Below are 71,897 nucleotides of genomic sequence, written 5' to 3' on the forward strand. Positions count from 1 at the left end.
GGCGCCCGGCGGCGGTGTCAGGAGAGGTTAGAATCGCGCGGCAGTGAACGGAGGGGCGACACTGCGCACCGGTCATGGTGTATGCGCGCCGGCGAATCACAGCAAATTTCGCCATTACAGACCCTGGGGACCTGCTGCTGGGAAATGCCGCCGCCGTCGACATCGTCCGACGCATCAATACGACATGAAATAATGATCTCCCCACGGAACGATGGACGTTACGACACAAACCCTATACACGCGAGACTCATTTCAAAAATCAACTAAAACGCGCTACAGAGGGCCGGGCTTCTCATCAGCCGAGGTCGCCGTTCTCACGCCCTGGCTGGTGTTGACGCCAGCCTCGGTGGAGACGCCCCTCCGACCTCTGACAAATTCCGCGCACCTGTGGCTCCATCACGCAACTGCGTACCTGAGGGTCTGGCGAGGCTATCGCAGGTGTCTGGGAGGCAGAGCGCGTGCCGCTGCATCGCTCTGTCCTGCCGCCCTACCCCTGGGTTACAGAGCAGGCGCCGTTTTCGAAAGTGCAGGGCAAGGAAAACAGACATCAGGACGGTTGGAGGGGGGCGCGAAGACCACGGAGGCAACGATGGGAGATAAGGAAATGGGTGGAAGATGGAGACCAGCCGCAAGACGAGCAGGAAACTAGATCAAAGTCCAAAGAAGGCGGATAGCGGGGTGAAGAACGACGCAGACACAATGTGAGAAGCGGAGAGCGAGAACAACGGAATTGAAGAGAAAGGCCAAAAGGGGCAGGGGGTCCCCAGGTGCGTGCACGGTGGCGAGCCGTCGCAGCGTACCAACCATGCAGAAGCCGTGGGCTCTGTGAGCGAACGCCACTGACATCTCGATCGGCCCGATTCGAACTTGGCACACACGCTCGCCGGCACAGGTCGCCGAATCAAAGGTCATGTGACGTCACGGTTCGGGAGTGTACCGGCTGGTGTGGGCGAGCGGTGGGCGTGCCGCGTCTGGAATCCACGATAAGGCTGAAGTTCGCGATGGAAAGATTTGGCCGGGGTTTTGTGCCAATGAGGTGACCAAAAGCTAGAAGTCACGCGCGTAAATAGCAGTGGGAAGAGAACGCACCTGTCGCTACTGAAGCTCCTTCAATTCCATTAGTTGAACAATAAAAGATGCTCGACGACGTCAGCGTCCACACCCAATTTTACCGGAGGTCATCCACAAGACCGTGATCTCTCACACAAACGCTGCGGAGGGGTGCGCACCTTGGCAAAGGTCAGCGGGTCGCATTGTCGTCCCCCCTCCCCCATCCAAATCACCTGAAAGGCGGCGAGCCACCAACTCCCCGCCCCCAGTCAGCTGACTACGCCAGGTTCGTATCCAGCGTTTTCCTCAAGAGAGGGCGGGGGGAGGGGGCGGGGGGTGAGGTAAATGACCAACTCCGTCCTAACTCTGTGCAAATTCAAGCACCGGGTGAAACCCCCTTCGCTGAGCGGGAAGGGGGACTGGCTCCCAAGGTACTCTTCTTGGCTACGTGCCTGGACCACGCTGACCTTGGGTAGTGGGGTTGCTGACGGGGGGGGGGGGGCTGGCGCGAATCGATAGTGCCAATGCACTGTCGCCAGGCATGGCCAGAGGTCAAACAGCGAGCAGCCAGTCTCGTCGACTGTGTTGTTCCGCCCGATGCCGACTGAATCAATACGCCCGGAGAATGCTTCGCTCGACTACAAGATTATTGTTGACTACGACTCGAAACACTTGAGAAGACGAAAGCGGGAGCGAACCAACGGCTCTTCAGGACGTGCATCGTCTCGCAGTTCGCGCACGTATCTTGCGCGGCACGGGGACCATCACAATTACGGTACCAGCACAACCCCGTCGGAGCAACCGGCTCTGCGCGCCCCAATCTTTATCTGGAACATAATCACGTCTGAATCCGCCAATTCATCCCGTCATCACACTATTTACCACTGCATGTCACGATTCGAATTGAGTCCAGCAGCCTGCAATCCTTTACGGCTGCCTTTTGAACTTCTGGCCTTAAAATAGTCACACGGTGGTGTCCGTAACCCTCAGGTGCATAATTAGTATGATTTGGCCATCTTTTAAATCATCTTTTGGGTATGCTCGGTATGCCTCTCGCGCACGCTGTTGGGCGCACGCGGTAGGGAGACACACAGACCCCAGATGCTACGCTCGTCCGGTCGGCCCGGACACTTTCTTGTCCAGGTAAAACAAAACTCGGTTTGCCGGCCTACAAATTCCTGGGACTACAAAGTCAGGACCCCACCGACCCCAACGTCGGGGACGTCCGTGGTTTCGCAACCGTCTCCGAGGATGTAATTTTGCGAAATGAGTTGGGGGCGGGCTAAACAATCAAAAAAAATATGTCAACCCCTGAAATAGCAAAAGCACGATTTATTCCTGGATTTGGCCCTCTGTCAAAAATGGGGGAGGGGCTGAACCCCGAGAGGGCAGGGACTGAGGCCACAATAAAAAGAAAACTAAACCCCTGCCCTCCTCTTCCCCCTGATCATCCACCCATGCGCAGCATTACACCTAGCGTTGCCAGCCTGTCCGATTCATGTCATGTGCCTGGGCAATCTGGTGAAAACGAAGGACATGGTACAGAACAGACCACTGAAGGACCAGACCAGATGCAATACGGTGAGCAGCAAGAGGACGAGTCTACTTACCATAGACATCCCTCCACGTGAAAATCCTGTTCCCCAACCCGGAGCACGCGCGTCTTGGTCGAAAAACATGTCCGCTTCTCGTCCCCAGTTATTCTTCATTCGGTCAAAGAAATCACTATCACCACTACCGTCTCTGTAGTCTCCAGCACGAGAATGACCCTCCATCGCCGCACAGACCCGTTATAACCGGCGCAGGAAACTGCGAGAGCTCACGCGGCAGCACCACAAACCTCCACTCCGCTCGACCCGACTCGCGTGCTCTGGAGGGTTCGACCCAATCGGAGCGCCGGAAGACGTAGCGTCATTGCCTGTGACGTCACGGAATGGTGCGCATGGTTTGGGATGGTTTGCTGCCGCGTTCCACACCAGAGATGAACATTTGACGTCGGAGTCGAATCACAGCGTGGTTGCATGCCTAAAAAGGCACCCCTCGTTGGACAGGTCGTAGAATTTATTTCTGCGTTTCTTTTTTGAAAACTTTTCGTAGCAGACGCAGTGGGCTACCGTCCCCGGAAACAAATGCTAGTCGTACCGCTGCCCAGGGCGGGGGCAATTGAGTAAAGTTTTCAGTGGAGCTGAAGGAGCTCCAAGCCATGGTGCTGGAACGATTTCGAAGTGTGTGTGGGGGGGGGGGGGAGGAAACCAAAGACAACTTCTAAGCCAGCCTTCCCTCATTTTTTCCTTCCGAGTTCCCGCCACTTTAGTGCAGCGGGTGTTGTTTTGTTGAATTGCTAGCTGAGATGATCGGCGTTGCACGGGAAATGAAAAGGATATACTGCAATGCGGGAACGCGGCCAAAATTTGCTACGACGGGGGGGGGGGGCAGGAGCGGCACCATCGAGAAGATGAGGGACGCGTCCCACCATCATCGGAAAGGAGGGGCCAGACCGTCCCTCTATTACAGCAATCTTCTCAGCAGGCGAGACAAAAATACACAGATTTTACTAATGGGCTCCTGTCCCCAACTCTTACTACAATGAAATTCCCTAGCATCGGTAGGAGTACATTGCTATAAATACTCATGTACGATGCCGCCAGGCATGGGTGTCGATTTCTCAAAATGAATGGGAGGCTGAGTGTTGGAAGTCGGCATAAGAGGACTGATACAAAATTGTCTAGGATGTCATCCGCTTCTGATCCGATTTGTATTACATATATATATATATATATATATATATATATATATATATATATATATATTTATATATATATATATATATATATATATATATATATATACAATCACTCTACATTTAGTACCTGCTTTTAAAGCTCATGTTCGTAGCCACGGCAATCAGGTATGAACACCTGGCAGCTCGAACCAGTTCCTCATGTACGCACCTGGTTTGTGAAGCTAAAGGGGTGCACTTGCACCACGCCAGGATACTGAAAAGTGAAATATTTGCGTAACCCACCACGTGTGCTTGGATGACTAGTGATGTGCCCATGGATGTTTTCAAAATAGCAGAGTATAGATGCAATAATAGAGTATAAATATAAATGATATATACAAGGCTACCGCAACCAGTCGACATCCTCCACTTGAGCACACCAAAATATCATCGATAAAGCGTGGGACACTTCAGTTTATGTCAAACAAAACAATGGCATTCCCTACACATAATTTCAGAGTATAGCTCTCACCTTTCCCCGAAATACGCTCAGACAATTACCCTCCTGTTGAGAAGGCCCTTTCCCCGCTCGTTTTAAAGCACACAGTATGCGGGGCAGCTGCACCTCTGGGGAACACTGTTCCAAGCGGTTGTGCTTTTTAACGGAAAGCGACCCTCAGCCACTTCAGTTCAAACATGCGGCGAATGAAACTCCCGTCAGTAACAGCGTTGCTAGTTGAGTTGGCTTTTCAGTAACTTTTGTCATTATATTTGTGTGCGCGTTCCATGCTCAGTGAGCTTACCGGCTTAGGCCAAACCAGCAGTTTATAGTGACCCCAGTCGGACTCCAGACGGGCAGACTGGATGAGCAGCAACAGATTGCCCAGCAAGGCCCAGATCGCCCTTACAGCATTTGTTTGATGGGCAGCAGCCCGGCCTGGCCTGGCGGCCTGCCCGCGGCCTAGCCGGGCACCAGCTGGGCACATGATGGTAAAATATCAGAGTATCAGTATGGCCTGGGCACGTGCTGAGCTCCAGCTGGGACCTTGCCCTAACCCCATCTGGTTGACACGCTGTATACTAGCTAGGTACAAGTCAGTGCCAGGATCGGGCCCAGTAAGAAACCTTGCACAGCAGAGCAGAGTGCATGGAGGGTGTAATGCATTCGAAGCAGTGAAATGGTTGACGTAATATCGTTTTTGAATTGGATAAGCCCAAAATCTAAACTTATTGATTTATGCTCACGATTTGAACCTTAACGCCACCTGGCCGAAGCACAGGTCGTTCAAAGTGAGAAGTTAGCCTCTCACACTGCGCTGTTTCAGTTTGGACACAGCTTCTGCCCTAACCGTGCTTATCAAACAGTCTGAACCCAAAAAGTTTTTTAGCTGAAAATGCCATACAATAGAAGAGAACGTACTCAGTGCTTCGTCGACTTTGTCAAGACCGCTTTGGCTGAGGTCAGATTGCTTTGCAAGAACTTAACCAATAGTTTTCACTGCATTTTAGAGAGTAAACCTGACATACTGGTTTGCTATTCCGAAAACGGAATTCAATGATACTCGCTTCCGAATAACAATCATGACGTTTTTGGCTGCATTTGCTGGCAATGCCATCGTTTGCTGGTGCCCACAAAAACCTGGCTGGTCTTACAATCGGGCTTTTAACACCATCTGCTTATAAAAAGAGCCTCCAAAGGCGCAAAAATTCCAAGTTGAATTATTTCGGCCACAACAGAAATGAAGCAGCTCTTTGAGCAGCCTTCTGTCTCGCCTTCATCCTACTCTATGATCAGAAGTTGCACCAAACTGCGGTTATGACTTCGTGGCATTTTATCTAAGCAATGTATCATTTCCTTTTAAAGGGTGCGATGTTCATCTTACAAAATATTCTATCAGCTACCCCATTTAACGGTTTACGAGCTAGTAGGGCTAAGGCGATTTTCAAACATACTTGAACTTTGAAAGTAGATAACGTAGGGTTATTATCGACAATACAAAATAATGGAAAACGATTTTCTAAGGAAAGAAAGCGAAATTTGCACAGCCTAAATTCATGGTAACTTAATTTTTGAAAAGGGGTCACAAGTACCCCTTCACTTTCATCAGTCGGGCACGGATCAAAAACCCACTCTACGTATAACAGCACGCAACTTTCTATGTGTTTTGTTTAGCCCATTACGTTGTAACAAACTGCTCATGTAATCCGAAGACCGCGTTTCATCTATTTGTTCTCTTTTCAAGCCTCCAAAATATTATTCCTGGTGATGCGGAGGCTGCGTATGCCAATACTCCGCATGCGTCCTGGGGCAGTGCCACTGGAGAGGTGAAGAAGCAACCATCCGCTTGCCATTTAACAAGGGGCAAATATGTCCTTCCTGTCCGTTCCTCGCAATGTCCCTCCTGTCCGTTCTTCCCAACGTCCCTCCTGTCCTTTCTTCGCAATGTCCCTCCTGTCCGTTCTTCGCAATGCCCCTCCTGTCCTTTCTTCGCAACGTCCCTCCTGTCCGTTCTTCGCAACGTCCCCCCTGTCCGTTCTTCGCAATGTCCTTCCTGTCCGTTCTTCGCGATGTCCCTCCTGTCCGCTCTTCGCAATGCCCCTCCTGTCCGTTCTTCGCACGTCCCTCCTGTCCGTTCTTCGCACGTCCCTCCTGTCCGTTCTTCGCACGTCCCTCCTGTCCGTTCTTCGCACGTCCCTCCTGTCCGTTCTTCGCACGTCCCTCCTGTCCGTTCTTCGCACGTCCCTCCTGTCCGTTCTTCGCAGTGTCCCCCCTGTCCGTTCTTCGCAATGTCCCTCATGTCCGTTCTTCGCAATGTCCCTCCTGTCCGTTCTTTGCAATGTCCCTCCTGTCCGTTCTCCGCAACGTTCCTCATGCCCCTTCTTCGCAATAACCCTCATATCCGTTCCTCGCCATTCCCTGCAAAGGGAACCCACCCAAGAAGTCGTCAACCTGCTGTATCTTCCCATGACCCTACTCGCCAGTTCAGCCGCAGCTAAGCGCAGGTTCAGCGCGCAACAGCTGCTGAAAATTTGTTTCGCTTGATGGTGACGCAAAAGGGGATCAACGCAGCACCCGCGAGTCACGAGCAGCGCTTTCGCCTGGAATGAGTGGATCCAGGTCATGCCGCAGCCGCTCATGCCTGCGCAAGTGCGGCGCGTGAGAGAACGATTGGCTGCACTCAGGACCGCACCGCCAATGGTGATGAAGCAGACCTGGAGGGAGTATGTGACTTCAGTGATCTGCAAACAGCATGTCGTTCGGATACTGTTATCGCCGGTGTATAATGAGCCAACTTTGCTCTCTCAATACGCCTCGATAAAAAGCTTTTTGAATCGGGCAGCCAAGCAATGACGCAACTTGGGGTAAATACACGAAAAAAACACCCCGCAAGGCAATTGGCACCGGACATCTCACGTCTATACACTGCTATGGCCAACTAGCCTGGATGGTAGTGCGCAGTGCTGAGAAGCTGCGATACTCAAGATAATCCCGCCAGCTTGGAGCGCGCGATGCCATTCCGAGTTAGGAGGGGAGAGATAGCCATTTTGATTAGTTCCTTCTGACGAACATTCACAAGGCCGGCGCTGCATTTTCTGTAATTTCCGGTTTTTCTGTAAGTTACGGTTTTTCTGAAAGTTACGGTTCTCAGTCCCTGCCCCGCGGCGCGGTGTCGCGCAATAGGACAACGAACGAACCTAGCACCGATCTTTTAGGAGAAAGCCAGTTATTAGGCGCTTTATTTATCACCCATTCTTTTCTATCATTCCAGTGTCGTGATGGTTTTACGACCTCGTCACCCTGTCAAAAATTGGTGGCGCCACCACGCCAGAGCCGGTCGCTTTAGGTAACCCGTGCATACTTTGAGACCCTCGACACCCACAATATCCAATGTCGCGTTTCACCACAGCGCGTGCCGGTTAACAAGACTAATAATTTATTATCCAACGTCAAACCCCGAAAAAACAACAATATAAAAAACGGTAACCCGAGTATCGCCAAGATGTCCTCGTCACAGGTCGGTCCAACTGCCGGCGGCTGTCAGAACTGTCCGACAGCTACATGCTAGCATCAACAATGCTAAAGACACACCAACACGTCAGTGTGTCAGCTGGGCAAATGTGCCGGGGCTTTGTTTTGACACCCCGCCGCCAGATGGGGGTGAGATCATCGCTCTGCTGGTGCTGGTCTGTAAGTCATGCCTGCAATGCTAGCTGACGCTGTTGGGGAAGCGTCAGTTATCCAACTAGGAGAAGCCAAACCGTGGAGAGAGCTCTGAACATACCAGGTGTTATCATTCCCAGACGATGACGGACTCTGGTGAGAACGATAACTCGCCAGCCAGGTCAATCGAAAACAAAAGATCTCATTTCGAGGAGCAATTCACCTTGAACGGCTTACACACTCGAGCTCCGTCCACATCGACGGCATCCGTTCGGCACCAAGTTCACAGACATGCAAGCTAACTGCGACACAGACGGGCCGGTGGAAGGGGGTAACCCAGGGAGCGAGCTAACCGCGACACAGAATGATGGAAGGGAGTCACCCATGGGGCGAGCTAACAGCGACACGGAATAGTGGAAGGGAGTCACCCATGGAACGAGCTAACCGCGACACGGAGTGGTGGAAGGGAGTCACCTATGGAGCGAGCTAACCACGACACGAAATGGTGGGAGGGAGTCACCCATGGAGCGAGCTAACCGCGACACGGAATGGTGGAAGGGAGTCACCCATGGCGCGAGTTAACCACGACACGGAATGGTGGGAGGGAGTCAACCACGGAGCGAGCTAACTGCGACACGGAATGGTGGAAGGGAGTTATCCATCGAATGTAGAACAGCTCCAAAAGCAGTCCTATGGTACGCAACGAACGCGATGACGACTGCAGGTTCAGGCATCTCAGTATACAAAGGCACCCTTCAGAAATTAAGCCACATAACAGAGTCGCAGTAAACACCCACGAACGTCATGCACTCGACAGACACTGAAACGCCATGGCTGGTGGTTATGCGAGTAAAATACATGGATGACATAACAGGTAAAACGCTTTACGGGCGGAATGAGCTTTGGCGACCCCAAACACAGACTAACAAGCTCCTTTTAAACCTCAATAGACGAAACATGCGACACAGGCTGTGCAGCAGGACATTGCATTCTATGGAATGAGCGGCTAGCTCCGATGAGACCGTTTGACGTGGCACATGAGACCGGACCGACAACTTGAGCGGCGTCCCGGACATCCTCGTTTGCACTTGATACAGCCGGCGACCTTCGGTCGGTAGCGGCGCGGTGCCAGCGATCACATTTGGCTCCAGGCGCCGCCACAACTCGCGCTAACAATAGACATCGACCCGGTCCGAGGCCGGGCGCAGAAGGCACCTCCGCTGTCTGGCGCACTTGGAAGACGACGCATTACGTCACACCCGCAGATAAAGATATGTTATCAAAGCTCGCGTGCGGTGCAAAGCCGCAGGTACTCCGTTAAAACTCCTTTCCGCTTGACAGGCGGCGGTTACCCGCCCACGCATCACTGCAAAGCCGATCGCGACAAGACATCGCGCATCGTCCAACAGCCAGCGGCCGAGGGACAGTGCATAAAACGCTGACACGGCGGTGGTCAAAGTCAGGGATTGGACGGGCAAGGCCGCTGACCGACGCCGCTCCTCGCGCCGCGCGCTGCCCCGCGTCCGAGAGAGGAGCGCGTCAGACCTCCGCCGCCAGAGTCCGGCGGCCTCACGAGCCGGGCCGGACGCCGGACTCGGCGGCCGAGACCGTCCGCGTGGGCGCCGCGTCGGTCCGCGTGGCGGGCGGGTCCGTCTGGCGGCCGCCGCCCGAGTGTGCTGGCGGCGAGGGCCGGCCGGCCCCGGCCGGTGACGCCCCCAGCTCGCCCTCGAACCTCTGCCGCATCTGCTCCAGCTGGCGGGCGGAACGGAGCGCGGTCACGGAGCGAGCGCCACCGCGCGGCGGACAGAGCAGCGGGTCGGGTCGGGTGGCGTGCCCAGCAAAACAGCAGACTCCTGCAGCCCTCAACAGCCAACGCGTGGGTGAAGAAGAATCAAACAGTAAAAAAGAACATACAAATGCGTTATATCAATGCCGCGAGATGCACCTGAAGTCCGTTTTCCGTTCAAGAGTTTTGCCTTACGCCTTGTTGATGAGTTTAATTTCGGTAACCTGCCGAAATTATCTTCTTACAATGTGCTCGTGACTAGAAAACCATAACACGATAACACAGACCACAACACCAGACTATAATATATTGATAAAAAACGCATCACAGCCGGACAACGTTATTAAGCCAGGTCAGTGACCATCATCGGAGTCGCTTTCGCAGCAGTGTGAGCCGCAATGTGCTATAAAGGCGTTATCTCCTGCTTCAGGGGAACACAAGGACCAAACCTGCACTACCACTTCCTAGCCTGCACCCCCAGCCTGCATGAGAGGGGACAGGGTCACGTCCCGCCGCCAATGTGTCGTGGCCCGCGACCTTGACCTCATCCCGCTGCGCGAGGGCAGTTCCGGAGGCACTGAGAGACAGGGCGGCGCAGCGCACCCCAGCGCGGCCCAGGTGCGCTCCGGACCTGGCAGAACGCCAGTCCCCTACCGTGCTGCACCTGCATCGATGTCGCCCAGGGGCGCGGGGCTATCCCCCATCTCAATGACCGGCTTCACAAGATAAGGGACCTCAGCCGCTGCTTGAGTGCTTTCGATGTGTCACACTACGCGTCACGGAGGCCGCGTCAGCTTGAGAGGTTTGCACGTGGTCACGGTTTTTCCCCTGTGAGCCCCGATTGGTGCGACTGATTTGGGCCACGGCTGAGCGTGACTTCTAGACGCCTCAGTTACGTAATGAGGCCTTCCAGGCAGTTCTGAGACATCACGTGACCCGTCACAGGCGACAATGGTAGTCCCGGCGTGATCTTGCCAACACTAACAGATGCGGCACATTCAGAACATGGCCATTTACGTTTTTTTTCCGGGTGACGGCGTTGCAGCGCTGTGACCCGATGTAGCGTCACAACGCCAAGGCCTGTTAGACTGTCAATGGGCCTATGCTAAAGCCAAAAATCTACAGGGCAGTGTCAGAGTACAATAGAGCAGCTGCGAACAACCAGGATATGATATAAAACGAGAGAATGATGCCATGTGCTAAGACCTCATTGCTAAACCTCATTGTCCGGTGCGGTCTAATCGCCTTGTGTGTGACCCAGCGCGGCCTGGCGGCTGACCTGAGAGGCGAAGGTGCGTTCGGCGGAAGCCAGCTGGCGCTGCAGCGCCTCGACGGCCGCCTGGTGCTGGCGCTGCAGCTGACCCAGCTCCGAGCTCAGCTGATCCGCCTGCGGCAGCCGCACACTGGGGTCACGGGGCGCCAGCAGGTCACAGGTCAAGGTCGGGTCACAAGCCACGACCACGGGGGACGACAAGGCTTGCTTCCACATCAATGGGATTTATTCTGCACTTTACAGGCAGCCACCATACTGAATGAAACCGTCAATGTTTTGACATTTACATCATTGAGGTTCTGAGTACAACTGTATGCCATATTTCGGCGTCCATGCTGCAGCCGAAACTCATCGGCGTCCAACAAATCAGTTCAAACAACGCCAAAACTAACTAGCTACAGATAACCATACTGGTCTTGTCGTCATCTCTGATTGCAATAAACGGAAAACGCGAATTGCAAACAAACGAGTCCTGAGTGCGAGCTCCTGCGGTGGTCACCTGGCGTGTCTTGCCGCCGGTCTCCAGCGACAGCAGCGCCACCTGGGCCTGCAGCTGCAGCTCCGCCGCGCGGGCCGATCCCTGCGCCGGCGGCGCCGCCTGGTGTCGGGGCGAGCCGGGCTCCGGCTGCGGGGCGCGCCCGTGGTGGGGTCAGATGACCACAGCGCGCCGGCGTACTCACGGACAGGTGAGCACCGAGAGTGCGACACAGTGCGCCTTGAAATCCCTGTTGCCACGATAGCCTGAGCAAGGCTGCCCGGCCATCTCAAACGTCAAATGTCGCCGGGTATCAGGCAACTCATGCCACCCAGCACGCCACAACCTCAAACACCTGACCCGCCGACACCGCTAACACCTGAACCCCCCCCCCCCCCCCCCCCCCCCCGACACTTCAGCCACCTGCCTCGCCGACACCTCCACCACCTGGCCAGCCTCACACCCAGCAACAGCCTCCTCATCTCCCTTTCATTCTCCCACCAGTTCCCGGCCCTGTATGCCCTCCATTCCAGAGCGTCATTTCGCTCGCGAATGCCGCGCTACAATGTGCTTGCTGTCGGAGTCGCGACGTTTGTTCTTTGCTCTCGTCCGTACAGCTTTCTTCCGTGTCTCCATCCCCAACCTCCTCCCCCACGCGCAGCCTCTCCAACCTACCTTCGTCTCCTGCACGTCAATTCTCTCCTGGCCCATCCTCGTCCCCTGCACCTCGCTCCATTCTCAACCCACCCTCGTCTCCTGTGCCTCACCTCTCTCCCGACCCACCTCATCTCCCGCTCGTCGCTCCTCTCCCGACTCACCTCCCGCCCGTGCTGAGAGTCGGCCTCCTCCGACAAGGCCGGCTTCTCCGGTCGGCGGGCAGTCGGCGAGGCTCTTGCCGACCCGGCGCCGTCCTGGGAGGATCACGGCACGGGTCAGGTCACGGCAGAGGTCACCGGTAGAGGGCAGCGGGTCGACACCCGGGGCCGACGCCAGTGGCCGCACGCCGTGTCTACAGCGGGCTGTCCAGGACCCCCACACCGCCAGCCGAGGTGACGGGAGGGGAGAAGAAGCGAAAGAGACTTTCGCACGAGATTAGCCGCTAACATGAGGTTCGAAACGAAAAAGAGCAGCCGCGACAGCGACCCGAGGTGGCAGCCAGAGGGCACTCCGACAGCTTCACGAGGGTGATTCACGCCACGCCCGTCATTGGTTTAGCGTTGCTTCTGCGATCATTACCGCACACTAAGAAGTCCTTAGCATCGACTTCAAAGGCCTCGTGCTGCGTCCCATAATACCCCACAGAGATGTATCAGCTCTATCAGTGACAACAGGAAGCCGAGCTTTACGATTACGACATCACCAAACAAGGTCAGCAAACTGTCCGCAGCGGACATTTGACTTTCAGTTCTGCGTCTATTTCACTGAACGGCAATCGTCGGCGCATTTCTCGACGCCACTCCTTTACATAACACATGCAAGACTTCAGGCATCGCCCGTCACGTTGCCCTGACAGTGGCGAGACAGCTAGGACATGCTATGACTAGACATGCTGGGATGGCTAGACATGCGCTAGGACAGCTGGTCGCCCGCGAACGATGCGCCGCGATCACGGCTGCCTGTGACATGTCGCCGCGCATCGCGGGTGTTCGACGCGGCGTACATGCCCCACATGCGTCTGCCAGCGCCTTAAGTCTCCTTTACACGGCTAGCCTGTCGCTCCCAGCACCCGACAAGCACACCGGGCACCCGGACTTCAGCTTCAAATACATCAGCCGTTCTCCAGTACATCCTGTGGCGCCCGCACAACAGCTGTTCCCACCTGGGATTCGCCGCGGGGTCGGGAAGTAAGCCGATGCGTCGCAGACGGCTGCTGGTGGGGCTCAGACCGGTCGCCCAGGTCGGGGTCTGGGTCGGGGTGAGGGTCAGGGTCAGGGTCGGGGTCAGGGTCAGGGTCAGGGTCAGGGTTACGGCCAGGGTCAGGGTCAGGGTCAGGGTCAGGGTTACGGCCAGGGTCAGGGTCAGGGCCAGGGTCAGGGCCAGGGTCACGGGGCGATGAGCAGGCCGCCAGCTGGTTGGTGAGAGCGTCCAGCCTGCGGCAGGGACGACGGTCACCACCAGGTGGCGCGCTGTCGTGGTAACTGTGAACACGTATGGTGCGAAACCGGGCGAGATCACATTCAAGCAACAGGTAAGAACAGAGTGCCCGCCCATGGACGAAATGTCCGTAACAGACTCCGCACCCAAGGGTCACGGTCAGGTAAAGGTCACCGTGGGTTGGCCAGGATCCAAGGATGGGGGACCCAGGAAACGGAGATCGGGGCCCGATAGCTAGCTTCAATCGCTTGGACCAGAAGACCCAACGTGAAGGAGAATATGCCACAGTTGCCAATGGTCCATTGATGATGTAAGCATTTGAATGACGCGGCTTCTTGGACCGGAGGACCAAGAAAACGGCTCCGACTCGGGGCAGGCGCGGTGCGACGGTGCCCCTCACCTCCCCCTCAGACCGTCCAGCCCAGAGACGAGCACCCCTCACCTCTCCCTCAGACCGTCGCGCTCGGTTCGCAGCGCCTCGAGCCGACGTCGGTCCGGTCCGGTCGCCGCCAGCTCCCGCTCCAGCTCAGCACCCAGGTGGCGCTGCTCGGCCAGCGCCTCCGTCAGCCGCAGCACCTCCAGCTCCAGCGTCTGCGGCAGCATCAGCCATGTGCGGGGGGTGCCGACGTCACCGCGCTGATTCGTCTTCGCGTTCAAACATGGGTGCAGGAGACCCAGTTGGTACCCCTCCGTTGGCAAACCTGACCCTTCAACAACCGGGGTCTGCTTTCAGCACGAAATGCCAACAGCAGCCACATGCTTACACTTTACCCTATCTCGGATAACATTAAATTTACGCATGTCATATAATTACTACTATCCTGGTACGCATTACTGTTAGCATGGTCAGAAAACAAAGCGCACCTTTCGAATGCTCCCGGTGGCTATTCCCCACTGCCTAACCAACTACCGCTGGGACAACTAGGCGCCTGCTGACCACGGGATGTAGAAGTGTAGACCGTCACTGTTACTGATCGGAGCTCAAAAGCGCCACGACTGTTGAAATCATGTTGCACCCAGCAGATATAGAGCGGATTACGTTATGTCGGATGTTTAGGATATTAGTGACACATGGAGAGCATGGTGCTGGCTGAGTCAACCATAGAAAATACCCTGGATATGGGCGGTGTACACTCGGTGCTTTTCGTATTTATTCAGGGTACGGCCTGAGGGGAATTACGCACTTCTTGAAGTCACTTGCCGAACACACGATCGAAAACAGGCGGAATCTGACCCTGGCGGACGCGTTCTCATCTCTGCCCGACCTTGAGGTGACCTCCGACTGACCTTGACCTGCACCATGAGCTGCTGCCGCGCCGTCTCGTGCTGCTGCAAGACGGCCGTCAGCCGACCAGCTGCCGACTGGCTGACGGCGAGCAGCTGCCGCGCGTGCCGCTGGTCGGCGGCTGACCGCTCACGCTCCAGCGTGCGCGACAGCTCCGCCATCTAGCGGAGACATAATGCACCCGAGTTATCGTTACGCGGCGATGGACGGCGCTGCGTGTCGCAAGAGTTATGCTCTGAGACAGCCCAGTACCTATACTATTTCGGTCAGGCCAAATAAACCGGCACCACAGTCCGTGGAGGAAATTGGGGCTAGCGGTGGCTTTGTGCAGCATAAACTGAGACGAGGTTCTGATGCGAGCATACTGACCAATGTCGCTCAGTCACTAGCTCGGGCCGACATTAGCTGGCTCTCACTGTTTTCTCCCGGTCGATGGCGTGCTGCTGGCGTGTGTGGCGCAGCTCCTCGCGTAGCTGCATCAACTGATTGTCACGTGATGCCAGTTGGCGACCGTGTTCCCGGGTTGTCTGCTGCAGCGTGCGCTCCGCTACTGACACCTAGGAGCGGCCGGGTAACATAAGGTTAGTGATTCGACCACCACAGGGATATCACTTGTGCCGTGAACGGAGCCCTCTTGTGGCGCTAAGTTAATGTGCAGTTCGTGACCTCATCGCAACAGGCACCAAAACATCTTCCGGTTGGGGTCTGAGTGAGCGCGTCGATCCTGTATGGGCTCGTTCGTAATGCTTATCTGTCGTGCCTGGAGGCGTCCCTTGTGCGGGGCCGGAGTCATTCAGCCACTGGGGACAAAATGCTTGACAAATGGTGATTTATATGTGGGACGATGTAAAAGAGCAGTTTTGGCCCTTTCTCGAGAATCGGGCATTCAGGGACTGCAGATGGTTAGAGACACTTAAACACTGGCTGAAAACACGCGAGGGGCAATGCAGGAAAAATAAAAAAAGGGGAAGCGGCAATGTGACAGAGAAAACTAAATAAAGTTAAACTGTAGCAACAAATTTCTGGATGGCCTGCTATGACCTTTTACTCCACTTTTTTCCTGAAATACCAGCATCTCTGCTACAACTAATGATTCACAGCATTTTGACACTGGAATCCTCGGGCAAGTTGATTTGGATTTGAGCTTTGAATTAATTTGAGCAGATTCAAATATTTACATCACAATGTCCACAAAATGAACCACAAAAAGCAGAGAATAATATTCACAATGTTCACAACATTAAAATATATTCCCCAACCCTTACCTGGTTCCTGTGCCCTCATGACCAGTTTCAACTGGTCAAGTTTTCAACTCCTGATTCACTTCCTGCAGTACCCCCTGGGCCTCACACCCAGCTCTGACCCACTTGACAACTCACTCAGAACCACCTCACACATCACTCAGACCCATCTGACACTTCACTTAATTCCACCTCACACCTCACTCAGACCCATGTAATACCTCACTCAGTCCCATGTGACACCTCACTCAGGTCCACCTGATGCCTCACTCAGTCCCACCTGACACACCTCATCATCCACACCCACCTGACACACCTCATCCACAGTCACCTGACATCTCACTCAGTCCCAACTAATACCTCATCCAGACCCACCCGACACCTCACTCAGACCCATCTGACACTTCACTCAGACCCACCTGACTCTTCAGCTCGGCCACCTCCAGCTGTCGCCGCTGCTCCGTCTCCTGCAGCTCCTCCGCCAGCTGTTGCAGCTGCAGCTGGTGCTGTTGCCGAGCCAGCTCCAGTTCGTCCTGCAGCTGGCTGCTGAGGGCGCTGGAGACGGCGTCCAGCAGCTGCCGCCGATGCGGGCTGGACTCTGGAGGCACGCGGACCCCACGCCACTCAGAGAAGGTGAGGGGGCTACAGCATGCTTTGGGCCTGGGGGCACGCTTCCGTGTCAGGGCCATGGGACGAATAAGGTGCTCTAGGTTGATCTGACATTTGCGTGAGCGCCTGTATCTGATGGTCCACGTGACGTTCAAAGGAAGGTGCTTGTTACACCTGAACATTCGGTTTGGTCTCAGCAGTAGCATGTTACAGTTACAGTTATTTTATTTAGGGCACATCCATGTGGTGTTTGTTCTGCACCTAGTTGAACAAGGAAAAAGAACCCACACACAGCACAGAGATACACACATACGTGCAGATACACAGTTTTAGTCAATGAGTCAGCGATTTAAGACAATCAAGAATGCCTGGCGCGAGGGGGCGCGGACGGCCACCGCAGGCAGCCCGTTCCAGGCGGCGGCGCGGTACGGAAAGTGTCGCTGGATGGCGCTGAATGTCGCTGGATGGCACTGGATGTCACTGGATGGCGTTCAGTCGGACACGTGGCAGATGTAGCGAGCCGACACCGCCCGAAACAGCAAACCAGCAGGCATACATGAACGTTCTTTAACCGAAGCTACATCTAGTTCTATTGTACGTAAAATATGGTATGAAATATTCATACGTTTTACGCGATTCGCCACCTATGCACTCAGCTAGACGTAAGCCAAGTGGAACATACACAGACTGTCATGTGTGATGTATATTCCGAGGCAAGGGAAAAAGGAGTACAACCATTCCCGACCGAATCTGTAACCATCCACGTCGCGTCTCCACACTGTCAATTTTTCGCTGCATGCATAACTTAGACAACTTAAAGAACTGAACCTAGTGATAATTTTCTACTCCCTACGTCGAACGCTATAAGTTTCCGGCCTAAGCCTAGCAACCTTTGTAGCATAGAAAGCTTTCAGTCTCACCATTGCTGGAATACACGCGGTTGTTTTCTTATACAGCTGCAATGCAGTTTGAGTCCCTGGGACTCCAACTAATTGTCATTGGCCCACAAGCACTTAATCAGCCGACGCAGCATCCGGCACCCAATGGTCACAGGTGCACCCAATTTGGTTTCTAAAGGTGATTAAGTGTTAAACATTTCATACACAAATACGCAAATAATCAGCTATAGCGCATACCCAAGCTGCGTCAGCTGAATTAAAGCACAAATACCAGAAACAAGTGCAAGTGCAAGCGCGTAAAAATATACAATAAACGCACACAACTAAAACTCATCAATGTCCACTACCTCATCTTAGAACACCCGGAACCCAACCGTTTGGAGCCCCGCCCGCGTCCCTCACCTCTGGCGGCCCAGTGACCTTCGGTGGCGACCGTGTCTGACGTCACGACGGCACGGCCGCGAGTCGCGCGGACCGCGCTGGACCCGGCCGGGGTGTGTTCCAGCAGGCGGAGGGCGTCCGACTGCGGCGTCTCCCACCGCCGGTCTCCCAGAGAGGAGGCGCCGCGCCGCCGCGTCTCCGGGGCGAGACGCAGCTCCCGTGCCGCGACCGGTCGCGGCGTCTCCGGCGGGGACGTCTCCCAGCGGGCGGCGTCTCTCGGGGAGCGCGGTCGGGACGGCGGCCTCTCGTCGAGGACCTGCTCCTGGCGACTGACGGCCGATGGGGACTTCACGAGAGCCCTCTGACGCGCAGGGACTCGTGTCTCCATCTCGTCGTGCCGCGCGTCGCGCTGCCGTCTGTCGCGCTCTCGCGTCTCCTTCGCCGGCGTCTCCCAGTCGACAGAGTCCCCCCGTCGGGGCGTCTCCTCCTCGTCCGCCCAGCGAGGCCTGGCCGCCTCGCGGGCGCCTCGCTGGCGCGCGACCCGCGTCTGCCGCCTCGCTGCGCCGGCCTCGTCGTGCTCCCGCCGCCGCCCGCTGCTGCGATGGCTCCCACGCTCCGGCTCACCGTCCTCCGCGTGCTGCGTCCCGCGCCGCGGCGCCTCCAGCCCCGCCCCGCGCCGGTCCGACTCGCGCGGGGGCGCCCCATCCCGCTGCCGCCGGGAGCGTTGTTCAGCGCCGGCCGCCTCAGCGTCGCCAGCCCCACGCCGTCGCCGCCCGAGCTGCGGCACGTCCCGCTCGTCCGCCGCCGCCCCACCGGCGCGCCGCTCCGCCTGCTCCGCAGCGTGGTGGCGGTCGAGCCGCGCCCCGCTTCCTGCCGCCTCCGCCGGCGGCGCCCACTCCGGCATGGAGCGCGAGCTGATGGTGCTGACGCCGCTGACGCCGTCCTCGGAGCCGCGGCGGCGCGCCGTGCGCCGCGCGACCTCGCTCTCGCCGCTGGCCGTGCTGTCGGAGCCACAGCTCAGCATGTGGTCGGAGGAAGAGGAGGGCGCCGGCAGGCCGGGCGCGCGCGCCGCCGGCCGCAGCGGGGGCGACGCCAGGGCCGACCGCATCGAAGCCGTGAGGTCGGCCGGCCAGCGACCGGCGCCGTCGCCGTCGCCCAGCTCTGTGGTCGCTGCGGACGTGAAACTGCAGTTGAGGCTGCCATGACGCGCTGAGTTGGGGCCAAACACAGGGGAGCGTGGATGACGGGAGCAACAGGTGAGGATAACACCGTGATTCAAGTGTTTCAAGGACCCACGGCCGACGGATGTGGATTCGAAACGCTCCACAAACTGTACTTTAATTCCCTCCACAACTGGAGTGGACGGACACAGCTGTACCAACCAAAGGACCCGAGATTCACACTTTGTAAAATAATCTGACTGGGATGGGGCAGAACACGCAGCAAAACAAAAAACTGCAATCACTGGTGACAATCTGCGAAGACATACTCAGAACTCACCGCCTCTATAACCACTCCAGCTATCCTATGCTCTCCAACAGGCACCAGTCCGCCCCTACTGCTCACCCCTATCTATGCCAACAGAGTAAGCCTCGCCTCACCACCGCGGCCCGACAGTCAGATAGGCCAGCCAGTCACGCAAGCCCGACAGTCATACAGGCCCGACAGCCACGCAAGGCCGACAGTCACGCAGGCCCGACAGTCACGCGGGCCCGACAGTCATGCAGGCCTGACAGTCACGCAGCACGTACCACGCGCTTCCTTGGCCAGCTCGTCGGCCAGCCGGCGGCGGACCCGAGCCGAATCCTGGAGCGCCTCCTTCAGTCGCGAGCCGACACCTAGCGGCGTCGAGGTGGCCAGATGACCACGTGACGTCACCACCTGACTGCGTGACGTCACCAGGCCACTGGAAAGGCCTGAATCGGTCCGCGAACGGCCGCCCATGGCTGCACCTGGGAGGGAGGGTACATTGCATAACTGCATGATGTAAAATGACACCTTTGGCTCCCCAATGAAAATTTACACAAACAATTTACATGAGTTAAGAATTAAACAAAGCTCCTATTTCAGAATACATTTTGAAGCTTGCCAGATGCATAATGACCAGTCACCTAATAAGAAATCACTTAATCTTGCATCTTAGTGATGACAGATAACTGACATTATTGATATATTCTTATTACCACCAACACTTGTATGTACTGACACTGGTAGATATAGAATAAGGGAAAATTAATGATAAATCAAAGGTTATTGTCCTGCCAGAGGATACTGATAAACAAAATAAAAAAACATTTAGTGATAAAAACCACCATTAGCCAACCTGTTCACAGTTTGACATTAATGTTCACACCCAGAACTGTGGATAAACTCTCAACTTGCTGCCAGCATCAAGCAGTGCTTTCAGCCAGTGCCATCTGTGCAACCAATTCTGAATTGCAAACACTGGTGCGAGCCAATGCGAATTAGACTGGACAATCTAAAGATATGTGAATGTGATAATGAGGATGATATGCACATTATGTGCAGTCCTCAAACAGTTTAAGATATGTAATTGTCATGCACCATGGTTTCAGTGTGTTAATGGGATATCAGAGCACTGCAGGACCATGCCACAACTTCTGCTGCATCTGACTTGACCTTATTTGCATCACTTTCTCTGAAATCTCATCATGCAGAATGGCTGATACTGAGTTACTGATCTAGGGTGGGCCAAGCTGACAAATCAGTGAGATGCAACCTAGTGATAATGCTACATGCTACATGTTGTTAGTAGCATCATGTGGCCAGCATGATGAACTCATGGCACAAAATTGTGTGCTAATGCATTTAAGCACCTCAAAGACTTAGCATGCTCCCAAAAGAGGAAACTTCTACCGTGGTACTCACAATGTACCAAAGTAATATACCACTGGGATAAAAATCAGGAATAAGAAAGACAGCATCTAATAATCACACAGACAACACCAAATAAACCTTTCCGTGGGCCAACTCATAGAAGGAAACATCCCGGGATATTCACACGAAAATCGGTAGGTTTGGCTAGATCTTCATCTGAGAGTCACTGAACTCTAAGCCCATTCTCTTTCTCTGACATGCTTTAATTAGCTAAGCATGTTAATTTTTTAAAGAACCAACCTCCAAAATAAAATAGCCGGTCTTCGAACCTCGCCCGCTTCGCCGTTGTCCTAAATAGGCCTCACACATATCCCTCGTACCGCGTTCCCCATTCCCCAGATGCATCCTTTGGCGCCATTCATATTTGTCACAGCTGCGCCGTATACCACGGTTTTGGAGCGATTTCTAAAAGACTGTCATTGGGCTGAAAGCACTATTTTATTAACATACCCAAGCTGGTTGGCCTTCTTGGTCTGATGAAGTCTTAACACACGCAAATTTTCCGAAATGACGTCTTCATGCATGTATATATGAAAAGCAAGGTACTGGGTTTCTCTATCACTTCTTCATTTCTAAACTATCTGACGTTTGTTTCCGATTGTAGAAGAAAACACATTTTCACAAGGTTAGGTCATATGAGGTCATGATGGGTCATGCGGTATTTATGCAGAATCCTCTTCTTTTCAGCTACTCACGGCCAGTGATTGATCGCATCCGTGTACTGTAGGCATGTGGTTTGGTATCTTAGTTCGAACTGGGCCTCCCGTCGCTTTCTCCGTGGGGCAGTTTTGTGGCCGAAAATGATACAAAATCGATGATGATATTTGTATTGTTATGACGCATCTGAACACGAAACAGGCGAAATAATGCTATTTCTGCTGACAGATTAAGGCTAGGTGTTTCTCGGTTTCATACATCTGGATGGAAGCTAACAGATCTTGCGGATGGGAAAAGTTGGTCATGTAACATACATTGTCATGCATTCTTTGTGTTCATTTGTTGAAAGTGAAGTTCGTTAAACAGACTTGTGTATGGCAGACAGTTTTGAGTCGGGGTGCGCAGCAATACGAAAGTTCGTTGTTTTAGTAAACCCGTGGATAACCTATGTAGAATGGGTAACAGTTTAGGCTCGTTCAAATTTTGTAAAAATAACTGGTATGGAAGCGAGCGTGTCAAGACGTCTACGGCATGTTATTTACATGCCTCAAATTCATGCCTCAAAATCTTACTGTTTGTGCTTCTTTTGAACATTAGTAGTAAAACTCTACGCAACATGGTAGAATGAAGGGGTGCCTCAATAGAATAGCGCTTTCGGCGCACTAATGCGGCCTTTAGAGAGGCGCTTTTACTTTCCGATCAGGAATGGCACGTGCCCCAGTGCTCCTCCCCTTCTTGATCGTCGCTGCGTAATCTCTATGCTGCTTAGGTTAAGGTCCGTTCAAAATGAGGTACCAACATTACGACATAAAAGTCGCCTTTCGTCAAGCTAAGCGGGCAAGTCCGTTAATAACAGATTGATGAGGTTGGAACGTCGGGCCCGCGGATTGTCTCCCTATCACTTACACAAGATGGCATCCCTGTCCCATTTGCTGCATGACGGCATTCGGTGGCATCGCCAACCGACACTTATAGTCATGACATCAAGGGCGTCGGAAGATCTAGAAAAGTGAGGGGCATGGCAATATTGAAGGCGATTCTCGTCATGCATCTCTAAATTGCTAATGTTATATATCCTCAGACAGCGCGAAACTAACGCCAGACTGTCCCTACACCAAGTCAGAACATAAACAATTATATAATTATAACATTAATGATATAATATATAATAACATAACATATAATTATTACATATAATTACTATGCAATTATATAAACAATTGCTTCTCGAATCGCCTCCGTCATGCAGCTGGCTGGCGCAACTACCAAAGCATATCAGAGCGGCCCGGTCGAAGCCCGACTTGCGGAGATTCTGCTCGACTGCCTCGCGACGACTCCAAGTGCGCACTGTTGGTCATGTCGGGGTTCACTGTAGCGGCAATGGGCCCCAGGCATCGTCCGTCACCAAACAGACCGTTGTTCTTGTGGTCTTTTCCACGCGCAAGGTCTGTCTCCGCCGCGCCGAAACAGTCTTTTGCTGACCTGATCCGATTAATCGGAGCGGTTCGGCAGCAGGCGTGCGTGCTCGGGCGGGAATAGCTTCGGGCGTAGAATAGCCTCGGAGCGTAATAGCTTCCGGCGTGACGTAGCCTCTGGCGGTGAATAACCTCTGGCGTAGAATGGCCTTGGAGCCATTCTACGCCAGAGGCTTCCGGCGTGACGTAGCCTCGGGCAGAGAATAGACTCGGGCTGGAAATAGCCTCGGGCTGGGGTTAGCTTCGGCCGTGAATAGCCTCGGGCGGAGAACAGCCTCGGGCGAGGAGGCCAACGGGGAGAGCTTGGCCAGCTGACCGTGGGGAAAGGGAGAAGGAAGACAAAACCTACGCCTATGCCCAAGTTCATGGATATGTGTAACAATGTTCCCGTCTGCCGGCTCCTGACAGGTCAGCTGCCGCCCGCGTGGTCGGCACGTCTGCGGGCTGGCCGCTGCTCACCTCACCTTCCAGCTACCGCTCGTAACCGCACCACTTGGTAACGTGGAGTGCTTCATCGTCTGCGTGTAAGGCGACGTGCTTTGTCTTTGTGGCAGGTCTGTAAACTGAGGCCATGCCTGACAGTAACACTACGATCGAGAACAAGGTTGTGGGCAACGATGTTGGTGGGGTGCCGGCACCTATGAGGGTGACACAATGGCGTCCCCCAGATTCTCCGTGATGGGAAGGTTTACTTGTTTCAGTTCCTAGTTTGATACCCTTTTTCTCTATGCACATCTGGAATGGTGACACACGCCTTAGATTCTTGCCGCTCTGCCCGTCGGAGGTGAGTCGAAATGTTGATGACCTAATGACGGCAGACCAGCATGCTTCGTATCAGCTGGCCGTGTCCGGTTTCAGTGTTTTGTTTGAGGAGATCAGTGCCCTCAATGCCCATGCCAGGCTTCGGCAGCTTTGGTCTGATCCTCATGAGTCTGTGGATGTTTTTGTAATCAAGTTCTGAAAGCTGGTGCAGGAGGCCTTCTGGGCAATGGTAATAGCACAGTTCGCTTCAGCTGTTTTCTTGGCGGCCCTACGCGGGCCATATCAGGTCGATGGGGTGTCCGATGGCATCGCTTCTTTTTCGGCCGATGTCAAGAGGGTGCGTAATGTGACACGCGGCGAGAATCTGCGATCGTACCCGGTCCGGCGACAGGTCCGGGAGCACCAGCCTTCGTTGCTTCAGCAGCCCTTGACCCGGATGGAGCACCTGAAGCAGCGTGTTAGTTGGTCGGTCTCAATGACTGTGTCAACCCTAGTGAAGACGGCTCCATCCCCTGAAGTTGGTTGTTTTTCTCCTGTTGGCGGGCGTGACAGACGCCCCTCGGGAAAGTGCCTCGTCTGTGCTTCCTCGGGGCACTTGGCGGCTGCCAGCCGACTGCGTGACTGTACCTGCTGCAGCTGCGGGCGAACGGGTCACTTGGCTCGTGCTGGTCGCGCGGCCAGTCTGGGAAACGGACCGGGGACTCTGCTATGGGCCCAGAGCGGAAGGAGCTGGCTTTCACCGTCCGGGCCAGCAGGGGCGACAGTCGCACAGACGTGACTGGTAAGAGCAGCGTCGCATTGCGGAATACTTAACTTTTGATGCCGGGATATTCGGTACGGTGACCAGCTGTCTATTAGACACCGGCTCTACCATCAGCGTATTGCATCATTCAGTTTTTGAGTCCATGTCGGTCGTCAGGCTGTGCAAAGCCTCCACTCAGGCCAGGACAGCGTTTAGAGATCCTCTCCCAATGTCCGGCAGAGTATCAAATTTGAGGTGGGAGATGTAGCTCGGATGATCCTGTTCTTTCTGTGTAAAGCCATTGATGAAGCTCCTGTCTCCTTGGCCTGCACATTATGCAATATGTTCCCTGTGCCATAAACCTTCATAACCGGTTGTTGATAATTACCCCTGCCGAGTCTGTCCATACAGCATCAGTTGAAGCGACATCCGTTGAGAAGGCTGTCGTGGGAAGGATTTTTTCAACACCACCTGGGTCACAGCTGGTTATTCCAACTTCCGTTCACGATTGCCATGGTCAGGGTCCAGCTGTAGCTGAACCCACATGGGACCACCCGGGAGTGAAGGTAGCCAGTTGTATCGTGGACATGGACCATTCTCCAGTGCCTGTCATAGTACACAATGTCACAGCGGAGCATGCCACTGTTCGAGAGCACTCGATAGCCTGGTGGCACAACTTGATCTTAGTCACCAGGCTACCGGCCTACCCAATCTCTCACACCGATGGCTCGCTGGAGTTGCTCGCCGGTTCGTCGTTGTACTGCACGCCTGACATGAACGCTGCCTGCTATGAGATTCCCATAAACCCAGCTGACAGGGATAAAACTTTAATCACTAACCCGTTCGGCAACCCAAGGTACATCAGAGTTTGCTTTAGGCTCAGTTCTGCGCCGTTTTCATACGCAAAAATGATTAAACATTGTTTTCGGAAACCTTTCTCCAAGGACCTGCTTCACTTACTTCGACGACATCATTGTGCAAGGAAAGGAATTTTGCGGAGAATTAAACGGCCTGGTCTTTGTTCTCTGTCTCCTCAGCTCGGCGACCCGAGTCTGAATTTCTGTGCGCGCAAATTCTTTCATAAACAGGTCACATTTCTCAGTCATGTGGTCTCTGGGAATGAGTTAACCACAGACCGCGAGAAATTTAGAAGGTGCGCAAGTGGCCGGAACCGCGCACATCAAAGCAATTGTCCAGTGCTTTTGTAGGACGAGAATCATACTTCCGAAAATATGTAAATTGCTTTGCGAGCATGTCGGGCACTATATTCCGTCTGACCGCCCGGGACACCCGATTTCAGTAGGCCACGGAGGCTCAGCACGCTTTCGAGAGCATAAAGCAGGCGCTCAGTAAGCACCACTGGTGGCGTTTCCTTGTGTTGATGACGATGCCGGCACGTTCACGTTGGACTACGATGCCTGTGATGACGGGATTGGTGCTGACCTTCTTCAGGAGCAGGACGTTGTTGACCGTGTTATCGCTTTTGGAAGTCGCTGCTTGTCAAAGTCACATAAAAATAATTCAATCGCAAAGAATGAGCTGCTCGCTTGTGCTATCTTTATCCAGGAGTTTGCACACTATTTTCGAGGAAAATGTCCCAGCTAAAGACGGACCCAGCAGCGGTCAGTGGCTTCTAAATTTCAAAAATCCACCAGGAATGCTGGCTAGGTGGTTGGACGTACTCGGCAGGTTTCATTTTGTGATGACGTGTCGCGTCAGACGGAGCCTGCTGCCGAGTGTCGCCATGCGTCTGATGATGAGGTGTCGTGTCAGACTGAGCCTGCTGCCGAGTGTCGCCATGTGTCTGGTGATGATGTGTCGCGTCAGACTGAACCTGCTGCCGAGTGTCTGGCCCATGAGTCTCTTCAGCTCAAACAAAACAATGACATGTCTATCGCTGAGATTTCCTGTCACTTGTCCTCAGGCAAGCGGCTACAGGAACGTCTCTCTCGCACGAGGCACACCCTCTGCTGTGGCTTGGGGATCGACTTCGCTTATTGGAGGGAGTACTGTTTCGAGAGTGCAAAGTGTGAACCCGCTGCCCTGAGCAGCTGCAGATGGTCGCTCCCATGTCTGATCCCTGATATTTTGACATCGATGCATTCGGGTCCGAAGAGAGTCGCGTCAGCTCTGGGAAACTGTTGGCGCAGGCGCGGCCTCGTTTCTGGTGGCTCTCGATGACTCCTGATATACACAGATTGTGCACAGAATGTGGCAGATGCAGTTTATGTCAGTCACCTATTATCCAGCTCCGTGCCTTAATGGGAGAGCTGTATGTCCTGGAACCATAGGATGTTGTATCCATGGATTTTTTTACTAGCTTACCCCTCACGGTGCATCAACACAAACACCCGCTGGTCTACTACGAGCATTTCGCTCGGTGGCTGGAGGTATTCCCTCTTTCAGACGTGTTTGCTTCTACGGTTGCGCACGTCCTCAGTGATGAGTCATTTTCTCAGTTTGGGGGCCCTAAGAACTTGCGCTCAGATTGTGGGTACAAATTTCAAGAGCGAGCTGATTGCCGATGTATGTCGTTTTTTGGGGATCCGCAAAACCAGCGTGAGCAGTTTTCATCCACAGGAAATTAGCCGGTGTGAGCGGATGATGACAACTGTGCTGGGCATGCTGTCCAAGTATCTGGGTGACAGTCAACATGAACGGGACCAGCACTCGTCGCTGCTCATGCTTGGATACCACTCAAAAGTGCAAAAATATGTAGGTTACAGCCTCAGGGTTGCAAAAATCTCAATGTTGCTTTTTGGTGCTGGGTCGAGAACTTCGCCTGCCGGTCGATGTGGAGATTGGTGCAGCCCGTGCGCTAAAATACACCCGTGTGTCAGCTTATGCGGAAAAACTTTCTGAGGGTCTGCGTGGCGTTTACCTGGAGGCTACTCGTATGTCCCACCCAAGTAACGTGATGAACAAGCCCATGAACGAGCGGAAAGTAAACACTTTATTTTCAGATTGGCGATAAAGTGCCACTTTTCAAAAACGTTTCAAAAAGAGGCGAATAATACAAATTGTTCCGTACCTGGAAGCTGGCCGTCAGTGTGTCTGTTCACGGTCTTCTCGGGATAGTTCAGGAGATCGGCCTGCTCCCGGCGTTCTTCTCGGATCAGACGTTCCCTCGACTGGGTCACATTCCGTTTGATGCCGTTGCTGCTCGTGTCACGGTTAGCCATTGTAGCGTAATTGCAGCGTAAAGAAGTCACAATAAAGGGTGGTCCACATCAATGTTGACCATGGCTGGGATGAGCTGCCAGTGGTATTTCGGCCATATCTTTGTCGTGGAGCCTGTGACATCGCGAGGATCTTCCTGCTTTGTTTGTCGGGTCTGGCTGCGAGCTGTGCAGAGCTATCACATTGGTTTTGTTAGTGCCGTATCTGACCATTGGCTGCGCGCCGTTCGGCTCGTCCGATCGGGCCGTTCAGGCCCGATCTGTCCCATGTACTTTCCGGTGATGACTGATACTTGGACCACGGAACGCGGTTGCACCAGCCCGGTGGGTTAGACCGCGCTCGTATATGTCGGAGCGCTATGAGGCACTTCCCTGGCGAGTGAAAGATGCCGATGCGGGCTCGTTGGGCGGACGTTTGGCTTTTGTTTTCACCATGTGCGTGGAAGTGTTGCCTGCCTGGGAGACGCCTGTGTGGGATTGGTCGTGCTTAAATGAAACGCTGGATGATTTTGTCGTCTAGACCGTGTTTTGTTGCTGGGGCAGTTCGATATGTAACTCCTCACGCATAATGTTTGCAATAAAAGATGGTGTTATCCTTGTCGTAGGGGAAAAAGGGTAACAGTGCTGCTTGTGTTTACCTCTCCACCCCCGGCCACGCGGCTCGTCCCGTCCACCCGGCGGTCGGAGGTCGCGGTGCCCGGGGCGCTGTGACCCGGGCGGTGATTGGTTCGCGGCGTGCCGGTCACTCGGCAGGTGACCTGTGGTCAGGGCCTCTGTGCGCCGGGAGACCTAAGGACGGACGCTGGCCCGGTGCGGGCGGGAAGGTGTCGGTCGCAGCTGGAATGCAGGTTACAAAGTTCGCTACGTTTCCCGAGCTTACATACATATGTACGAGCCATGCCAACGGCATCTGACCAGAAGGCCCACATAGAGATAGATGCACATAACGCTGCTCTTCAAGGCGCGTCTTCTCAGAAGAGTTGGCTTACGTGGCCTGGTACGGCAGCATTGCATGACACTGTCCAGCAGGCACGTATTGGCGGATGCGGCCCGCTGGCCGACGCCGGGCACCATTTCTGAAGGTCACCGGCCGGTTTCATTTTCGGAGAAGGCTTACCGTTTGTGTGACGCATCGTACTGCTCCTGCCTGCCACCCCTTGCCTGGCTTAGCCTGGCTTGCTAAGTTCACTCAATTAAGTCATAAATGTGGAACATTGACATGTTTTATGGCAGTGATGACGATGTTGTAAAACATGCAAATATTTTGGGCCGATATTAATCACAATGAACTGTGCAACATGCCTATGTAAGCTAGATGTCTCAATCTTACCCGAGTTGGCCTTGCAGCGTATACTTTTCGAGACCGGTTTTTAAAAAAATCGTTTTCCAATCCATTGCTGACGCTCCACTGGATCGAAGAGCGTTCAAGCCGCTTAACAGTTTGCAGACGATGTTTTCACGTATGCCATACGTATGCCATATGTATGTTTCACGTATGCCATATGCCTTTCCGTGTCATATGTGCTCTGGCTAGTGATGGGTGTCACTAAAAGTACTCTAGAATGGAAAAGTCCGTGGTTTGCGATCGGGTGCAAGTAGCCGGCTGCACAATCGACCAGCTTATGTCCGCTGTCAAACGGTTTGATCTCGTGTTGTAGCGACACCGGACTGTCAAGATATATTACTAGTTTCGGCCCATGTTGTGCAATTTTTTACCATCATACAATTTCATGCTTACGACATCGAATGGGTGATGCAACATTATGTTCGTAGGCGCATTTTTGACAGTGGTGAGAGTTTGCTGTACGTGCCGCGAGTTTTCTGCTCCCACCAAGGTTAGTGAGAACCGACGCTCCAGCCATGGACGGTGACGGCCGGCGCTTCTACCATGGACAGCGACGGCCGACGCTCCTGCCATGGACGGTGACGGCCGACGCTCCTGCCATGGACAGTGAAGGCTGACGCTCCAGCCATGGACGGTGACGGCCGACGCTTCTACAATGCACAGTGACGGCCGACACTCCAGCCATGGACGGTGACAGCCGACGCTCCAGCCATGGACAGTGACACCCGACGCTCCTACCATGGCCAGTGGCACCCGACGCTCCTACCATGAACAGTGACGGCCGATGCTCCTACCATGGACAGTGACACCCGACGCTCGACGCGTTGGTGGAATTACACATGCCTTTTTAAAAGGCAAAATACTTTTACAACCGCAGCCAAGTAAAACACATGTTTCTTGCCCTACAACCATTAACCCCTGTCATCACTCGCGTCGCTGCATTCTCCCTGCTCGAATCGGAAGACAAGAGAGCAAATTATCATAGATGAGTAATATGCATCACGGGGTTTCGAAAACATCCGCCATTTACAATTCATAACGACGAACGCTAAGCTTGAGCATTACTAAGCTCGTCGGCGGCAACATATTTGGTTGGTGAGTGGTAAGGAATGGTAACTAGGTAAGTAATGAGTACCACAGGCTCTACTGACAACATTAACATGCATTGCATTGCATAACAATGCATTTTTTACCGATGCTCTTTATGTTTGAAACTCTTTATCTCTCATGCTTCAAAAATAAGTTTTTCTTCCACGCCCTTTCGACAACTTGTTTATGTGTCAGCACCAGCTTATTTCGAAAAAGAGCAGCATTAAATCCCTTCAAGGGCATACCAATCTGCCATACGAGACAATCATACCGGCTGTTCAACAAATTCCAAAGATCTTTGCCCCCTCCGCTCGATTTCCAAATTGAGCTTCGAAAAGGTTTGGAATTTCAAAAAGCTGCAATCCTATTGGCAACTCTAGAAAATAGCCCACAAAGACTGTCACCTCACTGCCCAAGTGTCCAGCGGTCTACCGTCTGGATAAGGGAAAGGGGGAGGGAGCTTTAGTCGACTCCTTTCCAACCAACCACGGCCGTTGAACATGCTTTGCCAATGTAGGGGCAACTGTCCTTCCGCCTCCATCCCCCCCCCCCCCCTACCAAACATGCCGTTAATGACCGCGTGCAAGTCGCGCTGGCGGGATGAAAAGGATGGCGGATATCAAACATATTTACATGTCGTATTGTTTTCAGAACGGCAAACAACATGGTACGAAAAGACGTTTCTGAAGCCGAGTAAATCCCAAAAACCTGAAATGTTGGCGTGTGTGTGCTATATCTTCCGTTTTATTTTATAGCCTCGCCATATAGCTATAGTACGACACGCAGTCAATAATGAAAAGTAGATTTCACTGTGTAGTGAACAGTGGTAAACATCTCAAAATGGATTTCAACTTTGAAATAACATGATGGCATATTACAAGCCCCAGGAGCACGAAGGCACCACATAGACCAGGGTGAATTCTGCACCGTTCTACATCTTTCACTGAAGAATAACTCTGGCCTTTGCTGAGTATGGAACGAAAACAACATACATTTCAGGACTGACACATGCGGATTTCCTGGGCCTCATCAGGTATGGGAGGCCTTCACTTCAGCTAAAACACGACTTAGCGTACCCCAGTTGCTGTCAGCTCCTCGCGATCCAAGATGGCATCTGATTCATAATGAAATTAGAATCTTCGGAAGGCTAGTGTCGTTGAATAGTTACTCACGGTTTAGCGTTGTAAAGCGGAACTCCTCTGACGCAGGCTTTTTAAAGACTCCATAGACGGACAGAACGGTTTCCTACAGGCTCACAGGCGGACTGATGGCTTCTCACAGGTTCACAGACGGACTGAGGGCTTCTGACAGGCTCACAGGCGGACTGATGGCTTCTCACAGGCTCACAGGCGGACTGACGGCTTCTCACAGGCTCACAGGCGGACTGACGGCTTCTTACATGCTCACGTACGGACTGAGGACTTCTTATAGGTTCACAGACGGCTCGGAAGATTGAAATCGAACAGCAGATGCAGTGGCCTTCGTGAATGATAGCCATTTCGATCTAGTCTGGAATTCCATTAGCCATTTCGCCATTTGCCATTTCGCCAGCCATAGCCATTTCGATCTAGTCTGAGTTCGCTTGGGTTGCGGCATTCCACGCTTTCATCCAAGTATTTCAACTCATCAAAATCGTGGAATTTCGTCAAAAACTACATATTTTTGTTGGATACCAGGCAACTATAGCACAGTCAGCAACGGAAATGCCGATTGGAACGCGAGAAATTCCCTTACCCTCCTTCGATCATTAATATACATGCTGACCCTCTTGCCGCCAGGGAGCAGGACAGGCCGGTCTGGCCGTTGCGGCGCAGTACACTTTCCCACCGACCCCTGCGTTGACCCGCAATTTCGCAAGCAAATTTCGCAAGCAAACACAAAACCGAAGCTTACTGTAAATTCAGATTAGCGTGGCACAGGCCCGCAAAACTCCTCGTATGATGGAAAATAGCATTGTATGTTCTAAGCTTATTTGACCTTACTCGCCGTCCTCGAATTTTGTATTTCCGTAACTTTAACCATAACGCATTAAGATATGTAACAAAATTGATAGAAGGTGGCATGTGCCCCTAGAGATCACTCCGTGCGTACACGCATCTGATCAGAACTCAGGCAAAAGCATATTGCACTGATATAATCAGTAGTTATGAATTTACAAAGGCGCGCAATGTTGATGTTCCACCAAAGCGTCCTGAAATCACACAAAGTAACAGACTTTTGACGCCATCGGGAATCATGGCTCATGTGTTGATCAGGTGAACTGATCATTCCTGCTGGGCCGATCTGTGACTCTGTGTTGATCTGGCGTGATTCCTGCTGGGTCGGTCTGTGACTCCGTGCCGATCGGGTGATCCGATCATCCCTGCTGGGCGGATCTGTAGCTCTGTGCTGATGGGGTAATCTGCTCTTTCCCGCTGAGCCGATCAGCGGCTCAGCACCTCACGACAGTCTACTGCCGTCATCTCGTGGACCCACCGAGCTGGTCACGTGACATGCCCAGCCGTGACGTAATCTCGCCTCTCACTCTCACCGCCTGCAGAATGCGACCCCGCGCTGGCTACGGCACAGGATAGCTGCGCCAATCGCACCGCTGGAGCACGCCTACCTTGGCGGTGACCGCCCTGTGGTCTGCGCGGAGTTTGGCAAGCTTTGGTGATGAGGAGCTGCCGTGTCAGTCGTGCCGCTGAAGTGGGCGCGGGGGGCAGGCGTGGGCGGCACCCCATCTGGGGTGCTGCTGTGACAGGCCTCTGGATCGGGCGCTGGTCGTGGATGGACCTGATTTCGACGCGCGCACAAGGAGCGGCGGCTCGGAGTTGAAAACCAGACCAGCTTTTCCTGTCAGCATGGCCTGGTAAGGGTGTGCGGTTTTTCTGCAGCTGTGTGCGGTTTACTGGATCGGCCGAGGTGAGTTATGAGCAAGCAAATGTCCTCATTGCCGTTTTTGCAGAGCATGCGGAACTGATACCACTCAGAGGCATGGCCGGATATGCAAATAGCGGTTTTCCATTGAAACTGGGGTGAGATTAGGCGCAAAACGCCGTTTATACTCTTCGTATAACGATAAGAAGAATGTGCCACCGGATTTTCAAATGGGTTCCAGCACTGGCTGTGGCGTGCTCCAACTCGTGCAGGTGCATCTTGCGGTGAATGGTGTCCGAGGGTGGCGGAAAGGCAGGCAGGGGAAGCAAGGCAGGGAAACCCTGCCTTGTTACAGACGTGTTTTGATGCGGTGTGGTGAACATTGTACAGCAATGTAACGCCAGATAAGACAGATACGTTTATAAGCATTATGTCGGTTTCAAGGAGAACAGGGTCACCATTTCACACAACCGACCTAGCTGAGGGGATTGTGAGTTGAACCTGTCCCAGACTGTCTTTGTTTTCACACCGTGTCATTCGGGATGGATAGTGAGCGTTACAAGTAGTTACTTTGGCCACCATATGGGGACGTGACGGTGACGACTGGTGACGTTGTCTCGGACCTCGTCGGTCGGGCTGGTGCTCACGAGCGTCAGGGGTGTCCACGTCAGTCGGGACTGGTACTCACGAGCGCCAGGGGTGTCCACGTCAGTCGGGACTGGTACTCACGAGCGCCAGGGGTGTCCATGTCCGTCGGGATGTCACTCACGGGCGCCAGGGGTGTCCACGTCAGTCGGGACTGGTACTCACGAGCGCCAGGGGTGTCCACGTCAGTCGGGACTGGTACTCACGAGCGCCAGGGGTGTCCACGTCAGTCGGGACTGGTACTCACGAGCGTTAGGGGTGTCCACGTCAGTCGGGACTGGTACTCACGAGTGTCAGGGTTGTCCACGTCAGTCGGGACTGGTACTCACGAACGCCAGGGGTGTCCACGTCAATCGGGACTGGTACTCACGAACGCCAGGGGTGTCCAGGTCAGTCGGGACTGGTACTCACGAACGCCAGGGGTGTCCACGTCAATCGGGACTGGTACTCACGAGCGCCAGGGGTGTCCACGTCCGTCGGGCTGGTGCTCACGAGCGTCAGGGGTGTCCACGTCAGTCAGGCTGGTGCTCACGAGCGTCAGGGGTGTCCACGTCCGTCGGGATGGTACTCACGAGCGTCAGGGGTGTCCACGTCCGTCGGGCTGGTGCTCACGAGCGTCAGGGGTGTCCACGTCAGTCGGGACTGGTACTCACGAGCGCCAGGGGTGTCCACGTCCGTCGGGCTGGTGCTCACGAGCGTCAGGGGTGTCCACGTCAATCAGGCTGGTGCTCACGAGCGTCAGGGGTGTCCACGTCCGTCGGGATGGTACTCACGAGCGTCAGGGGTGTCCACGTCCGTCGGGCTGGTGCTCACGAGCGTCAGGGGTGTCCACGTCAGTCGGGACTGGTACTCACGAGTGTCAGGGGTGTCCACGTCGGTCAGGCTGGTGCTCACGAGCGTCAGGGGTGTCCACGTCAGTCAGGCTGGTGCTCACGAGCGTCGGGGGTGTCCACGTCGATCGAGGATGGTACTCACGAGCGTCAGGGGTGTCCACGTCCGTCGGGATGGTACTCACGAGAGTCGGGGGTGTCCACGTTGATCGAGGATGGCACTCACGAGCGTCAGGGGTGTCCACGTCCGTCGGGATGGTACTCACGAGCGTCAGGGGTGTCCACGTCCGTCGGGATGGTACTCACGAACGTCAGGGGTGTCCACGTCCGTCGGGATGGTACTCACGAACGTCAGGGGTGTCCACGTCCGTCGGGATGGTACTCACGAGTGTCAGGGGTGTCCACGTCCGTCGGGATGGTACTCACGAACGTCAGGGGTGTCCACGTCCGTCGGGATGGTACTCACGAACGTCAGGGGTGTCCACGTCCGTCGGGATGGTACTCACAAGTGTCAGGGTTGTCCACGTCAGTCGGGACTGGTCCTCACGAGCGCTAGGGGTGTCCACGTCCGTCGTGATGGTGCTCACGAGCGTCAGGGGTGTCCACGTCAGTCGGGCTGGTACTCATGAGCGTCAGGGGTGTCCACGTCCCTCGAACTTCTCACCGCGTCAGAGTCAGGAGCCGCCACGGCCTGGCAGCGCCCATGGATGCGAACCATCGTGAACCAATGTTCAGCTCTAAATAACTGTGGCCAAACAAAAGAAAGCCTGTCTTTAGGATAGCGCCCTCAGAGCCCTCTGGTCTTCCCGGAGTTGTTTGGTAATTTCGATGACCCCTACGTGACGCCGTGTTTGGGATTTCGTTTATTTAACCAGTGTGTTATTCATTGGATTAAAGGGACGGTGGGGAGTAAATCATAGGGCAGAGTGAGTTGCTGACCAGGAGGAGTTAGTTATGCTTGCTGGCGGGCATATAGCCCAGCGGAGGACCAAAATGATCCTGCCACCTCCCCCTTTGTGTCAAGAGGCTTACGCTAGGTGGGAGCAATTTCATAGGAATTTGCTGCGTAGGAATTTTGAAGAAATTTGACGCTTGCCCCGCTACTCAGCGAAAATTTTGGGCTATATTTTCTACCTGGTCGTCTTTTGTCTAACTGGGAAATGTCGGCAACTTAATCTATTTTGGGTTCTTTGAACGCATGGATGGGTAAACGCATAGAAAGCTGCAGTCTACTCTCGCAATGCGCTGGTTATCTTTTGGCAGGAGGCTTCTGTTTTTAAATTAATGATCATGCAACTAGTCATCTGTTCTGTGTCTGTAGGATTTCCGAGGGTTTCCTCTGCAGTAAAGTTTTTTATGCACGCTTCAGGAAAAAGAAAAGTGCTGAATTGACTTGGTATTATCGATGTCGTTAAAGTATTCTCTAGGAGAATACCAGTCCGTATGAGAGGGATCTCAATCCCTTGAAGGAACTGCTCATTCTGCAACATACTTAGTTTGCATTTTTCCAGAACAAGGAGGAAGCCAACAGGCATTTTATCCCAACAAGTTGCAAATAGCTGACAAAGTGACCTCTTGCACTCTGCTTTCGACGTATTTGCTCTGGAGTCAAACATAATGGATACAAATAAACATTGAAATAGATCAGGGGATTGTGCGGTACTTTTGGTGAATTTAACTCACAGAACTTGTTTATTGTATGCCTATGCTCAAATTATATGGGGTTTACTAGGCTACTTCTTGACCGGGTAGGGCCCTTCAGCATGACCCAGTGGTATGCTGAATCCAGAGGAAACATGATTGCATTCCAAATCCTCATCGCTCCTGCCAAAAATGATTCAAATTTTCATCCATTTTCTTTATCAGGACTAGGATTGGAAATGCAATCCGCAACACGTTTCCAAATCCCAAATCCAATTCTTTTTTAATGCGCAGTGCATAGTGATAGCATCGCACACGAAAACTACGATGCAAGTATATTTAGGCAAGCGTTGCAGCGAATGCTAACAAACTACTGGGAAATGCCTGCCAGTGTATTGGCGACTTCCAAATACCTTAACTTGGTGGTTAGTAGGAAGACGAAGTACCAACAGCGCGGAGGGTAATATGCGTTGAACTGCAGCATAGGCTCCATCTGGAAGTTGTTGTTGGCCAGCCTGTTCCGGTTTGCCTGGAGTAGTCCGGCTCCGCTCGAAAACGGACGCTCCACTGTACCTGACGATGGTAAAACCGTGTTTAATTGGCGGGAAAGTTCCTCGATAGTTTCTAGATAGTGTCTCGACCGCGGTTGAGCGATCGCTCAGCGTTGCGCCGCGCCCGCCGCGGAGGTTTACGTCCGCGACAGCGTGCCTGCAGAGCAGCTGACTCGATGGCAGGTTCGTCAACATCGTGCAGCGTCTCTCCACCCTCTTCTCGTTCCGCCAACTCGATCCTCGACATGGCGGCCCAGAGGAGCGTCTTGGCGCGTGTCTGTGCCCCGTTGTCATCCACCGACGCCAGTTTGAAACGCGGGAAAGGACGGCAACAGCCAGGATGTGCTTGTCGTCGTTGAACTTCGGTTCCAGGTATTCTTCGGGGAACACAAGAGGCCCCCCACCACATGAGTGTAGATCTGTAACACTGACCTGCTCCCCATCACGGGCAGCTGGGCCGCCGTGGGCAGGACGGGGTCCACATAGCTGTTTTTCTGGCCATATAGTATGTCTAGTCTCCGTGTCGCTAGTTCCATGAGCTTGACGTACTCAGTGGTAGAAGTGATGTCCTGCCGCGTGGACCGTGGCATCAGAGCCTCATCGTCAGAGCATTGTCACCATCATGGGACCTCAGAGCATCGTCAGACCGTTGAGGCTATCCGTGGACTTGGGCGTGATGTCCTGCACTTGCTGCCACGCCTGATTCGAACTGTTCCACCGGGTGACGCAGGGAAAACCACAAACAGCTGCGAACGTTCCTCTCAGGGTACGTCCGCGCTCGAGGCGCTGCGGCCCTGCTTGTTCCAGAACGCGCGGCACCTGGCTAACGTTGATTGCGCAGCTCTGTTGAGCTCTCCGTTCGACGGGATGTTCTCAGAGCCGTTCGTTACGAGATCATTGAATGTGCAGCGCGCCACTGAGTGGCGGATGTCGGAACAGTTATTTGTCATCTGTGGTCGTTTGGTGTAGGCTAACGACGTTGATGATGTGCACTTCATAGTCTTCTTAGTCACCAACATCCGGCTCCGTGTCAGTAACGTGTGAAAGACATTCGTGTTTTGCCTTTTCAGCATGGAGCTCAGATCGGAATCGTCTCACAGGACATGATTTTTCCGACATTTATCGCAGAAACGGCTCGGTGTCTAATCCACGTGAGTTTCCTGCTAGGGAGAATGGTCGCCGCGCTCCTCACCTGGAAAAGACGGGGCGCTTCAACAAAAGTTTGACCCACTACCCGGCGTGACGTCCGTCACCTCGTCCGTCACTTCGTCACGTCCGTCACCTCGTAGTTTCGTATGATTTCCGGTAGTCCGCACAAAACTGTCACGTGCGAAAGAAGCGCGATCCAACGCGTTGTCAGACAGACATTGAGCGAGGCTTTGCGTTTCTGCCGGCGGCGGCCACTCTCGTTTGTTTTTGTTTTCACGGCATGAATGTCAGTATTTGAAGCGTGTGAACAAACCACTAATACATAACAACGGGGCGAAGTTGCCAGTCTTGCCTCTCTTTGCTGCTACCGTCCTGCTAGGACGCAGCATTCAGAGCTTGACAGATAGGGCCTGGGTTCGGAGCTGGAGAGCTAGGGCCTAGGTTCGGGGCTGGGAAGCTAGGGCCCAGGCTGGGAGGTGAGAAGCTAGGACCTAGGTTGGGAGCAGGGAAGCCAGGGCCTAGGCTGGGAGCTGGGAGGCAAGGGCCTAGGTTCGAAGCTGGGAAGCTAGGACCTAAGTTCGGAGCCGGGAGGCTAGGGCCCAGGTTCAGAGCTGGGAGCCAGGGCCTAGGTTCGGAGCTGGGAAGCTTGGAATAATGTTGGGAGCTGGGAGGCTAGGGTCTAGGTTCGGAGCTGGGAAACTAGGGCCTAGGCTCGGAACTGGAAAAATAGAGCCTAAGTTCGGAGCTGGGGAGATCGGACCTAGTTTGGGACCTGGGGCCTCCCAGACCTCATGTCCACTAAACGCTGCCTCCAGTCAACGCTCTTGTCGTTGCCTGCTGTTTGGCCCTACAGGCGCCTTAATCATTCAAGGGTGCACGTAGCGCGCTTACGCTACAAACATTTCCAAGAGTACTTGGAGTAGACTTACTTGCCGTTGTAGTCGTAATCTCACCTTGAATTGCATGGCAATGAGATGTTTTGGATGGCAGAATAGCTAGGGGCCTGTCCGATGAGCCGGATATTATTGCGCCTGTTGTGACGTGTATGATAAATACATTTATTTGCTTCTATTTATCCTGTTATCTGCCGCGTGGAAATAAACTGGTTTTGACTTCTTGAAACGCTCTCGCATTACATTATCACCTTGGCGCCCCTCACGCCACCACATGCGGCAACCCGCCGTGAGTCGCCAACTGCCCCGAAAAAAACAACATTAATTTTATAAGAAAGAATTTGTTTCTGCATTAAAGTCCAATCGAGCTGTTTGGTGATAGCTGATCCAGTTGTCAGCTTATTTCGGTTTATCCGGATCCAGTCCGGATCCAGTGTCTCTGTCCGGTTGCAGTGTCTCTGCTGTGGCGGGGTAGGCTCACGCACACCTGCCCGCGCACATCCCCTGTATATTTTCGATCCCTCGCCGCCACCGCGCAGCCACGCGACAGGGCGTCCAGCACTTCACAGGTGCAACCCAATGTCTTTATGTTCCACGGTCAACGTCCATTCTGCACCTCGAGGGCGCAGGTCACATATTGTGCGCACTGGCGGCCCTTCCACGGTCCGGCCCCTCCTTAATGCGCAGCACTCTGCAGCGGCCACATACCGCGCCCTGGATGTTCGAGCGTGCAGCTTACTCGACAATGTAAACACAATCGTAATCTGTCCTAACGTCCAGCGAACGTAAACCTTCTGCCTGACGCTCGAAGTGATGCGCGTGTGTGGGCATTTGTGTCTTGTTTGCTCAACCATCCACGAGGTGGCTTTTCATGTTTCTGCTCGTTACAACGTTCGCTAACTGGGATCGTCACGTCACTCGCACACAACACATTGCAAAAACATATCATAACACATGGCCACGTATATATATATATATATATATACATATATATATATATATATATATATATATACATATATATATATATATATATATATATATATATATATATGATATAATATAACAGGCATTACTTCGAAATGTGCGATAAGATACAATACCATGATACGATATCATGAACTAGACCATATAATATCATAATACAAGATACCATGCGATGAAATGCGGTACGATCACACAGGTAATCAGCACAGGTTTGAACTGAAGCACATGAGCCAGACATTTCGTTTTGAAATACGAGTTTTTAATCCCTCAAAAGTCAGAGATGAAGGCACGGTGGCGGTTGGAGGCAGGCGGTTCCAAGTTGTCGCGGCATGACAGGGAAAGGTTCGCTTGCTGGCTTCCAATCGGCACCTGGGCAGGTGGGAGACCTTGACTTGGGGGAGCGCGTCTCCCTTGGTGAAAGAGAGGAACATGGTGGAAAAATAGATTGAACAGCCAGGGGCGATCCTGTACATTTTAGGCCCCTGAATACTTTTAGCACATCTCTCTCCTTCACCAAGTCATCCATCCAGGGCCAGACTAGAGATTCCGGAATCGCTGTTATATGCTGGCTGCGTTTTTTTTTTGCCGGAGACAATCCTGGTGCCAAGCTCAAAACTTTTGGATTTTTGATTTCTAGAACATAAGGCGTAAAGTAATGCCTGAGGCGTTACAGCGGGAGTACAATTAGGTTGCATTTTTGTACGACTTTTGCGACATGCCTCGCGCGCGGAAGTCGAGTCTACTATCACACCGATGCGTTGGATTCGCCATGAAGGCGAAATAGCCTTGCCATCTATCGCTAAGTGAAAATCACATTTAATTTTTGCTAGAGACGGTTTTGGTGCCGAGCTCAAAACTTTTTGAATTCTTGATTTTTGGAGCATGAGGCGTAAAGTAATTCCTGAGACGGTACAGCGAGAGTAGAATTGATTGATGGATCAGCCCACTCACCTTCTACCAAAGCCCACGGCACTTGGCCCTGCGTGATCACCAATCAGCTCGACCCACCGTCAACGGTCGCCGTCCTACCTGATACCATCAATGATCATCAACCCATAACCATCAATGCAGGGTTGGGCGCGGTGAGACAGGACAACCAGCCCGGAAGCGTACCGCTCGGGGCTGGCACCGAGCTGACTGGACGCCATCTGCCTGGACGTGATCGCGGCTGATTGTGCGGGACTCCATGACGCCAATGATGTGAGCATGATGGTAAAACACTTATGAAAATATGGAACAACGTCATGGAATGTCACTGCCAGGCAAAGATTGTTCGCGTGGAGTGGATGGTGGATTGGATGGGATTGGATGTCTTCTTGGAGTGGATTGGATGTCTTCTCGTGAAGTGCTCCAGTTGCCCCTGGCTGTATGATAACCCACAGCTTTTGGCTATGATGGCCGAGCGGGGGACGCGGCAAGCGTCTATCCAAACCAAACCAAATTTCTATATTTAGTACGTTTCTTAACACGCCATTATTTGATTACGTCATGGAACGATTGCACGACCCTGAGGTGCTGCGAAACCAACTGTACAAAATTGCCACCATAGTGTTCATTTGTAGTGCTTCATCTCCCGAGAGGTGGCTGTGGGGGTGCTGGAAGCGTTCGAACAAAATATCGTTATGTAATCGTGTTTTGACCCTTTGCTGTGGTGTTCTTGCGTATCTATCCGTGGGTTCAAGATGTTGGATTATACTCACATGCTTGGTTTGGACGTTATTCTTTAGCTTTTCGATTACAAGTCTCATTTCCGCAGTAACTGACAGCCTTGTACAGCTCCTTTTATACAAAACGTATTTCGTGATCAAAGGTTGATCAGCCCTCAACATTAATTGGGAGCCAATTGACGTGTATTATGTGTGGAATTTGTGCTCATGAACGCCAGATATGAACGGCTCAATGATATATACATACACATATATACATGTATACATATAATGCATATGTATATGTATAAATATATATATATATATATATATATATATATTTCAGAGAGGGATATATATATATATATGTATATATATATATATATATATATATATATATATATATATATATATATATATATATATATATATATATGCATATATATATACGTCCCTCTCTGAACGCCGCATTACCAATGGGGTGGTGCTAGGACTTCAGTGGCCTTTCTATGGCATCACCCATACTTGAATGACCTAGAAACAGTTTACACGAAAAAGTCTTCACATATTCGCAAGCGTGTAACTCAGAAGCTAGAAGGTCTTTGGTTTTGAAATGGGCAGGGTTATGAACTGACCAAATGATCTTAAAAATAGCTATCTCAGTTCAAAACCCGACACGAACGTGAAACACACCATTACATAATACCGCCATAAATGTGTAGGTGAGTGCTATCAAATGATATAAAATCACGGGCAAATATATAAAAACGATACGAGGAAAAACAAAACACGAGCAAATGACGATGTCCGGGCTCCGCAAATACGTTCAAACAAACATAGAACCCTCGGCAAGTTGAAGTACTGCAAGTGAGTTGGCTCATCCGCTGCAGGGGCAGTTCTGACGCTGCCAATCCTGCAGTGGCTGTCATTAAGACGTTCCACGACGTAATCAAGCGATGAGGTTTTAACGAACACATTTATTACATATTCAAATTGTGCTGTCCAGAGCAGTGTTTTGCCTCTAGAATATACCAATGGTTACAAGTTAGCCCATTTCATCATATCTGATGTTTGGCCCGACATCTTTGAATGTGGAGCATTCCCTTTAAGAAAGTTCCTCTTCTCACTACTTGTAAAAAAGTCATTTAGGCATCGTCATGGGTGAAGAATGGCTAAGGAACCTTCTTTTGAAATCATCACTCGATTTTTGTTTGTGGGTTCCAATGGTTGCTCTGTTTTGATTTTCACTCCACCCGTCTCTTCGCAACTGGCAGACTCGCAATCGCTTAGCACGCGGCAGGCGTCATTCTTCGCTGTTCCCGCAAGTTTCATATGCTACGGAGCTGCACGGAGCCAGATCCCTGTCATTCCTTCAGCGGCCATTGGGCCACTTATTCCACTGACGTCATCCCCCCTGTCCAATCAGACAGCTGCTGCACACCTCGTCGTGCAGCTCACAAGCCTACATTAGGGCAAACGATGACTTCACCTGACGACGGGACTCCATGGTCAAATCGTCAGATGACCGTACCTGGTACACGGCTGGTACAGAGGGCCTTGCACGGAGCCGGTCGCCTCTGCCCGCAAAATAGGCCATGCTGCCTCGCGTGCCACCCACAAATTCGCTCCTCTCCACATATGTCATGGATAGCACTGGATTACATGATTCCTGATCGTTTCAACGGTGTAGATCAACGGTGTAGCCAGTGATGCTGCGATTCTCGTAGAAATGGAGGCGTCATACCGCTATGTCACTCGCAGCGAATCACATCAGCTAATCTAACCAAACTTGCAGGTTTTCTCGCGCTGCACAACGCCTGGTAGTCTGATTTGGACATACGTAAAGGCTTCTCGATCCTTAAATCTTGAGCTCCAGAAACTTTCCTCTCGCCATGTTGATTCCAAGAATGTCAGTTTTGGGGAGGCAGGCCACCAACAGTGCTCCCGTTTTTTTGATGGCTAAGGCAACAGTTTCCCTTTAAGTATCTATAACATGACCATTTATCTCGCCCTTTGAATGGTGTCACGACATTAATGCTACGGCAAAAACTCGTACCGACAGGGGTGCCACATCAGTTGTACGCGGCATTACATGTACTGCAAAAACGTCTACAGACTTTACTTATACGCAACATGACTTCCTCTGCAAAGACCTATACACGACGTGAGTGCTGCGCGACAAAACTTATCCTTCAAAAACTTGTATCCGTCACTACTTCCACAACAAAGACGCATACATGCAGTCTTTATCTGTAGGCGACATTACTTCTACTGAAAGAACTCATACACGACATGAGCACTACACAGGGCGCGTGGTGCAAAAAGTATTCCAGTGATTTATTCCACGGCAAGGACCTATGCGGTATAACGTTCCATATGAGTTGTTATATATGTATGTAGTAATGTTCCATATGAGTAATCATATGGAACATTACTTTCATTGCAGCAAGTTATAGACGATATTTTGTAGCGAACGTTTTGTTGTGCAGCGCTATTGCCGCGTATGAGTCTTTGCAGCAGAAATAAAGCCGTGAGTAAGCGATGACCGTACAGGTTTTTGCAGAAGAAGTAATGACAAGTGCAAATTTCTGACCTATTAACTTTGTCGTATAGCACGAATGTTGCGCGTAACTTTTTGCCGTAGAAGTGATGTGTGTGAACAATGACTGTAAGTGTTCTCAGCAGAAGTAATAACATGACTACATTTTTGCATCATACGTTTTGTTGCGTAGCACGAATGACACGCATGCGTGTTGACGGTAAAATTAATGTTTTCACGCCCCTGTCGGTAGCAGTCTTTGTTGTAGGACTGATGTCGTTTAACCCTTTTGGAGCTGGGCTGCTATACGGGGGTACATCGAATGACGCGGGGACAAGCCGACGTTGGTTGCGGTGTTGAATTCAGCGCACATTTCTTCTCAAGACAGTTATTTGGCTGCCATGAGGGGAACGCACGTAAAATGCACTTGCGGAGATATAGTGCGTGACGCGACGTATCCAGGAAAGGGTATTCGGGGGGGGGGGGGGGGGGTAGGGCGCATCGACTGCTGTAGGTCGTGCAGCGAAAGGGCATTCGGGGAGGGGGTAGGGGGCAGTGACTCAGGTTTTCCTCGGGGTGGTTTGGCGTTGGCTATTCAATGATAGCAGAGTGTCGGTGACACCAAAGCAGAATTCAAATAGTGGATAGGCGGATGCCTCGAATCCCGGGGGCCAGGCACCAAACACCAAAATGTGGGAGAAGAGCAGCAGTTGTAACAATCTGCACGCCTCTCAACCCAGTTTCAAATGGGCACTCCACCGCAAACTAGATGCGTATTTGTGAAAACATTTTTATGCGTCCATTACCTCCCATTTTTTACGCTTTGCTTGGGTAGAAATACTTTTGCACACAATACGACACACGTACCAGCCATTCTCTCTTACCACGTCCGCGGCACCGCACAAGGCCGCCACACAGGGCCGCCACACGGGGCCGCCACATAGGGCCGCCACACAGGGCCGTCACACAGGGCCGTCACATAGGGCCGCCACACAGGGCCGTCACACAGGGCCGCCACACAGGGCCGTCACATAGGGCCGCCACACAGGGCCGCCACACAGGGCCGCCCACATAGGGCCGTCACATAGGGCCGCCACACAGGGCCGTCACACAGGGCCGTCACATAGGGCCGCCACACAGGGCCGTCACACAGGGCCGCCACACAGGGCCGTCACATAGGGCCGCCACACAGGGCCGCCACACAGGGCCGCCACATAGGGCCGTCACATAGGGCCGCCACACAGGGCCGTCACATAGGGCCGCCACATGGGGCCGCCACACGGGGCCGCCACACAGGGCCGTCACACAAGGCCGCCACACAAGACCGTCACAAAAGGCCGCCATACGGGGCCGCCACACGGGGTTGTGGGAGGAGCAAACCGGTCCCATATGAAGTTCAAACAAAATTCAGTGTGCATGCCAATGAAACTGGTCTTCTTATGTCACCTTGCGCAATCTGGGCGGAATGAACTCTCTCTCTCTCTGCCCCCCCCCCCCAAAAAAAAGTGTTCAGTTTAAAGCCAACCGGTCCAAAGCCATAGCATTGTTGCATGCTGGAATCTGCTCGCAAGAGCCTAGATATGGCAGCGACACGCATTTCGGACGAACGCGTGCCGCATGGGTCGGTAGGGTGGGTCTCCAGTGTCACCTGCGCTGCGGAGGCGTTTTGCGCTTCGTAACTGAGACGATGTCGGCGATGTGTGGTGGTTGTTACAATTGAGAATGCAAGCATTGTAAATGAGTGGAACCAGCAATGGCCAGTGAGCCTTTACAAGATTCCATCATCCAAATGGGCCGCCAATATATCTACGAGTCCCATCCAAGTAACCGGAGTAAACTCCGACGGATTCGCGAGCGCCTCTCCCGTCTGTCCGCAGGGGCGTGCGCACAATGCGGCGGCGGCAGCGGCGCAGCTGGCTGCTACTGGCCGGCGGCAGCCTCCTGCTGCTGCTGATGGTCGCCTGCTTCAGTCACGTGGCGCTGCTCGCGGGCGAACACCCGTCCCAAGCCGCCAGGGACGGCGGGCGCAGCGGCAAGGCCGCGGCGAAAAGGGTGGCGCGGTCGAAGTCGCTCCGTAGTCGCCAGGACCTGCTGCCCGTCACAGTCACTGAGCTGGAGACGCTGAAGCAGCTGCCGCTGCAGCGCTGGGACGACCGGCAGCGGACTCTTCTCAACATGTGAGCCGTGAGGGAAGGCCGGGGGGGGGGGGGCCGAGCACGGCGGGCGAGAAGGGAAAGACGCCAGCGAAGAGACGGCCTGCCGCTCGAAAGGCGTGCACAATACGTCGATTAGAGTATTACAGCCTGGCGCTAGAAAACCCCTGCTCGAGACAAAAAGAGAGCTTCGAAGCGGTGGATACGTCTTAGATGTGCACCAGTGAAGTAGCCATCCAACAGGAGAAGCGAACTCTGGTTCTGTGTTAATTTCACCATTAGGCCGCCGTAACTGGTAGCGCCACACCAATCTGCGTACGTCATTACAGCCAGTGCTGCTTTACAGAAGATGTTTAGAACGTAAAGGATTCTACGTTTTACGGTGTAATACATGGAGTCTTTCACCCAAACCACAATCGCGTTAGGCGAGAATAAGAGCCGCGACAGCGCCGGTCAGATCTCACCCAGCTCGTACCCGGTTGCTGTAGTACGGCCATGACGCCGTCAGCACCCGTACCCACCCGTACCCGTGCACTGCGACCCCCTCGCTGACCTTTGGCACGTGCCGGTCCGCCGGCAGGACGTTCCGGCCCTGGGCGTTGACAGCGACCGACTCCAGCTGCCGCCGCATGGCCACGCGCTTTTCTGCGGGGCTGAGGCCCACGGCGCTGGTGAGCCTGCCCAGCAGCGGCAACACCTGGCTCCGCCAGCTCATAGAGGGCGCCACCGGCGTCTTCACCGGCAGCCTGTACTCAGACGTGGTGCTCATCAGGGAAGGTGGGTCCGGTTTCCAAGAGCACTTGAGCGTCAGCAACGATAGAAAATTATTTTCAAGCAGAATATTTTGCTAAAAGCTTTCGGTTGACTAATATTTAACCTTTGGTTATGAAAAGTGGGCGGTTACGGTTCACTCGCCTGTGTTGCACCTATGTCCATGGGTGTGGAGAGGAGTCAGCAGAGTGTCCGTTTTGCTTCTGTGTCCATGAGCGTGTGCAGGGGTCGGCAGGGATCTACTTTTGCTCGTATTCGAATGGGTGTGTATAGGAGTCGGCAGAGGGGCCGCTGCGCTCCCATGTCTATGGGTAAAGACGGGAGTGGGCAGGACACCCGCTTCTTCCTCCAAGGCTAAAGGAAGTGGCACCCTGCTTGGATTCTGAGGCCCTCTCAGTCCGGGTTTGGTGTAACCCATTAGATTGTAGCCCTAAGAGAGTAGAGAGGAGTCAGAATGGCGTTTTTGGTGTGAGCTAGAGGCGTTGCTTTCCATGAGCCTTATGGCGCCGACATTTATGCCTTCTACGTCAGAGCGCCTTAAACGAACGGAAGGGCGGTCAAATTTGTGTGCGGCAATGTAAGGGAGCCCTGACCCAAGGTCCCTGTCTGGGTGCGTTGCTGTGCCCTGACCTTGACCCGTATGACGCAGTGGTGCCGTGCAGATCTCACACGCAACCTCTGCACTGCACTCGTGCACACGACACTTCGCTTATCTCTATTTCTCTCCTTCCCCCGTTGCTCAGGCATGTACGGGGAGATAGTACCGTACGACTCTGGCACCACGATCGCGCAGAAGACGCACGGCTTCACCACGCTGGAGGGCGTGACGGCGGAGCCCGAGCAACAGCGGCGCGTGTTTTCACACGTGACGCAGTTCGGCTGCCGCGCCGTGCTGCTCGTGCGCAACCCGCTGGCGGCTCTGCTCAGTCATCGGCACCTGGACGCTGCCGGCCACCTCGGCTTCGCGCCTCCCAGCCACTTCGAGGGAGAAGGTCAGAGGACGCGCCAGTTAGCCGGGTTGTTGGTTTTTGGTTGGTTGGTTCGTTGCCTGTTGGTTGGCTCTTTGATGTGGTGATTTGTTGATTTTGCTCGCTGCTTAGCTAGTTCCAAGTTGCTTAGTTGCCTGTTAATCGCATTGCTGATTATTGATGCCTGTTGGTTGTTTTTAATTTTTTGAATGTTGAGTCCGAGCCCTTTTGAATGGATGACTTTTTTGGATAATCGTTCACCCAAAGCGGTGATCGTTGCGTGCGCCAGGACCCCACCCTCAGAAGGTCACGCACCAGGGCAGCGGCAGTGCGGCGAAAATTTGACGTGCAATGCCCGGCACGGCCCGTTCCACCCTCTGACGTCACCGGACCTTAAGCGCGGCCGATGCCACCGGCAGCAGACTACCCCAATCAGGGGACTAGTCAGGGGACTAGTCAGGGGATTAGTCAGGGGGCTAGTCAGTCACCCCACCCCATCCCGCCGCGTATGGGGGAATCGGAAATTGGCTGTCGTTTGGTATCTAGTTGTTTTGGTATCTAGTTGCATATATGTTAGTTGATTGGTTGGCTAGCATATCATCGATCGTTGTTGATTCGTGTTGTTGTTTAGTTGGTGGTCTGCTGACTGGGAGTGCCTGATGTATCCGCTGGCGAGGACATTGGGGGATAGAAAACGACGATGCATCGCAACTTTTGAGAGAAAGCTAACAGCATCGGACCGAAACAGTTTCTGTCTGCCAGCCGATTCGGCTAAAGAAATCTGCCGGGCAGGAAGGCGTTGTAGCAGAGAGAGGTTGAACAGCGGCGTAACAGCGAGACAGATAATACGTTTAGCGTTGGTAACGTCGTTGCACTGCTTATATCAGAGGACTATAGCAAGTGTTGTTGAGTTTGAACGAAATTTATTTCCCAAACCTCTTTGCACATTGGGAAGACATGATAGACAGGATCCGTTGTCATAATTTGCCAGGCAAAGGTCCACCGATGCAAAGTTCACGTTTTAATTCATGAATAACTCTGTTCAACAACTACCTGGCTATGAGCTTGGCCAGCAGTGGCAATTTGTATCGACGAAATTGACGAATTTGCAACCGTCATATTTTTGGAAATGGCAACCAAACTATCGCGAGAAACGTAATATGGCCACAGCTAGCAGGTTTACACAGGACTTTTATTTGCGTTGCCAAGTGGCTCTCGATTTGGCCACAGCGTTTCGTATTAGAAATCGATCAAAAAAGTCTGACATCTGTCGCTTACCGCCGTGGCTTTAGCTGCGTTGGTTTATAACTGACACATCTATGGGTCAGGCCCTTTTGGGACCTGTTAGTGAGTTGTCGATGACGCATTCACGTCCGCTGTGCACGTCTTCACCTGCTCTGGCTGCTGAGATCTGAGATCGTTTTTAAAAACGCCACAAAACAGACGGATCCACCGTCTGGCACGTGAGCACGTGCACGCTTGCTCCCATTGAGCCACACCCCTGCCATTACGGTTTTTCCTTCTCTCCTCCGTCAGTCTGAAACTCTCATACCGCCCCGTGGTTGGGTTTTCGCAACAGGAAAGTTTTGCCTTCGGTTCCATGCTGATCCAAAAGGGGAAGCAGATCTGTGGTGAAGTTGCAGAGCTGTAGAAAAGAACGTCCGAACAAACGCCTGGCATGCCAGTGCCTTACAAGTTACATGGCACATCTGAAGCTACATGCATTTCTGCGATCAGTGGTCGCAAATATATTAGGTTCTGAGAAGCGTGACTGACGAGTCACGCTCTGTCGACTGCTCTGACTGCTCAAGTGCTCAAGACTGCTCAAGTTGAAAATACTCTCACAGCTTAACTTAGTTTCTCTCGGCCTGCGGTCGCAGCTATGTTCTCTCGGCCTGCGGTCGCAGCTATGTTCTCTCGGCCTGCGGTCGCAGCTATGTTCTCTCGGCCTGCGGTCGCAGCTATGTTCTCTCGGCCTGCGGTCGCAGCTATGTTCTCACCGCCTGCGGTCGCAACTATATTCTCTCGGTCTGCGGTCGCAGCTATATTCTCTCGGCCTACGGTCGCAGCTATGTTCTCTCGGCCTGCGGTCGCAGCTATATTCTCTCGGCCTGCGGTCGCAGCTATGTTCTCTCGGCCTGCGGTCGCAGCCATGTTCTCTCGGCCTGCGGTCGCAGGTAACCGAGCCGTCACGACAACTGACTCCATTGTGATCGTCCGATCTTGCGTCCTGGTCGCAATAAGCTGCGTAGTTATATCCTGCAGCGGTGGATCGATAACGGATAGTGACGGCTACTTCAAATGATTTTAGCGAATGTGAGAGAGTGCGTTCCGCGTATTTGTGCCTGCGTGTGAACGTGTTTGCGCGAGCCTCCCTGACCTACAGTGTTTTATTTCCATGACACGCGCTCTGTAATAGCCACATTCTGAGTGGAGTGAGCTTATGACGTGTAATAAATAAATGAATAAGCAGCTGAACAATCGGCTACGCTTTGAATCAGAGCGCTGAAAAAACGTCCGTCTGATCCCGGGTCGCCAGCCCCGGTACAGGCCTCCCGCGCACGTGCTGGAACCTTAGCGCACATCTGCTCACCGGTCGACCGTCACGAGTTTGTGCTGCTGACCCCGGTCTGGCTCGTCCCAGGCGTTTACTCGGTGTGAGTCCAGCTCGCGGAAGCAAGTGGCAAGTGCAGATGCGATTCGTGTCACGACGGGTGGAGTGCACGCCTTGACAATTACGTTATTGAATATGAACGAGGTTTGGAGTGTGTGAACCAGCATGGTTCATTTGATTTTCAGTGGACTTGGGCCGATGCTGCGAGATTTTCTAAAGGAAGGTCTGCCCCGACAGGGTTCTGGTGTTGTGAGCCCGAGTCATTCTGATGTAGCACGGTGAACCTCCGGCGGTATTGAGGACGGGTGCCAGCGCTGTATCGGGCGTTGCTGGGGGCGGCGTACCAGGGCTTCTCGCGTCCATGTTGGGGGCCTGGTGCACGGGAGCCGTGGGTGGGTGAACCTCACACACACACCACACACACACACACACACACACACACACACACACACACACACACACACACACACACACACACACACACACACACACACACACACACACACACACACACACACACACACACACACACACACACACGCACGCACGCACGCACGCACGCACGCACGCACGCACGCACGCACGCACGCACGCACGCACGCACGCAGGCAGGCAGGCAGGCAGGCAGGCAGGCAGGCAGGCAGGCAGGCACGCACGCACGCACGCACGCACGCACGCACGCACGCACGCACGCACGCACGCACGCACGCACGCACGCACGCACGCACGCACGCACGCACGCACGCACGCACGCACGCACGCACGCACGCACGCACGCACGCCCTGTCTCCCTCTCTCTCTCTCTCCCCCTCTCTCTCTCTCCCTCTCTCTCTCTCGCTCTCTCTTTCCCTCTTTCTCTCTCTCACCGAGAAGAGCGCCCACTCATGCTGATTCGCCCCCGGCAGGCTGGCAAGAGTACGTGAGCGAGAAGGCTCTGTTTTGGCGTAAGCTGTACGCTGACTGGATTGGTCAGTGTCCCACGGACCAGCTGCTGCTGGTGCGGTACGAGCGGCTGCTGGAGGACCTGCCGACAGAGCTGGGACGCGTGCTGCGTTTTCTGGGCGTCCGGCCCGACCCGGCCCGGCTCCGCTGCCTCTACAGGTGGGTGGAGCTTGGGGCACCGCAGAGATGCACCCAGCCCTGCAGACTGCAGAGGGATCAGTTGTTCCTTCAGCTCCCTCCCCAAACAAACTTTTCATCTTTGCTTAGTGTTTATTAAGGTCAGGGACGTAGCCGATGAGGAGGAGGCGCGGGGAGGACTCCGCACAGTGAAGGGGCCGTGAACCCCTCTAAGTTAATACAATTACACTAAATAGCTGGAGTGCCGGTAGTGTAGCGGTTTACGCGTAAGCGTCGACCACTGCGCGTCTGGGAAACCAGAGGTACGGGGCTCGATTCCCCGCGATACCCGCCCTTCCTGCCAGGGTGAGAGGCAGGCGACGCCATATAGCCTCAGCAGCTGAGTGTGTCGTCGTCGTCGTAAAGCCCCAACGACACACAGACTAAATAGCTATCGACCGATGTCTCCACGATTCGGCCCCAAATCTTCCGTAGTGTGGGCAGTGGTATTTCATCTACCATGAGGAAATTTCTTTCTACGTGCAGCACGGGTGCTTGCAGCACGGGTGCTTGCAGCACGGGTGCTTGCAGCACGGGTGCTTGCAGCGCGGGTGCTTGCAGCGCGGGTGCTTGCAGCACGGGTGCTTGCAGCACGGGTGCTTGCAGCACGGGTGCTTGCAGCGCGGGTGCTTGCAGCGCGGGTGCTTGCAGCACGGGTGCTTGCAGCACGGGTGCTTGCAGCACGGGTGCTTGCGGCACGGGTGCTTGTAGGACGACTCCCTGCACGTACAGAGCAGGCTCACGCCTTCGCTCCATTTGCGAAGCGCTCATTGCGAAGCGCAAGCCGTGCAACGTGAGCCCAAATCGCGAAATTTCCATCGTCAAAATTTGTGTCTGCCCAAGCGCAATAGCCTGCCATCCAACCTCCGCTTCGCCCTTGTTGCCAGCTACCCGAACGGCAGGATGAAGCGACGCGACCGCAAGAAGAAGCCGGAGGCGCAACCGGCCGAGCCTTTCACCGAGCAGCAGAAGGCCCTCGTGCGAGGTCACGTGACAGACCTAGACCGCCTAGTGCGAGAGAAAGGACTGGGGGAGCTGCCAGAGTACCTTCTGTAGCGACGCTTGGTGTCGTGTGTTTGGAGCAGTGCGGGCACCGGTGACGATCATGAGCTCGATGACCGGGTTAGTGATGGGTGAGGTGTTCGGAACGGTGGTCCGTTATGTAATTGCAATGCTGACTGCTGGGATGATTTAGATAGTGGTGGGACACACATCTCAGACGCGGTTTATTCGTACTTGCGGTGGTCACCCCTGAACGGTTTTACGATCATTAGTCAATGATAATGATCATCCACCCTTAATGGATCATTAGTCAATAGCTGCACGGCTGCAAAGAGGCGGCTGACAGTGTGTCTAATGGTATCTGACAGATATCATTAAACGGATGCTATCTGTAGTGTCGCCTGCGTACTTTTCATGCGTGATGCATACGTGTTAGATGCCAACCAAGTACCTCTAGTTGCACCAGGGCGCATGAAGTCAGCCGAAACTGAGTGTATATGATGTGGACCAGGACCATGTTTTAAGAGATGCCAATTGCTGGCAACCGTGGTCAGCACATCTGAATACGTTGAATTGGCTTGGAGGGACATCTTAGGGCCATTCCATGTGGCCGTGGTCAGCCGAATGTGAGGAGGACTAGGGTACCTCTGGCCGCATGTGAGGACTCAGGTACCTTCGGTCACGTGTGAGGACTCGGGCATCTCCGACCGCATGTGAGGACTCGGATACCTCCGGTCACACTTGAGGACTCGGGCACCTCCGGTCGCGCGTGAGGACTCAGGTACCTCCGGCCGAGTGTGAGGACTCGGGTACCCCCGGTAACACTTGAGGACTTGGGTAACTCCGGCCGCATGTGAGGACTCGGGTACCTCCGGCCGCGTGTGAGGACTCGGGTACCTCCGGCCGCGTGTGAGGACTCGGGCACCTCCGGCCGCATGTGAGGATTCGGGTAACTTCGGTAGCAGCACTTGCCACGAGCTGCAGTAGACGACATGTACAGTCACACATTGGCATGACAAAATTGCCGTCCGAAGATAAAAACGCCTAAGTGCCACGTTTATAAATGACGCTTAGATCCTTTCGCCTTTGGACGGCAGGATAGGAGGGGAAAACGTGTTGGCGGATTGTGCAGGGAATAGAACGCGTGATGCCGCGTGTAGACCCAACTGTCCGCGATTCACATGGTTCAATCGCTGCTATAGGACCTCGAGCCAAGCTTGAACTGGGGCTGTCACTAGCACTCCGCTCACTTCCTTGGCCGATCCTGATGTTTCTCCGCCCCTCGCTGGCTAACCTTTATCAACGCGTAAGGGTACGCGCGTGCTGGTCATCGATCGCATGAATACCCGAATATTGACTGGTTGTGTGCGTTGTGCCTGTTTAAAGTTCGGTACGGGTGGTGCGCGGCGTGCAATCCGAGGCCTGCGCGCGCCTCGGCCAGGCCTTCGTCAACGAGCAGGTGGCGTCATCTGACCGGTGCAACTGCCGCACGTCGGCGAAATGTTTCAGTCCTCAGACCCCCGCTCATCCGCGGCAACCAGCCACACACCATTGCCACACCAATCACACGCCATTGCCACACCAGGCACACACCATTGCCACGCCAGCCACACACCACTGCCACACCAACCACACATCATGGCCACACCAGCCACACACCATTGCCACACCAGCCACACCAGTGAACGCTGCGGACGCAGACGCAGGACTGGGGATAGCAGGGCTCGGAAGCTAAGAGCGCGTTCACGTCTTGCGTGGTGGCTGCAGTCTCACTGCAGATTGTGCAGTCAGTCAGCTGTTGCGGACCAGAAGTGCCGCTAGTAGCAGATGTTTCGAAATAGGTGCTTCTTACCGCTTCTTCGCTCTGTTTGTCCGCACTTTGTGGGCCTATGGGCTTAAGTGAGGGCTTTGTATCAGGACTTCATGGCTTGGCATGTCTTCACTGTTGATCAGGTAATACTGGACTACCCACTCATAGATGTGTGATCTAGGATTTAACCTCCGACAACGGCGCCAGCTGACGGTGAACCAATCGCAACATGCTGCGATAAAAAACGCACAACACGTGTTCCCACTCATCTGGGGGAGGGGGGCGGGGGGGGGGGGGGCAACCGGCCAGCTGCAATCCAGCGGGCCATACTTTCAGTCAGCTGCAAGCCAGCGGGAAATATTGCCAGTCAGCTGCAATCCTGCGGGCATTATTACCAGTCAGCTGCAATCCAGCGGGCCGTGCTGGCACTCAGTTGCAATCCAGCGGGCCATATTGCCAGTCAGCTGCAATCCAGCGGGCAATTTTGCCAATCAGTTGCAATTCAGCGGGCCATACTGGCAGTCAGCTGCAAGCTAACGGGCCACACTGCCAGTAAGCTGCAAGCTAACGGGCGACACTGCCAGTAAGCTGCAATCTAACGGGCCATACTGCCAGTCAGCTGCAATCCAGCGGGCCACACTGCCAGTAAGCTGCAATCCAGCGGGCCATACTGTGGGCTGCTTCATGGACAGCGTGCTCCACCGCGTAAAAGAGATGTTCCCGTCACCACCGGTGGTTTGCTGTGATAATGCGGTTGCCGACACGATGCACCGACTCATTTCTTATTTCGCAGTGAACAGGCGCTCACCAATACTGCATGGCACGATAGCATGTCTTCAGTGGAATAGGATGGCAATGCAGTGCGTTTTAACGACGCTTGTGTGCGCAAACAGACAGTACCACAACTGCCACAGATAGTCTTAAACTGTGGGCACCACAAGCGTCCGAACACCTTGTGTTCCGAGTGACCGAGTGACCGATGAGAGCGGCTTGCACGTTCCCACGAATTCGTCGCGTGTACCTCTGCCTTAGAGCGCACTGCGACGGCCGGCGCAGGCAGTGCAGCGCATCCGATGCTTTCTCGCCAGACACCGACCCACCACGCCGTGAGTCAGTGTCTGAGTCACCACCGACTCGGAGGCATTTAGTCTTCGAGTCGGGCCAGCTCTCCGACGCTTCCCTCGCCCACATCCGACTCGCCACCTCTCGCCGAGTCATGACTCTTCAACGACTCAGAGTCACTGTCGCTCACCGACAGCGATTCTCCGTCCGCCGACTCGGAGTCGCCGTCCGTCTTCAGGTCCGACCCGCTGGCTTTCGCCGTCCCCGTCCGCCCTCCCTCCGTGCGTCGCGCTCTATCTGCCACCTCTGCGGCTCTCTCCGATTCCTCGGCGGCTCTCTCCGCCGCTAGCTCCGGCTCTTCTTCCAGCAGGAGATCAAGCTCCTCTAGCGGCAGGCGCAGGCGGAGGCCGGCGCGCGACATCAGGTCGCAGGCGCGCCCCAGCTGGCTGCCGGCCAGGTACAGGTGCGCATGCTTGGACCAGGGGCACGCCTGTACTGCGCGGTAGCAGATGGCCTCCAGCTCCTGCCGCGGCAGTGGTGGTGTTACGATCAGCGGCGAGCAGAGACGACACACTGTCTAAGTCAGCGGCATTCAAGGAGGGAAAAGGTTGCGGCACATCGCGAAGCTAGTCCGTTTGGGAGCTACACAGCAGCAAGTCAAACAGCACGGAGCACACAGCACGGTCCACACAGCGCCAGCTGTTTCTCCGCCTGCAGCAAAACTACATGTTGGCCACGGTTCACCACTTCCAACCACGGAACCCAATCCCCTTTCGTGTTCCCATCCCCAAACCCAATCCCATTTCATGTTCCCAATCCCCAACCCAATCTCCTTTCGTGTTTGTCCGCGGTTAAACCTCAGCCGACGGCGGGACATCCCAGCCGGGATTGCTACACTTCAGCCGGGGCCGGTGCACCTCAGGCTATGACTCAGACCCACCGCGCCGCCGGTGCGCAGCTCCAACTCCATGTAGAGCAGCCAGAGCGGCAGGCAGTGCTCCAGGCGAGGCTCGAGCACGGCGCGCGCCAGCCGGCGCCGCAGTCTGGCAGCGCTCGTCCGCGCCGCCGCTGGCTCCTCCCCAGCCGCCGCCAGCTGGCGCAGGCTGCTGGCCGCCCGCAGCAGGGCCAGCAGTGGCGCGTCCTGCTCAGTCGACACGCTGTCGGCAGGCGCGGGTCAGGTCAAGTCAGGTCACGTCAGGGTGTCTCACCCGGCTGACTCACTTCTGGGGAAGGTCAGATGTCAGAGGTCAGATCAAGCTACTCAGTTTTGAAGACAGGCTGCCGGGGAACGTCATGATAGCTTATCATGCTATCATCATGGTAGCCTTGGAGCTAGATGGGGTCCAAGGCTACCACCAGGGAGCTGAGGGAGTAAGCACGCCCAAATATGCTGAGGCACGGCAGCTAACCACACTGAGAGTTTGATGATAGGTGTAAGCATATAGACATGCAGCGCATATACGAGAGTGACAGTCAACGACTGCGACATACGGCAAAGAGGGAGGAGGAGGGAAAAGGGAAAACAAGCAGTGACATCTGGGACGCTTGGACGGCTACAATCATGAATTCACATTTTTCACCCGACCCACGACGTCAACGGAGTGCGGGGTTCCACAACCACACAAACCAGTAGGCAGGGCGTGGAGCTGGACACACCGTCCAAGCCGCCGCCGTCACCCACCTGAGCTCCTGCCACCAGCTGAGGTGACAGTGGCTGACAGCCAGGCCGGCCAGCTCCCGGTCCAGCGGCCGGCGCTCCAGCGCAGCCCGCAGCGCCCTCTGCAGATGGCGCTGCCAGCTGAGCGGGTCCGCCAGCGGCCGGGCGGCCAGCAGCAGTCGGCAGCCGGCTCGGTGCAGGTCAGACAGCACGCTGCGGGGGACGGTGCTGGTTAGGGGCACAGCCGACTGGTGGCGGCATCAACACCGCACACGCCGCGACAGCCACGGCCAAACCCGCGCAGTAGAGAGCACAGAGCGCAGTCTCTCTCTCTCTCTCTCTCTCTCTCTCTCTCTCTCTCTCTCTCTCTCTCTCTCTCTCTCTTCTCTCTCTCTCTCTCTCTCTCTCTCTCTCTCTCTCTCTATCTCTTCTCTCTTCTCTCTCTTCTCTCCTCTCTCTCTCTCTCTCTCTCTCTCTCTCTCTCTCTCTCTCTCTCTCTCTCTCTCTCTCTCTCTCTCTCTCTCTCTCTCTCTCTCTCTCTCTCTCTCTCTCTCTCTCTCTCTCTCTCTCTCTCTCTCTCCTCTCTCTCTCTCTCTCTCTCTCTCTCTCTTCTCCTCTCTCTCTCTCTCCTCTCTCTCTCCTCTCTCTCTTCTCTCTCTCTCTCTCTCTCTCCTCTCTCTCTCTCTCTCTCTCTCTCTCTCTCTCTCTCTCTCTCTCTCTCTCTCTCTCTCTCTCTCTCTCTCTCTCTCTCTCTCTCCTCTCTCTCTCTCTCTCTCTCTCTCTCTCTCTCTCTCTCTCTCTCTCTCTCTCTCTCTCTCTCTCTCTCTCTCTCTCTCTCTCTCTCTCTCTCTCTCTCTCTGCCTCACTGCCATTCTACTCCGCCGCTGACCGGTTCCCCATCCTCACTCATGTCTATCTCTATCACTCCCCTGTCTCTAGCTATCTCCTTGTCTTGATTTCTCCCCGCGTCTGTCATTCCCATCGTCTTCATCGCTGACCTGTCCCTGTGTCCGGTACTCTTCACTGTCCCATAGGTGACCTGTCTTGGTGTCCAGCACGCCCTGCCCCCTCCTGTGCCGTGGCTAACATGCGTCCTGCGTCCAGCACGCTTCCCTGTCCGGTGGCTGACCTGGTCCTATGTTCAGCACACTCCCTTGTGCCTTGGTTGATCTGTTCCTGCGTCCAGCACGCTACCCTGCTCCGTGGCTGACGTGCCCTGTGTTCGGCACTCTCCCCTGTGCCGCTGCTGACCTCTCAGTCTGGTCGGAGCAGCTCTTCTCCAAGTCACCGAGAACAGCCGCGAGCGCGTCAGCCGCCTCCTGCAGGCCCGCGGTCAGCAGACACAGCCAGGCCAGACAGCAGGCCACGCCCACCACGGTGCCAGGCGCCCGGCCGCCGCCTGACAGCGACGTCAACTCCGGCAGCAGACGGCGCAGCCGCGCCGATGACCGCGCCACCTGGCGGAGACACCCCAAGTCATGGTGCGCCGACGGCTCGCTAGGTGTTGGGAACACGGTACGGAGATTGTCAACTGATCGCTGACCACGGCTGAATTTCCGTTGGCTGAAACTAGTTTCTCACACTTAATGGGTTTGAACAGTTACGGTTAAAGCTGGCATAAATCTTCAGCTCCGATATCGTTCCATGACAAACGTGCCATGTGCAACGTTAGATATGAACTTCTCCATGCGTAACCTTACATATGCACGCTTTCCTGCTCAATCGACCAAATGCAGCACACGGATGTTACAAAAATATGATATAAATGTCTGTCATAATTTCTAGTTGCGTTATCCATTTGTAACACGTGACCATCGGCAAATAAACCTAATGACATCACGCATGACGGCTCATGTTGTAAATACTTGTCATGCACGCAAGCTTATAGACACGGATGAACTGCACCGCAGCGGTAGTTACGCATGGCCTGCCTGCCTTCAGCTGGCTGCCGGCAACCCCTCCCCCCCCCCGCCCCCGTCTGACAGGTCCATGCTCTCGTCAGCACACACCGAAGACAATGCGAGGCTGTTGTTAACTGGTGGTGGCTGGTTTTCTGTTCGGCTGTATTGTCCGGGGAGGCTGATGGGAGCAGTGATACTGAATCGCTAATGACAAGACCGCAGTTACGACAGAACTGATTACAGTGCTCACAATAACATGGCGGCGGCATTTGTGTCATGAGTGCTCCACATTCAGTTCCAATGATTAATTCGCACTCAGTCCAGCGCACCAGTATGCAAAGGGAAAGTGACGACAACCATGTCGCAATGAGTATCGCATTGTCGCAATGTCGCAATGTGGCCCCAATGTCGCACTGAGTATCAGCCCTGGGCGAATAGAGGCCGCCATTTGGCCTTAATGCCGCAGCCATCGACACCAGCTAACTCAGCAGTACGTGACCAGCACATCAGAGAGAGGACAGGTCCTTCACAGCGGGCGGTGACCGTGGGCACCTGGGGTGGAGCCGGCGCGTCCGGGCCGGGGCTGAAGCTCTCGAACAGGCCGCAGAGGGCGGCCAGACAGCGGCGTCGGACATGAGCCGGGGCGGCGCCGCAGCTCGCCAGCAGCAGACAGTACCTGCCAGTGGTGCGGCACACTCAGCCGGCGGCGCGGCATACTCAGCCGGCGGTGCGGCACAGGCAGTCGGCCGTATGGCACACTCAGCTGGCGGCGCGGGACACTCAGCCGGGGGTGCGGCACACTCAGCCGGCGTTGCGGCGCATTCTGCCGGCGGTGCGGCACACTCAGCCGGCGGTGCGGCACACTCAGCCGGCGGTGCGGCACACTCATTCGGCGGTGCGGCGCACTCATCCGACGGCGTGGCACACTCAGCTGGCGCCGTCTGTCCCATACGAGGCAGGGTGAACTCGGGCCCCAACCAGGCTCGAGCTGGGGGAACGCATGGGGCAGCAGACTAGACGCAACACACCAGCGTGAAGAGGTACCCCAGACACCAGCCGCTAGTGTGAATACATCACGACGCCCCATGCCCCAGAGGCTTGGGTGGCGCCCCAGAGGCTTGGGTGGCCACCCCGGAGGCGGCGAGCATTCTGCCTCTTCCAGAAATCTTAGTTCATCAGTCATTAGTAAGCTAACCAACACCCAAACCGTTTGGACTCAACAGATTGGTAGACACACCCAAGGATCAAAATCCCAGTCATGCTTATGGATGAAGTTGGAAACCGACACATCAGGTACGTCACACAAGTCCCACTGGGACAGTTCCTAGTTGAAATAGTAGAGAAGCAACCTCTCAAGTTATGGAAACTAGCAAGGCTGAAAAACATCATCAACAAGCGTGTACAACATTCAAGAGGCATGCAAGTGTTCCAGGCCATCTTTCGAGTCCGTTACAGACAACGTACCAGAAAGCCCACCGAGTGGGGAAATAAAAAGTATGAGCGTGGCATACAGCATCCACCAGCAAACGCGCCGAAAACAATCACAGATACCACCAGATGCTTGTTCCAGAGCTCACCGCCGTTGAAAAGAGAGATCCCACAATAACGCCCGTGCGACCTAGTCGTGAAAACCTGCATATCACCAAGCCCGGTCAAATAGCAACGCGCCGGCCGTCAGCGACGATTGGCTCCAACCGTGGGCTTCCGAAGGCTAAAGCGTCGATTCCACGGAAGCTTTCTGGCATTCCCGCCGATCTTTGCATAGTTTGTGCGCATTTCCATCTTTGCGCTAGCTTCTTCATGTGAGCCATTTCCAAACGGTTTTTGCCCAGCCGGTGGGAAACATCTGGGGTAAACTACTCTGGGGCCGTTGAAATTCATGGCGCAAGCCAGTGCTGAAGAACCGTGCTGGGCGTGCTAATCCTCTGTAACTGAAGCTTGACAGGAACGCAGTAACCCGCCACTACATATACGTGCTTGGTTCAAGGCAAGAGGCACTGACGTCATTTAAAGCCACCGTGGTCTCATAAGCGACGATCTGACACGTTCTTTAGGAGCGCCAGGCTCTAGAATGGTAAAGCCTTAAATGCTTCCATCTAGTAGGTGTTCCAAATTGATTTGTAGTGTACATGGAAGACTCCATTTGTAGAATTTGTAGTTGACTGTAGGAAGACTGTAGATTTGTAGTTGACTTGGAAGAATATATGCGGGGAAGCCACGGATTGATCCAAAAGGGCAAAACATTGAAGCAGAGATAAACTATGACCTGTTCACATACGTGGTTGAAAAAGTCCACAGCAAACGAACGATCAGGTTGAATTCAGAATGCAAACATGTTGTGCATGTCAGCAGTGCAGATACCTAACATTCAAGTTTGCTATGGTCCGAAACTAATTTTTCCTGGGATGGATTGAAAGAACTATTTTCCCTCTCTATTTCGTTTCTTTGTTACTATTACAGAACACAATCCTACTACTTTTATATCCTTTTTCACGACGGGACCAAACAAATGATCCCAAACTACACACTGGCGTCTCAGGTCCGCGCCCCACAAACCTCAGTGGTATCTACACTCATTCATATTATAATCCTTTACACAATCGCCGGTTTGTATGCACAGATGAAATTTTGTGGAAAATAACAAGAATGGTAGCTAACCTAACGCCAGAGAGTGGAATGAAGTAGCTAGCAAATAGGCACGGTGGAAATTGGAGAAGTCATCATGGGACACTGGCGCCCGATCACCTTACCGAGCTGGATAAATGCACACATATTATTCAGGGGGAACGACCTGGGCCGAGTCAGCACCAACGCTGACAGACTGAGCCGCGCTGTCTGCTGTAGTCTCACCTGTGGACAATCTCGAGCCGGACCGGATCGTCCAGTGGACACTGAGCCAGCGCCGTCTCCATCACACGGCCGGCCGCCTCGGACGCGCCCGTCGCACGCTCGAACTCGGCATACTCGAGGAACAGCGTCACATTCTGCCGCTCCGACTTCAGAATGGCCTTTAGCCGGCGGTGCGCCTCCTTGCAGGCCTGAGCCAATGCCTCGATGGCAGCGCCACCTTTACTCTGGACGGTGACGCCGTCTTTACCGGTGGCGGCGGTGCCACCTGCTGCGGTCGGAATGAAGGCTCGTCGTCCAAGGAAGCGCATCCAGCGCTTTAGCAGGCGCGTGCGCTGGCCGGCGGGCACGACGGCGGCGCTCTGCTCCAGCACACGGCCGACGAAGGCCGCATACTCCGGCGAGTCCACCCGCGGTCCGGGGGGAGGCACAGTGAGCGGACCCACGCACTCGGACGAGTCCATGCGGGACCCAACGGCAGAAGCGGAGAACGAGGCACTGAGGGCGCCACCGTCGAGGGCGGGGAGTGCCAGCGTGTCATCCCCAGGGGTGGTGTCCTCTCTGTCCTCTCCGCTGAGGAAGGTGACGAAGTCCTCCACGGCGCGGCCGTGCAGCTCCGGCGATAGATAAAACAGAAACCTGGAGCCGGGATGGATACGATGTGAAAGCTGTACCAGAAACACGCCAGCTCAGCGATCAATGCTCATTAGACAAGTACGATATTAAGCTTAACATGCTTAACGTGGAATACTACTAATACTTCAAGAGATATGGCCCACAGAACACCGGCTTTGCATCAAATATCGAGCATGAAATGCCATAAAATATCATCATCAAACATCAATCAAGCAGCATCTTCTCATGATTCATTTGACGTCTTCCTTTTCGCTGGGAGCATCCCCGTTACCTTGCAATAATCATGAACATCATCGCGTTAAAATGCAAACGGCCCTAGTCCTCGGTCAATCTGGATGTGCATACGGCACCACGGTACTTTCGTTATTGGGTCGATTTGGTATGCAGAGTTAGGGCCGACGACAAAGCGGAGATGCACGATTGCATGTGGTCGTGATATCCAGAACTGAAACAAACCTTTCTGAATCATAGCCTGTGTGTATCCTAGAATGACATACTGTCACAGTATTTCGTGCGGGGTTTAATCCCTTCGACACTTCAAAGAAAAGACAGTCGACTGCCCACGAAGAAAATAATGCGTGTGATTCGTAAGGCGCCTGACATTCGCTCCCCTCCCCTCCCCCCTGTTAAGCTCACTGCTACTGTCTGCAGTCACCCCGCTGCGTCACCGACAGCCTGAGCACGGGATACCACTTGGGTAGTCTTGGCGTTTGCTTAGCCGGCGGCACGATGATCTACGCTTCAAACTGTCGACGAGACCAAAGGACTGGCGGCCCCTTGCCCACTCCCCCATCGGTGACCTCAGTACACCCGCTCTGGTGAGTGAAGCACCCGTGTAGCTCGCCCGAGCCTCAGCCGCTACCTTTTGACGTCCTCGAAGAGGACGATGCGGTCGGTGTCCTCGCAGTCGTCCTCCCGGCCGGGGCGGTCCCAGGGCAACCAATGCAGCTCCTCCCGCCGGCACTGGGGGCACGCGTCCGGTCAGGGCAGGGCAGGGCAGGGCGGGGTGGGGCGGGGCAGGGCAGGGCAGGGCAGGGCAGGGCAGGGGCGGGGCGGGGTGGGGCGGGGGCAGGGCAGGCAGGGTAGGGCACGACAGGACAGGGCAGGGCAGGGCAGGGCAGATCGGGCGTCAGCAGGCATCCTCCGGTGTGGTCCGGTCGGGACAGACAGTTAGCTCCGGCATGGCCACTCCGGGCGCCACCACCGCCCAGCACCGCTCAACGGTGCCCGCCAGTCACTGCCGCCCGCGCAGTGACTGGCGGACCCTACCTAGCGACCATCTGCGCGACAACCGTGACGCGCCTGCTCACCGCGGTCTCACGCCGGATGAAATCACCAGCGCCACGATCGACATCAATGGGACGTTTTTTCGTTCTCTTTGTCTCTACCGTAGCGTCATAAACCCGGCTGTTCTGCAGAGTACTCGCGGCTAAAAAGCCACCATTAATGAATGATTTGTCCGTCCGTTACGGTGGCTCAGTCGGTCAGAACGGCTGCGATCCGATCCACCCATCCGTGGCGGGATGGGTTCGAGTCGCTTAAAGCGCCCGCTATTTGCCCTTGACAGTAATGGACTGTAGCCGTTGGCAGCAGCCGCGCCGAAGGTCAGGTGACGTCAGAGGGCAAGGCGGACCGTGCCGAACATTGCGGCAGGTTAAACCAAATTATGTCGCTAACCTGGCATTTCGCAATCGGATGATAGGGGGTCAGAGGTCACACAACAGACACTGCCTACCGCAAGCTGTGATTCCAGAGATACATGCATTCAAAAACGTTCGGATTAAATCTTTAAAAAAAGCCACGAATTCGGGTGCAGCACGCAGGTCATAGTCAAAGCACGTGGTCGGAATAAGCATAAACCAGAGCAACACACAGTATCCGTGAAGGATACACCCACACATCCTTCAGTGCCTCTTCTAGAAGCGTGCATGGCGCGGCCGAAAACGCTTCCAGTATTCGAGGTGCGGATTTGCGAGACTGCAGGTTTTGGCTTTTCGGCGGAGGTATTTTTCGCATCAAAGCTGTGCACTCGCAGTGGCTAAAAGCCCCTACGATCCGCCGCCCGGCCGTCAACGGCGTGCAGACCCGCGCGCGCACCTCACCTCCATCAGACGCCAGACCTCGGGCCGCGGGCGTCGCTCGGCCAGCAGCCGTTCCTCCAGCTCATCGACCGGCTCGGCACTCTCGTCTGGCGCGCGCTCTTGACGAGAAGCCAGCTCGGCCGGCCAGCCGCGCGCGCCAGGCTCGCCCAGCCGCGCCAGCCGAGCGTCCCAAAACGGCTCCATGGCCGCGAGGGTCGACGCCAACGCACTGCCATCTTGCGGTGGTGAGAAAAGGTTCGGCTCCAACAGCGCCTGATAGATGGCGATGGCGCGTTCCATGAAGCCGGCCTGATGTAGAATCTAGCAGTGGTGCATGAGGATGCAGTACGTAAACCGAGGGGCGCAAGCTGAGAAACAATCACTGATCCAACACTTAAGCGCGTGCGAGATGCCACATTCATCGATGTTCGAGCTCTGTGACGTTTCCAACGGCATGCTCTTTGCGCAGCCTGCTTCTCCCACACCTACGAAGTGTCTCCAAGCTAAATGCTACAGCACGCCCCCTCTCGCGCGCTGTGACCGACAACACCATCGGTAGGCGTGAATTGATGTCATGGATCATGAAAAGGGTTGAAGTGTGGCGTGCACTAATTTCACTTTAGCTCACGTAGCCGTCCACGTTGTGTCCTGCTAAAAAAAAACAACAAAAAAAAAAAACGGACGGACGGACGGACGATAGATGTACGCTCTCAAATTAGCATATCACAAATGTACTGACATCATTTGGCATAGTCCAATCCAGACGCAACGTGGTCATAACCGCATAAGGGGATCCTTATCGAGCAGGAACGCCACACAATACAACTATTCTAAACAAAAAACACAACAACAACGCATAGCTTCCCCACACGGACACCAACGCACCCGACACAGGTGACTGAGAACCTCCAGCATGAACTGTTCCAGTCGTGGGGGAGGACGATGCGGCCTCATCAGACCTGCCTGGAACTAACGCATCCGGTCCAGGCAGCGCGCGAACGCCGAGAGCAGGCCTGTTAGCCCGAACCCTGACCCATGCTGCTGGAATGCCAGGTACCTGGACAACGCGGAACACCGTCTGTGAGACGTAGACGTAAACGCGTAGAGACGTAGACGTTGTATTAAGCTCGTCGTGGTAATCATCCAACAGCACCTCAGCGAAATCGTGTAAGAACCATGTCGTGGTGCCAGATAAGATACTCATCAAACATTTTCAAAACTATTCGGGCTGAAATGTGCCCCGCGATTCTGGTCGCAGATCAAAAATTGCAAACACCACTTCGCGTGCCTTTCACTTCAGAAAAAAACACCACACTTTCCTGATGCTACAAGCCAACCAATGCAAATGCCGTACGCGCTACAGCCCCTGGACGACTTCTGACATATTCAGAGATAGGTATACCAGAACTTAAGTTGAGCAACCGTCGTCCCTTCCGAGAAACTGTCGCTGCAGCGTTGGACAATGGTTATATTTCTTCGAAGCCATTACACCACACACAGCTGAGTTACCATCAGCAGCCTAAATCTACCACGTGGACTGTTGCGGGGAACACCGAAAAGGCCAGGCGTGCACTCCGAGCCCGCGCCCTATTGTCGCGTGCACAAACACACACTGCCGTTACGCTGAAATTTACTGATGAACACAACCCTCGTATGCAAGCAACTGAACACTCACTCTCTCCCTCCACTCTCTCAGGCTCCCCCCTACACAACACTCAACTTTAAACGCCACATGCGTTTATAAACAGTTGTACGTGGAGACCGGCCGGCGCAGCAGGCGAACCGTCTCTGCCGCGAGCGCTGCAGGCGCTCAAGATCATAGAACAGAGGTCTAAACCTATGTTTACGGTCAACAAAATCGTTAGAGATGCTTCCGTTCGATTCTAGAAAGCTTTCATGTCGGGTTGCCGTGAGCTCAAGCCAATCTCATTCTTAAACGTTTTTAAAATCCAGTTAAAACAATGTGCCACTTCTGAGAGTCCTTAAAAGCCCACTTGCCAGCTGCCACAGCCCACAGGAAACCCACCATCCCGCACCTTGTGGAACTGCATGCCCAAAAGTGCCCGCGGTGATGACGGCAGCTGCGCTAGGGTGGGGGGCGGTGGGGGGGGGGGGGGGGGGGGCAGATTCGCACCCGCTTAGGGTCGGTGGCGACGAACCGGTCAAGTTGGAGAGCTCACCGTTACATAAAATACAACGGTGCAACGATTAGATTAAGCAGCTGAATAGCGTACGCAACAAACTACCGTGTAGAATGCACCATGCAATGGTGGCAATATACATAAACATACGACAGTAGTTTTACTCCGACGTGCTCTCCGCACGGCAAGACGCCCCCGTTCGTAGATGCCCGACGGCCTACACACCATCCAGTAGTCTCCATGTGACTGATCAGAGACGTGTACGCATGACAGCCCTCGGGAACGTCATGTGTACACGCCCTCAATACCCTCCGCTATTGAAATTATGAAATGCATTATATGTTATTTTTGGATGCGTCAAGTATATAGGTGATTTGCACCGGCCTCTGTTGTGTATAATACAGCCTGACGGTAAGCGTGGTGCACGTGAATCAATATTGATGCCTGAAGTCTCAAGGTGCATGATATAATCAGATCGAGAGCATGCAGCGTTGTTTTAAGTCATACAAGAAATTTCGCGTTCTTGAGGCGCGCTCAACTTGTTTCAGACCACTTTTGAGCTATCTCAGTGAGTTAACAGACAGACCGGTCATGGCATGGAAGGCGGTTCCAACGAGCTGGATTTTTGATAACTGCTCTTTCCGTTCCAAAAAACAACAAAGACCTTCGGCTCCCAACGATTAAGAGATTGAAACACGAGAAGTCCTCAGTTTTAAGAGGGCCAGGTTTTGTCTTCCCCGGCCATGTCATGTCCTCTCTTGCCCCATCCCAGTCTGGATGACAAATACTGTGGCACACCCGTACCAAGGAGTCCCCTTTAACTCTTAGTTTACCTTACACCAGCGACACGATAACTTTGGTATAAACAATCCCTGCCTGACGCACAGCACACATTGTACATTTCTACAGACCTTACGTTATTGGGTTTCCCCCCACGGCCACGCAAACCAAACAATAATGTCGGCGCCACCGGCCGCTCGGAGGCACTCGCAAGCTCGCAAACATTTAGCAGCTAACAAAACAACATTGTTCCTGGAATCGTTTGGAGCTGGAAACTACCAGACATTGGACGCACAAGTGTATCGTAGGTTGAATGGATGGTTTCGAAATTATCACTGCTTTCCGGCAATTATGACGATGTGAAGACTATATTTGATCGCACAGTTGTATATTTATATACATGACATACACTACATCAGAGGAATATATTGGCATACATTTGCATGATTCTGAAGGGATCCCAAGCCCAGAAACTTGTATAAATCTGGGCATTGGGTGAGCGAACCTCTGCAACACGCACGGTCAACCAACGTCATGCTGACGTTTTGTAGCACAACACTTTTAAACTTTTCAATGTTTCACAAAACATCTTCTGACACCACGCCTCAAGTTGATGGAGTGACAAACGCCTGCGAATCAGGAGCGCATCTCTGCTGATCTTTGCACGGCCGGGAGGAAACTGGAGGGAGACATGGGGATTCCCACAGAGTGCAAGAATGTGCGAAGAGCTGCTCACGACTATATATCAGAGACGTATATCAGATATGCACGACTATATATCAGATATGCTTCTCATACGATGCAGCACAGCTTTGCAACGCCAGACTCAACGTTCGTTTGCCACGCCTTCATTAAACATACACTTGCGCCCCATCGTACATGTTAGCGAGCAAACGGGCCGTCGCTGCTGGCGCGGCGGCGGCGTCTCCGCGATGGTGTGAGCCGCCCCTCTGTCGATTGGTCCTCACCATCTCGAGCCCACATGTTACGCACGTGGATTTATGGGAAACGCGGGCAGGGACGCACGGTCTCTGGCTATCAGTCCACGTTTAGGCTCCGACGGCGCGGCTCGACTCGAGCCGCGTCCGTGTTTACGACGACGACGACGACTTCGGAGTGTGCGACGCCGCCTTTCCAACGCCTCTCTTACCTTCACTTTGCAGCCCCTTGGCTAATATAGACTCTTCCTTTTTAACGTCTGTTTTCGAATCATGTCGATGGTCTTCCGCAAAACTAACGAACTCTTTCACACAAACAGTACACTTAAGGCAACTTTCAACGAAACCACTCAAGAACCCGGTTTTCACTTGACAAATTTGCACATTTACATTTCTTCATCAACTAAAAAAAAAGCATGAAAACGAGCCGTCGAGAGCGTTAGAACGCCTCCTCTCTCAACCAGTACAACACCGTGCCCGAATCCTTGGCGACGGGAAATATCCACGGACTATGCTGGTACGTTTTGTCGACTGGGGAGGTCACCATGGTGCCCCACCAGTTGCCGGTCACCTCCGCCGTCGTCAGGACAGCATTCCCTTGACCATCTCCCCGCGCGCCCGTGTTCACCCAGGGCATCCGCTTCTTCACGCCCTGGCTCACGTACGCCCAGCTGTCGAAGCGGCGCACCAAGCTGACCTCCGTCTGCGCCGGCGTCTGGTTTGTAAAGCTATACCGGCGCGGTGCGAACCACACCCCTCCCCACCGCCGGCGGCCCTCCTGCGCGTGTGTCTCGATCCTGTAGGCGAACGTTCCACTCGTGCCGAGGTCGCGGATGGCGTCGGCGTGCCGCAAGATGGAGTAGTTGTCGATCAGTGACGGCGAGCGCTCGCTGCGGCCGAAGACGCTGAGCGCGTCCCAGCCCTCCTTCGACACGGCGGTCAGCAGGAGCGTCCAGCCACCGCCGTCATGGCTGAAGTCGCAGAACGCCGGCACCGGCAGTCCGCGCAGCCAGTAGACGCCGTCCGGCAGCGGGTCGGTGCGGTCGCGCAGCTGCAGACAGGAGCGGGCGCATGCGCGCACCGCCGGCGCCACCAGCGGCGCCTCCGCCGCCGCCGGGCTCGGCCGCTCCTCACACGTGGGCGTCGGCGTCGGCGTCGGCGTCGGACAGACGGCGGCCGGCGCCGGCTGCCCGGCGGCCAGCGCCGTCAGCTGAAGGCGGACGGCCTGAACGCTCTCCTCCAGCCGCCCGAGGCGGCTGTCCAGCGCGGCCTGCTGCCAGCCGGCGACCGCGCGGCCCACCGCCTCCTCCACGGCAGGGCCCAGAATGGCCGCCAGCTGGGCTGACGGCGTCGCCGGCTCGGTGGGTACCGTCGCGGCCAGCACAGGAAGCAGCACGAGCAGGGAGACGGCGCGTGGCGGCGGTAGCATGGCTGGCCGTCGCGTTCGTGTCCGGGCTAGACAAAAATGCGGCCGGGCGGAGGCCAGCGACGACGAATATGACCCGGGGGTGGCTCAGGGCGCCCGGCGAACACTCGACGGGCGGCGGCAGCTCGCTGGCGACTTGCTGCTAACACGGAGACCACCCGTGTGGACGTGGTCGTGACCCAGTGGTCACCACGCCTGGCCTTAGTGACCTGGTGAACGCCGCGCGGCGACCCCCTCGGCTCTGGCTCCAAGAGTCGGACGCGACGTTGGCGAGCCCGCCGTCCCCTCGGAGTCTCCGCCTGCTCTGGCCAACGCCAGGAGCTCAGCTACCGGCTATATAAATACAAACGGGCGGGATGACGCATTCTCAGGGCTGGCCACAGAACATTGTCTGCCTTGTTTGTTTATGGACTGACTGGGATGTACGGAATTGGCGGGCTTTCCACCAGACGTCTTACGCCCGTCAGGCAGCCTGCCGGCCTACCAGCGGCTTTTCCTGCAGCCATCTCAATGCTCTCAGGTCACCGATGGAAACAGTCGCCTCCTTACATTCCACTGGGCCCTTACGAGTGACGCGACGCATTTCTCTACACATGCGGCCTCTCCTAAGCAGGTGCATAACCAAATCCAGGCTCCAAAGCAGCTCCATGACGGAATGGCGCACTGGTGTAGCGCCACACGTTCAATGCTTAGAGTAATAAACCCAACACTGGGGTTAGAAGAGACCAGCCAGGCACTGATACGACTTACAGGTTAGAAGTTGTCGGAAGTAGGTCAGTTTCGGCTCACTATTGAATCATGCGACTAACGGAGTGTATAGCACACCTGAGGAACGCGGCCAACATCATGGTGCGCATAATTATTATAATACAATTTGACAATACTCAACCCAGTGGCATGTCCAGAGGGGGGGAGGGGGGGTCACGAATCCATGGGGCCACGCCGCTTTGGGCCCGAAGGGACCTTAGTCGGTGAACAGACGCAGTTTTTTAATACAAGGCACGACAAAATTGGACATCTCTGGGCTTTTAGGTGACCACCAACAGTCGTAGGCAAGAGTAAAGGTGCCCGAGAACAGACAAAAGATATCATTCGGTGACTGAAATGGCGAAGAGAGATTATAAGGCTAATTACGCGGTCCAGCGGCCTTATGCTGTTCACGGGGGGGGGGGGGGGGGGGGCTATATTTGCAGTTACCAGGGTCAATCCGATCGCTAAGAATCCTCGTACACTGCTCTTGATTTCTTTGCATTTGCGCGGAGGGCCCTGCGCTGCTGTCGGGGCCCCTTCTCCTAGCATGCCGGGACACTCTTGTCGATCAAGGGCCTTTCAGATTCTTTACCTTCGCCCAAAAGTCTATACGCTACAATCGGGGGCCCCATTTGTTTAGCTGCCGGGATAATCTCGATTGCTCAGGGGCCCTTCACGTTGGTTTCAGTTAACCTACCGACACTCACAACATGCTCTTGGGCTCTCCACACTGGTCTAAGGCCGTTCCAATTCCCTGCCACTTGCGAAAAACCCTCCATCCTTGTTGGGCGCGTTATCAATTACGCTCCTCGGGCACGCTCGGATGTTTGGGACCCACCACACTAGGTCTCAGGTTCTTCCTTTTGACTTAACAGGGCCCTACGCCTTTGTCCGAACCTCATCTGTCAACCCATTCATACACACTTGATCGTTTGGGGACAATGCACATTGGGCCTGGGGTACTTTCTTTTCGGATACAGTGTGGGGGTCCATCTGTTAACCTGCTCGAGCACACGCGATCGTTTAGGGTACTCCAAAAAATATTTTGAGTATCTATTACCTAAATGGAGGGCAATGCCCCCTTGCTGTTCGGGCCAGTGACGGATCTTAAGAGAGAAGGGGAGGGGGGGAGAGCGCGGGCCATGCTGCTTTGTGCTCTGAATGGCCTAGGGAACCCGTAGGCCCAGAAGTGGTCTATAGCCGGCCGAACAAACGCAGCCTACTGAAACAAAACACAACAAAATTGGACGTCTGTTGGCCTCCAGGCGATCAAGAGGAGCTGCAACTGAAAGTGAAGTGCCCGTAAGCAGACACATATTATTTGCTGATCGAGAGGGTCGTGACTGGGGGAGACCTAGGGGCTCATTACGCTATCCA

The 71,897-nt window shown here is 54.2% G+C and overlaps 2 protein-coding genes across 2 annotated transcripts in view; one reads left to right on the top strand and one right to left on the bottom strand.

The window, feature by feature from the left end:
- The window catches only part of LOC119113469 (uncharacterized), a 5,866-nt gene extending 2,963 nt beyond the window's left edge, over positions 1 to 2,903 (bottom strand). The window contains exon 1 of the mRNA XM_037237779.1: positions 2,661 to 2,903. Within this exon, the coding sequence (XP_037093674.1) occupies positions 2,661 to 2,825 (165 nt within the window). The 5' untranslated portion in view covers positions 2,826 to 2,903. The remainder of the gene's footprint in view (positions 1 to 2,660) is intronic.
- Positions 2,904 to 32,854: 29,951 nt separating this feature from the next.
- LOC119113470 (WSC domain-containing protein 1) lies at positions 32,855 to 53,863 on the top strand. Its single transcript, XM_037237780.1, has 6 exons — positions 32,855 to 32,975; positions 45,742 to 46,041; positions 46,598 to 46,794; positions 47,532 to 47,780; positions 51,276 to 51,471; positions 52,377 to 53,863. The coding sequence occupies exons 1-6, from the start codon at positions 32,968 to 32,970 to the stop codon at positions 52,543 to 52,545; spliced, it is 1,119 nt and encodes a 372-aa protein (XP_037093675.1). The 5' UTR covers positions 32,855 to 32,967; the 3' UTR covers positions 52,546 to 53,863.
- The last annotated feature ends 18,034 nt before the right edge of the window (positions 53,864 to 71,897 follow it).

The sequence above is a fragment of the Pollicipes pollicipes genome, unplaced genomic scaffold, assembly GCF_011947565.3.
Source record: "Pollicipes pollicipes isolate AB1234 unplaced genomic scaffold, Ppol_2.1 Scaffold_7262;HRSCAF=8765_pilon_pilon_pilon, whole genome shotgun sequence".
NCBI lineage: Eukaryota > Metazoa > Arthropoda > Thecostraca > Pollicipedomorpha > Pollicipedidae > Pollicipes > Pollicipes pollicipes.

Excerpts from the sequence above, each read along its gene's own strand:
- LOC119113470 (XM_037237780.1), top strand. Across the intron at positions 46,795-47,531 it reads CGTGGTGCTCATCAGGGAAG|GCATGTACGGGGAGATAGTA; the intron begins GTGGGTCCGGTT and ends CCCGTTGCTCAG. Across the intron at positions 47,781-51,275 it reads CAGCCACTTCGAGGGAGAAG|GCTGGCAAGAGTACGTGAGC; the intron begins GTCAGAGGACGC and ends CGCCCCCGGCAG.